This window comes from Thermobia domestica, chromosome 13 (genome assembly GCF_964235325.1).
Source record: "Thermobia domestica chromosome 13, izTheDome1.hap1.1, whole genome shotgun sequence".
NCBI classification, from domain to species: domain Eukaryota; kingdom Metazoa; phylum Arthropoda; class Insecta; order Zygentoma; family Lepismatidae; genus Thermobia; species Thermobia domestica.
In genome coordinates this window covers 146878723-146950811 of record NC_137466.1, presented here as the reverse complement: position 1 = coordinate 146950811, position 72089 = coordinate 146878723, and the positions used below count along the sequence as shown (strand labels likewise).

The following is a 72089-nucleotide window of genomic DNA, read 5'->3' as shown; positions in this document are numbered from 1 at the left end:
TCCAACTTTGTAACCACTAGACTACGGTGTTCCCTGTAATGTCTGTACTACCACCTTTAAATAGAGTATTTTTTCCCTTACCATTGCATAATGGGGAAGGAGTGCTAACACACTCATATCATCAAAACTTTTCTTCCTGTTTAATCCTTTTTTAAATAAATATTAAGGGGGCAGACTACTAAATATTTTTGAAAAACTAATAATTTTTCTTTTGCCCGTTTTTCGTAAGTGGAAAGAGGTAATAAAATGTAACTTACCACAATAACAGATAATGTTATTCTACACCCGAAAATACGAATCGGAAGAATTTTCAGTGTTGCCATCCATAGAAATTACAGTGTGACCAGAATTTGAATTACTCAAAAATCTAGGTAAAGGCAGCGACTAGAAAAATGAACTCAACGGTAATTGATAACTTATCATGCTGTCTATGTTTCTTGTTTACTACTTTTTAAATAATGCTTCTATTTATTTTGTAATAACTTATTTATTTTGTAATAATTTATGTCAGGTTTATAAAATAAATAGAAATATTATTTAAAAAGTAGTAAACAAGAAACATAGACAGCATGATAAGTTTTCAATTACCGTTGAGTTCATTTTTCTAGTCGCTGCCTTTACCTAGATTTTTGAGTAATTCAAATTCTGGTCACACTGTAATTTCTATGGATGGCAACACTGAAAATTCTTCCGATTCGTATTTTCGGGTGTAGAATAATATTATCTATTATTGTGGTAAGTTACATTTTATTACCTCTTTCCTCTTACGAAAAACGGGGAAAAGAAAAAAAAATATTAGTTTTTCAAAAATATTTAGTAGTCTGCAGCCTTAAATCAATTTTTCATTTTTTGTTCAAAAAGCAAGCAATACACGTTTAATTTAATCAACCGTCTGAACTAATCTGTTTGACAGATTCGGTATGTCATACCATATGGAATTCATGGTATGTTCATACGAAGGACGGAAGTTTCCAACAACGATAGATTTTTGCTGTGAGCGATGACATCTGTGCTGCATCGTTTGAAATACATTTTTGAAGATAGTTAACACAACGCTGAGTTTCCTTGATTTCAGTTTGATTTAAATAAGCATCGTAAAGGCGTTCCAATACACCTTCAAACATTCTCCATAAACCTATTTAATTCTTTCCCTGCAACGTCGTGTATTTCTGCTACTAAATAAATAAATAAAATTTAAAAGATTTTCTTCAAACGTTGAATTTTGTATATATATATATATATACACAAAAATTTAGATGATTGAGGCATATGAGGTCAACGCTTTAGCCGCGCTACAGACCGTAAGCGGAGGGTCGAACACCCTGATTTGTCCCGACTACGCCACCTGTGCAAGATAACATTATTGCACGGTTCAAAACATTCTCTATCGACAATGAACTTGGACTATTTGTCCTTTCGTCTCTAGAAATGAAGTAATACTATAACAAAATTAAATAAAATTGACGAATATAGCCCTACTATTGTTCATAACATTTTAGTACTTATACGAATGTATACACTATGATGTTCACTAAGAACTATGAATCATTTATAACTTCAATTATGTTTTACATTAATACTTACACACACTACCTAAATATTCTTTACATTTGCTTCTGCATGTGGAATTAATGCTGTGGAACGATATTCAAGTCTTAAAAAAAAAAAAAAAAAAGAAAAGAAAAGAAAAGGAACACAAAGTAAAAGTGATTAGACAATTTTTATGGCTTATGTATTTTGTCAAATGATTTACTGGAGATCCACGATGAAAAATGCTAATATTTACAACCCATTGTGCACATGGTGTGTTCACAATATACGTCAGAGTACATAAATCAGACTATACCATGTGAATGTGCAGTATCATTTTATGGACTGAATGGAAAATTTCCAATGTACAATGTAATAATAAAATGTTTATATTTTCGTACATTTTCAGTATCTTAATGAGCAATTTTGGAACCTTGTGGAAAAAATATTTTCAACGAAAAGAGGAAGAAAAATAATATTTCGAAATTAGAATAAATTACTGTCGTATCTTGCCCGAAGGCAGGTTCTAGCCTATTTATCCTTACCTAGCTATGTAAGATCTATAAGTCAGTAGAATAGGGTAGGGAGTCAAATTACTTTCTCCTTTAATGCAAAGAGGGTAAGGAGATTCCCCCTATACCGTGCAGTTACCAGTACTACACAGAAGAGGTTGTACTAATGGGGCACTAAACAGGAGTAAGTGTCATGCATGGACATGTAAAGAATTATCAAGGATATCTGTATTGCACATGAATTGCCCCTTTCGTATGCCATTAGGTCGTAATTCGTTGTAGAGTGCGTATTTCTTTTTCTTTTTTCTTTTTTCTTTCTTTTTTTATTTATTTATTTATTTTATTTTTTTTTTTTTGCTACGCAGATAACGTTTGAATTGTTTAATGCTTGTCCTCACCTAATAAGATAAATTTATGTTTCTAATAATGACTATGCGCATCTATACAATAAAACAATATAACAAACCTTGATGAATATATTTGTACTTTTAAGTAGTCACCTTTCTTTCGAATATGTCGAGTGGTACCAATTCCGTATACTAGCTGTCTTCCAATTACCAACCAAAAGGTATGATATCATCGCAACCATGTTCATTTTCCATGGACCTTTTACAATGATGGCTGCAAGGAAAAGAGGAAATTATGATGAAGAAAGTATTTAAAAAAAGAAAAAAAAACAAAGCTGTGTACTCTCTTGTCAGGAACATGCAGTTCTAGAGAAGCCTATTATAGTTCTTTACCCAAAACTACTTGACAAGACTGTATGTAGAATATGCTTTGAAATAGGAACTATCAATTAAACTACCATCTTTAATAGCAGATTTAAAAGATCGTCCAGCAGTAAATTGGAAAGTTATCATTTTCAATATCTGAAATATCTGAACAACTGTTTATTACCCGTAAATGAACCGTGTATTATCTGTGAGAAATGTTTTGAGAAGGATTGAATACAATGTTGCAGTTGTCGGAATGGGGCAACGTTGCATTTGATTATTTTGTACGTGGACTTTGTACTGTATTCGAGCCTTGAAATCGAGAAATTTTGCTTTTTTATGCCTTTGTTTGTAGGCAGAAGATACTTTCGTTCTATGTGTATCATTAAACTGTCACACTCTCAAGAATAATTGTATTAACATTCAAAGAATCAATCTTTGAGTATTATCATGAAAATATAAGCAACATAAATAAGCAATATCTTTCACTCATTTTATACAATTTTATATAACAAATCTCTTTATTTTAAAGTCACGAAACAATAAAGAGATTAGCTCAAATGTATTGAATAAATAGTCGCGAACAGACGACAATGGATGACCTTCCAGCTTCAGGTTTGGCGTGCTCATCCTGTAAAAAAAAAAAAAAAAAAAAAAAAAAAAAAAAAAAAAAAAAAAAAAAAAAGTTCAGAAACATTTACAGTAAAAAAGACGCTCGTTCAGAATCATTCACAGTAAAAAAGACGCTTGTTCAGAAAAATTCACAGAAGTCTAGGACCAGGACTGACAATTTGGAACACAAAGTAATGGACATGATTACTTGGAATTTGAATATAAGAAGTTTTTATAGGGCAGGCTCATTGAAATTCATAGAAAAGGGGTTAGAAAAATATAGGATAGACCTGGTAGGAGTTTAGGAAGTTACATGGGAAGGAAAGAGAGTGGTGCAGACCGGATTTTTTATTTTTATTTTATTATTTTTTTACGGGGAAAGAAATAAAAATCACCAACTACGAACAGAGTTTTTCATTCAAAAACGAACAATAGTAACAATTAAACGTCTTAAAATTGTTAGTTATAGACACTCTTTTCTCTCTTTTTTTTTCAGGGTCGGTGCTATCATATTGTTTTAAACAAGATACATGCCAGGCAGGGGCGGATCCCGGACGGATTTCTGGGGGGTCGGTGGGTTGTAATACTGCTACTTAGAGTTACTGTTAAGAGCTCCAAACTCTGGAATGGGTTTTAGTTATATATAAAATCAGAAGGTTTCCTTTTCTGGGGGAGGGGTGACGCCCTGATCCGCCCCTGATACATGCCTCAAGAGAAGATAAGAATGACGATATAAAGGATAGTTTTTTATGAAGTAGAACGTGTTTTTATTCAGTTCCTGTGATAGCATTTGAAAACTGTTTTAGGGAATTTCCATGTGAAGGCAGGACGGGAGGATATCTTCAAATCGATTATAGGGATCGAAAGTCTGCATAAGGAAAATAATGACAACGGCGCTAGACTCGCAACGTATAAAAACCTTATTGTGAAAAGTACAAAATTCCCACATCGTGGCATTCATAAATATACTTGAATCTCACAAGATAGAAAAACACATAATCAAATTGATCTTTTTAATAGATAGAAGATGACAGTTTAGCATAGGGGAGCTGACTGTGACACTGGTAGCAGCGATTTTAAAAGAGAGATTATCGCTCAAAAAAGGAAATTTTCAGCATCTGGAAACGGAGAGACTTAATTTAAAGAACTTACAGGAGGGTCAGGCGAGACGGGAATATCAAATTGAAAGGTCGAATAGATGCTCAGTTTTTTTTAAATTCAAAATGCACTAATGTTGAGGATACTAATGTTAAGGAAGGTATATAATTAAAATTTCAGCAAAAGAAAAATTAGAGTGCGCGCAAATACGTAGGAAAAACTAGCAGAGAAGAGAATAGAGGCAAAACTGTGTTGACTACAAAATCCGAACGATATAACTACACAAAACTTTGTTGACATCAGGCGGGAAATTTCCAAAACTTTTAGAACAAACAAACGTGATTTTTTTTGAAAACTATAGGGATGCGCTCGAGTCGAGACATGTCTCGAATCTCGACTCGACTCGACTCGAATTCGAGTCGAGATTCGAGTCGAGACACACTTTGTAAAATTCGAGACGAGTCGAGACAAACGTGTTTCTCGACTCGAATTTTCGAGTCGAGACACGAGTCGAGTCGAGACAGCTCATAAAAATCTCGACTCGACTCGAATGTCTCGAAAATTTTTCTAAAACTTTTAATATTATTATGAAGAAATTATTCACTCAGGAACAGCCTTGAAACCAATTCCAGCATTTATTACTTTAGAAAGGTACAGAACGCATAAATTTAATAGTTAATCTTCCGAGATCAAGATTTAATTTTCAGCTCAATTCAGTTAATTAAAACTAGTAATTAATGTCGTGATATTTGATTGTACTTCAAATATAATAATAATAATAATAATAATAATAATAATAATAATAATAATAATAATAATAATAATAATTGATTACCTAGTTTGTATAAAACTATTATCCGTAGCCTATATCTAGTCTGTATAAGAACATTGCAATAAAGTGAACATCATAAATTCTCTGAATGAGCAATTGGCAGTCTATAGTAATTTAGCATAGTTATAACTATTGTGTTTTTATTTCCATGAACGCCATAGGGCTACATAACTTCTGGACAGGGCCGGATTTATGGGGATGCAAAGGTGCACGCTACCCCCCCTTTGTTGTAAATATACCTATCTAAAATGAGAAGCTAGCAGTAAAAATACCGCGACACTGGTGTGTCGCAAATGGGCCACTGGTGTACCGCGAGGATATCAAAACAAAATTATTAATTCTATAGCAATCAAATTGCAAAACGTAGGGGAAAATGTATATTTGTATTGCACATTACTATCAACCTCTACTATGAATATACAATTTTAAGTTTCATGCCGTGTTACTTTTCTGTACATTTCTAATGTTGAAAAAAGTATTTGTTATTGTTATGACCATTATTGCTTCTTTATCGTTACAGACTATTTCGTAACTTGAAAATTTAAAATATTATTCAATCCTTTCGATAAATTATTTACATTTGTGTTTTAAAAGTAAAATAGATTTATTTGTTCGTTCGTTATTTAATGATCTTCATTCTTAGTAAAAGGTTGGATACAGTTTACGAAAGAGTAAGCGTATTTTTAATAACCTGAGTCCAACATTTCATTGCAGTTATTTTCTCCTTTTAAATTAGAATGAAAAATAAGCATAGTCATTTACCACGAGGAAACCCCAGTGATCGAGCTTTCTTCTCTGTGCGAAGGAGATAAGTAATCAAAGAAAAAAATACCAGTGTGTTTTATATTTACAAATAATAATATCTATAAGTGTGCCGCGAGAATTCATGTAACACCCGTAGTGTGCTGCAAGTTGAAAAAGGTTGGGAAACGCTGGTTTAGAGGAAAGAATAATTGGTACACTCCCTCCTCCCTGCTCTCTCTCTGCCTAGTATATTTTCTTTATTTTATTGTCTCCGAAACACCATTCCAGACAAATGCTTTTCGGTAGAATAGTTAGAAACAAACCATCCCGCTCTTGGACAAAGTGGGCAACATGCGGTAGTCAGGTCAATGAACCTGCTTTGGAAATTTTCGTGCAATTTAGGTTACTGAGAAGGTGTAGTTTCTTCAACTATGCCGCCTTCTACTATGGCACGTGCCATAAATAAGTCATCGTCTGATCGTATGGGAAACACCGCTAGTTGTCCTTGCCTGACATCTGTTTCATATTCATATTAGCCAGTGACAGCGATAAAGGGCGGGCATACCCTGGGGTGCGGGGGAGCATACTTGAGGGGGCCTCTACAAGGTACGCTCAGCAAGGCACCTTTTACTTGTCATTTATAATTTTAATGCATTTTGAAAGCGTTTCTATACAGCCTATCATTAATTCTAACAGTTTCACAGAATTAAACCAGTTGAGAATGCTCTATGAGCATTGCCAGAACGAACTTAAAAAGAACGGAGATATGGAGCGGGAAGGAAAACTGTCATTGTTCCTAGATGTAAAAGTAAATCATTTCATCCGCAGCACCTTCTCTCTCGCAAAAATTAGTAAAATATTATCTCTCTATGACTTACAGTTCTCGAGATATGGCTGCTTAAATATCTAGAAATTTGAACTTTTTGGCCAGTATTTGGGGGAACGGTGGCCAGTTGGCCAGTAGACAGTTAATCAGTGGACACTGGTTATTATTTGGTATTAAAATGTTCACCACCCTCTTAGGTATTGATCAACACCAATATGATCTCTCTACAACTTACGGCTCCCAAGCTATGGCTCGTTAAATATCTAGAAATTGGCCATTTTTGGCCAACATCACGGGAACGGTAAGTCATAGAGAGATGATATTGGTGTTAATCAATACCTAAGAGAAAGGTAAACAATTTGGTACCGATATTAATTGGTGACCACTATACAACTGGCCATTGGTCAAACTAATGGCCAATTGGCCAGTGTTAATCGGTTACTATTTGGTACCAAAATGTTCACCATCCTCTTAGGTAATGAACAACATCAATGTGATCTCTCTGTGACTTATGTTTCCCGAGATATGGCTCCTTAAATCTCTGGAAGTCGGCTATTTTTTGGCCAATATCTTGGGAACGGTAAGAGTGACGCGAAAAATTTAATCACTTTTTCTGATAGTTTTTGAAGCTCTATCAAATACACGGTTCAAAATTGAAAAATCGCAAATAACAGACAGACGGACAGACAGACAGACATACAGACATAGAGAATTCAGTATCGAACTTTTTAAGTTCGTTGATAATGAAGTAATAATTAAAATCAAATAATGAGGAATGACTGTGAACATGAATGTCAGGTTCCTCTTTGCGATTTTCCAAAGATTTTATTTTCCAGTGTAATATTTGCATATTATTATGTTAGTCTATAATGCCATATTTTCGATATCGTGTATCTTAGACTAGAATTACAGTGTATTACAATAAATTATCGTATTTACCAGAAATATCTTCCAAGAAAATAATTCGAGATATAACAACTTGTTATTTGAAGAAGACAGTTGCTTACTGACAAGGGAGTGGCTCCACTGAGATCCGAACGAGACAATTGTGTTCGCATTGGATATGTTATAACTAGACGAATCCCGAAGTTATACGTGTCACCGGGCGGGATATCGTGAGTTACAACATATTGAACGAACTTAAAAAGTTCGTTACTGAATTCTCTATTTTGTACACTGCATTAGATAGAGCATAAAAAACTATCAGACAAAATGATTAAATTTTTCGCGTCAATCTAACCGTTCGCAAGATAGTGGCCAAAAAATGACCGATTTACAGAAATGTAAGCAGCCATATCTCGGGAACCGTAAGTCATAGAGAGATCATATTGGTGTTGATCAATATCTAAAAGGATGGTGAACATTTTGGTACCAAATAGTAACCGGTAGTCACTGTCCAACCTGGCCAGTGGCCACCAATTAATATCAGAACAAAAATGTTTAACATTCTATTAGGGATTGATTACCACCAATATCATATTTCTATGGCTTACCGTTCCCGTGATATTGGCCAAAAACATGGCCAATTTCTAAATATTTAAAAAGCCATAGCTAGGAAATTACCTGCTAGAATAGTTTGAACCGAGTCATTTGTTAGGAAACGATTGGGTAAATGGAAAACTCGGTGAACATGTATCCCATCATTTTCAAGGCCACACTTTTTTGGGGTAAAAAGTTTGCCCCAGGGTTCCCCGCAGGGCCCCAGACGGGATCCAACTAAAAAGTTTCAAATGGCAAGGGGGGTTAAGTAGCACATCGTTTGAAATCTGTTGTGAAATGAAGGAAAATGGAGCAAGTCTCGACTCTCTACGACAACCCTGTGCAAAATGGCGGCGGGTCAAAATGAAAACAAAAACTTAATTGAAAAGTCCACGGCCATTCGTATAAATCGAAAATGGTGAGACAAATGTAAAAACAAGAAAGGACGTGTGGCATTACGAAATCGAGCTAAAGAGAATTTCACAGTAAATATCAAGCTCAAGCTCGAATTAGTGAGAAACTTGACTAGTGTGATCCTCATTGAGATTAGCGAACGCGAGCTCCATTGAGGATAGAGAGCATGAGCCCGAGTGAGTCACGGTTGCAAAATTACCAATTTTACTTCTTTCTTTCTTTTCTTTTCTTTTCTTTTTTTTTCCTACTCCAATGCGTAAGGTTTATGAACAGCAGAAGTGCTTGCTAGAAAGACTTTAATTAGCATTGCTTGAATTATCCATAGACTAGGAACTGCTTAGATATCTAATGCAACTTACGTTCGCATTTTAACAATTCAGGTTGTAATTAAAACCTTGAATACTGAGCAGATGAGCACGCAGAATGTTTTGTTTGGGTGTATTTCTAATACTCAATTAATTCTTCGTAAACAAATACAACTCTATAGTATCTGAAGCGGTTTGAGTTGGATTGAATGAAAACGTGAACATGTATTCGAACTGCGCAATGTATTGTTAATTATCATGAACTGGAACAATTAGAAAAAAAATGGAAGCGCGACTGATGAGCACCAAACATCAAAATTTCACAAGGCATGGTCAAAGGTTACACCTCAAAGACCAGAAAAAAAGATTGTCCCATCAACTAACCGTTGTCTTGTCCAAGTCAGTTGCTTCTTTTCATTGTGAAATTTCCTGCAAGTTAATCAGAATGTTGAAAATTTCCTACATTTTAAATTTATTTAGTATGTACTGATCAGTCAGAACATTATGACTACCAACCTACTATCCATATAATTTCCGTCCAGGCGATATCTGTGTCACCTGCCGACGAATGCCTGCTAGTCAGTCACGCGTACGGTGCATGCAGTATCAGTGAGAGTGCTGGCCGTGTGTAGAATGGGGAAGGCGCGCGATCTGAGTTTGACCGAGGGCAGGTTGTAATGGCCCGCAGACTCGGCAGGAGAATTTCGGAAACTCCAGGACTTGTCGGATGTTCGAGGAGTGCTGTGGTGAGTGTCTTCAACAAGTCGCGAAACCAAGGGAAAACGACGTCCAAACGTCGAGGGATTGGGCGCCCCCACCTCATTACAGATGTCGGACGTCATAGGCTGGGCAGACTGGTAAAACAAGACAGGCAGCGAACTGTGGCAGAACTAACATCATACTTTATTACTGGGCAAAGTACAAGTGCGTTTGAACACACAGTGCACCGAACACCCCTAACGATGGGCCTCCGAAGCCCATGTCCCATCTATGTGCGAATGTTAACACCACGACATCGGCAACTACGACTGAAATGAACACATGACCACCGTCATTAAACCTTGGCACAGTGGCAGAGCGTTGCATTGTCTGATGAATCCCGACATATTCTTCATCATGACGAGGGAGGGTGCGAATCCGTCGTGTTTCAAGAGAACAGTTCTTTGACACCTGTACTGCGGGACGGAGACAAGCTGGCGGTGGCTTAATTATGCTCCGGAAAACATTTACGTGAGCATCCATGTGTCTAGTGAAGGTCGAGCAAGGCACCATGACGGCCAAGGCGTATCACACACTGCTTGCAGACGACGACCATGTTTCCCAACGGTATTGGCATTTTTCGAAAAGATAATGCACCATATCACAAGGCCAGGATTGTGATGGAGTGGTTCGAGGAACACAGGGGCAAGTTCCAAGTGATGTGCTGGCCGCCCAACTCGCCTGATCTGAACCTAATCGAACACAAATGGGATGTGATTGAACATGACTTCAGAGCGCATCGCCCCTCTCCCTGGAATTTACGGGAATTAGATGACCTGTGTGCAAGGGCGCCGATCCTGGGGGGCCGAGGGGGCCCGGACACTCCCAAAGCTCATGAGAGCCCCCGCATTGTATTTATGAATATACAATATTTGGCATAATTTGAATACAATTTGTCTTAAAATCCTCATATATATGCCTTCTGCATCTGAATGCCCCCCCCCACATTTACAGAAAAATCGGCGCCCTTGCCTATGTGTATCAATCAACTCTCTCCAGTGACCTTTCAAGGGTCATTGCGTCCATGCCAAGACGCGTCGCCATTGTTATCCGTGCCAAAGTTGGACACACTGACAATAAGGTAGGTAGTCATAATATTTTGGCTGATGTGTGCGTATATTTTAACTCGTATATTTTGTCTCGACTCGAATTTCGAGACGTCTCGACTCGAATTCGAGTCGAGTCGAGACAGAGTCTGTCGAGTCGAGACACGAGTCGAGACAGAAACATATTTTCGAGTCGAGACACGAGTCGAGACAACATTTTCTCGAGACGAGTCGAGACAGGCTTAAATCTCGACTCGACTCGACTCGAACGCATCCCTAGAAAACTAAAATTATTGAACTTGAAGATAAATAGTAAACACAAAAAATATTCGGGACATGTTTAAAGGCATCAATGAATTTAAGAAAGGCTATCAACCTTGATACCAATCGTATATATTAAAGAAAGCGGACGGCACAACTCTCACCGACATGGATAGTATTATGATTAGATGGAAAGATTTCTTTGTCAGTTTGCTCAACATGCAGCCAAAAAATAATGTACGTGGAGAAAGTGAAATGTATTCAGCAGAATTGTATATTCCAGAGCCTAACCAAACAGAAATAGATTGGTATAAAGAAATTCAGTACACTCTAAAAACGGTATAGTTGGATAAACCAGAAGTATGATTAAATGCAACAATATGAATCCAGGAATACTTATAACTGGGAGGACAATAATATATGGTTAAAAATATAGCTGGATCAGCAAAATGTATTGCTGTCGCAGTCAGTTTGATGATAGTAAGAACTATGTCAATTATGGTAATTGTAATTATAAAACTACCACATAATTGGAAAACACCAAGACCATTACAAGATTTATAGTGGCTGTCTCAACGATATATGATATGTTGCTGCAACCATACTCAAAATACTAAGGTGATTGGAGTAACGTCTATACTTCAGGGTTGTCACATTTGAGACTCGCGATGATGCTAAACACGAGCCTAGTATCAGTTTTGCCTTAATAGATGGCACGTTTTGAGCTTGTTATGGCTTCCAATGAATTATATTTCGAGCAAGTAGAAGAAGGAGTAATTTGGATAAGGGCGTATCGACCTATTTCCGGTAAAATGAGATATACATATTTTCTGCAACTTTGAGCACGTCCGCATATGTCTAGGTGGTGTTAAGGTAATATCTCTGCTCCGTATCGAACGCCTGTTTCCAAAAACAGTGTGTGAATACGTTGGTTAGTTGGATAAGGGTGTTTGTTTTTCTGCTCTCCTGAAAAATTGAAGGATTGCTAGTTTACGCCCTTATCCAAATTTACCCACACATACACACTAAAAACAGTATAGTTGAAACAACCAGAAGTATGAAGTATAATTCGGATTTAAAAACAATTTTAGATATTAATAGGAAGAGGAAGAGGAAAGGGTTGGTAAGAAGGAACTGTATCATGAAGGATATGGTGGCAGGAAAGAGAGGGAGAAGGCGAAGGAGACTACAAATAATGGACGATATCGAAACAGAAGAATCGTACGTGAAGAGAAAGAGGTTAGCGGAAGACCGTGGAGCATGGAAGCTTCTCAGTTGCAGCAAGTGACCCGTCAATAATGGTAGAATACCTATAATGATGATCATTCGCTATAAAGAATGTATTCTGTTAATCACAAATATTTTAATAGGCTATGGGGGTAATTCAACCTAATTGTGCTTTATTTTATAATGACGTAATTAAGCCTCATATTTAATTATGACACGTAACACAACATTACCAACTAAAAGTTTCTACAATTACAAGAGTACAAAGAAACAATTAAATTCTAATTGACTTGATTTTCATAATATTTCTGTTTCATAATATTTAAGTGACGAGTTACCTGCGTAATTTAGCACGTAAGCCCTTATTTCTGGACACAGTTCATTAATATTATTTCGAGTTAAATTCTGCAGTAATACTAATATAAACAATATTAGTGTTGATCACGTAATTATAGCAACTTAGAATTTGCCAGTGTGACACTCGTCCATGTTCTTACAAGAGAGATCTACCATCTAGTGACAATAAATTTGAATTTCCTAAGTAATTAGAAACTATTGAATAACCCGAGGGAACTTTCTTTGGACCCATTTGTCCGCGAAAAGAGAATAATACAGTTTCCGAGGATGGAGCGTTTCATAAGATTGGACATATGCAACATATTTATCAATCAATTCGTCTTGACGGAAGAAAGCAATCAGTACCGGAATTGGACACCTCCGGTACACGGTACCTAAAACAACTTCTGGGCTGATGTGTTTATAGAGATTGCACACATGCAACATACATATATCGACTCGCCTTGAAAAAGAAACTGATCAGTACCGGAATGATCACTTTCGGTCAACCATTTTCATTAATACACAGTACCTAATACAGTTTCCGGGGGTGGGGGTTTTCAAGGGATTGCACACATACAAATCAACTCGATTTGATTTGATGAAAGATACTGGTCGGTATGGGAGTTGGTCACTTCCGGTACATGATAACTAATATAATTTCCGGGGTGGGGTGTTTCCAAGCGATTGCACATCTATTTCCAACAACTTTTTTCTCTTTCCATTTTTCCGTTATCTTCGGTTATAATGGAACTGTTCTATGGACCTATAATTTTAGTACACCCGTGTACAGAATGGAGATTTATCTTGAAACACCTTTGTAACTTTTAGAGTAACAGATAAAAAGTGCTGAAATTTCATATCATGCAAATATCGACAGGGAGACATGGTTTGACATTATCTTCACTGCTACCAGATTAACACAGTTGGCAATCCATTATAAAGCTATACTTTTTTCAAATAACACTATATCAGATTAATACATATTTAAAATTTACACGTAACACGAAACACTTATGATTTCACACTTATTATTCAGTGTCGCAAACTAAGGACGCTACCATGCGTGGACTAAGGCAAAATTTCCACCCGGGCAAAGTAACTTTTTGACCCCCCCCCCCCCATAGTCTTAGCCTACATTTTACATTTTATTATAGTGATATTAATATTTTAAACCCATTTTTCAAAAAAAAAAAAAAAGATTAATATTCAAATACATGATATAGGTGTATTTAGTACTTAAAAATATAATTACATAAGGTATCAATTACATTGTGTTTATTCTTCTTCTTCTTCTTCTTATTATTATTATTATTATTATTATTATTATTAATGTACTGATATGTATAAACAAAAACAATATCGAACAGCATTTAATGAATACTGCCAATGGTGACATTATTACTTCTATATTGTACAGTACATTGTTTTGTTATATCAATAACATCAGCAGTTATTCTATCATATATCCGACTATGTTAGAATCTATTTTAATAATGTAAAATAACAATAAATACATTTCACATAAACTTCGAAATGAAGCATTTGAAAAAAAAAAGGTCAAGTTTTCAATCCCTTGTATCTTTGTTCCTATTCTTTCAAAACCCATCATATCATGAACATATAAACGCTAAAGTTCCTTGGATGTGCTTTGAACCGCCCATCTCACTTGTATAGTTACTGATATAGACGCCACAAAATTTTCGATGTTTGTGACATTGGAACTTGCTTAGTTTCCAAAATTGAATAACAAATCTAATATTGTAAGTGTTCCCTTAACATGTTGATTTGAAATATGCAATAATCCGATATAGCGATAATTGAAAAAAATACAGGTTTATATTGGGTTGGCAGTATCACAGAGAATGTTGAACAATTTTTCCTTGCCCAATATTTTCATGGTACAAAATTTCAGCGTTTTTTTGTCTATTAGTTTCAAAGTTACAAGAGCGTACCATGAAAAATGGTCCACTCTGTATACTGTACAGTCTGGCTACTCATCTCTCTTTCTGAAAAGCGTTTTAGATCTATTCTTTTCCGCAAACGGAATCGAATGGAACAAAAATTAATCTTTCTTGGGCAATTGAGCTTTCTATTTCAAACCTATTTCGTTGCGAGAATGTGCATTTCTAAGGAAAGATGGCTGGCCATTTTCTTAAATTTGGTCATACATATTCACTTTTAAAATTTCTTCATAAAGTCTAAATTGCTTGATAGAATTTGATAAATGAGTTGCCGATAGATTTAACAAGAGTCACATTGTATATTAGGGTGGAGTGAAAAATGCGAAATTTCAAAAATTTTGGAATTGTGAATTCTAATAGTGCGGAAAACTTGTGTCTTCTGTTAGTGAATATTTACTGAAAATTTCAAATTTCTAAGTTAACAGTAAGAGGGTGCCCACGAATCTTGAAAATAAATCAGTAGCAGTATTATAAAAATGCATGTATTGTTGAAATAAAATACACTTTTTAGAAGAACCAGTCTCTTCTAATAACTGAAAATGTTCACGAACTTTCATAAACAGTATAGCCATTTCACATGTTCAAAATTTAAGCCACATGTGCAGAGTGGTGGATCTAGCCCGGGGCCGAGGGGCCTAGGCCCCTAAATATTTGAACGACAAAAATAATTTAAGCAATTATTTACATATATTTTTAAAAATGATTGGCGTAAATTCATGATATATCTATCATAGTCTGGGTTGTGGTTGCCCCCCCCCCCAAATCTTACCTTCTAGATCCGCCACTGGATGTGCATGAAACTGTAACTAATATAATCATTATTTAAGAGACAAAAGAAGTGGGCCTTATTGGAAACCCCGTAATAAAATAATGCCCAGTGTAAAGCGTTTTATTTTTATTTTTTTCATTAACACACAATTAAGCTAACGTCTTCAAATGATTATAGAGTTTACATAAGATATCAAAGATTCAGAGACAGTTTCGATGCCATACTCATCTGTCTTATTTTTTTGAGATATAAATAAAAATATTAAGGTGGGCCTTATTCTAGTCACTTACCTTATATGGTATTCCTTTTACACATGTATTTTTGTACATCTTATGTTGCATCATGTGTCAGAAAACAGCACTTCAGCACCACTTCACTTCTTTTTCAGAAAATCTGCCTTAGTTTCAAAATATGGCATTACTCTCCGCGATTCTAGTTTCGATTTAACGTGGCCATCTCTTTGAAATAGACCACAGACTGCAATACTGGCCTCAGTGACTAACTTCATGCATCTCTCAACTGGGTCAATCCGTGCAAAGTAATCAAGAAAAAAGAAAAATTACCGCTCGACCTTTTCAAAAGAATCTAATTTTTTCATGAATGTTTATCCTATATCAGGATACTTCAAAACCACAATTAATTATTTTTTTACGACATCCCATGGCGACGCAACAGCTGCCGCCATTTTGCGTTTTTTCGATTTTAGGCGTTTACGTTGTTTTGAATATCTCATCATGTATTTGTCCTAATAAATTGAAAATTGCTGAACCTCTCCAACTCATGCAGAGCTAAAAGTTTGATCTCTTAACATTTTTGCCTAAAACCATTTGAAGGGGGAAAATCAGGGCCTACAATAGCAACATTTTTGGACATTGAAAACATGTTTGGGAAGAGGAAACCACTCATGTAGAGGTCTGAATTTGTGTGTGCATACAGTCTGGGGACATAAGTTAATATACAAAAATTTTCAGACTTGTAGCTGCTCCTAAAGGCCTGAAAGAAAAGTAAATTTGGGGAATTATACCAATTTAGCATATTTCACTGTCCAATATCTCCAATGAGCCTGGATAAAAAAAAAATCTGAAATTTTGGGAATAGTTAGTCCTTTAGTATACCATAACACACAACAAAGCGCGTTTTGTGTTTTTGAGCAGAAGGGAGTCAAAGTATTAAGTAATGACGTCATACTCTAGGAGGTGTTTTGTTCATAAAATCTTTTTTGGACATTGAAAACATGTTTGGGAAGGTAGAGGTCTGAATTTGTGAGTGCGTATAGTCCGGGGTCATAAGTTAATACACAAAAATTTACAGGCCTGTAGCTGCGCCCAAAGGCCTGAAAAAAGTCGTAAATTTGCTGAATTACGCCAATTTTGCGTATTTCACTGTCCAATATCTTCAATGGGCCTGAACAGAAAAATCTGAAATTTTGGGAATATTTAGTCCTTTAGTATACCATAACACACAACAAAGCGTGTTTTCTCTTGAGCAGAAAGGGGTCCAAGTACTAAGTAATGATGTCATACTCTAGTAAAACAACTTTTTGTGAATCGGAAAGTTTTATTGCTCTGTAGAAACAAGTGAAAGGAACTTTCATAGATCGGAAATTTTTCATTACGATGTAGAAATAAGTGGAAAAACTTTTCATAAGCCGGGCAATTTTGGATGTTATGCATAGTGATATTAGGTGGAAAATTTTCCACTATATTTAACTGTACATTGAGCTATAAAATTCAATTCCTGTAGAGGAAAGTTAGTCAGCAACAAATTATAATTTTCCAATTAGCTTTCGGGAACCAGAAAATTCACAAAAAGTTGTTTTACTTTTTGCTTCAAAATGATGAAAATTTTCCGATTCATCAAAAGTTCTTCAATCTTTCCATACAAGACAGAAAATATGTCGATCCATGAAAAATTGTTTCACTTGTTCCTACATAGTACTGAAAATTGTCTGAGCCATAAAAATTTTCAGATTCTTTAAACGATCTTTCACTTTTTAACATTTCTATACATGAATTCAATCAATTTTATGATTACTGAGGAATTGATACTTGATTACTAATATTTTTTTTAGAACGGAATATTTTCCGGAAAAATATAGCGGAAAATTTTCCGATATGGATTTTTTCCGCGGAAAATTTTCCACCTCACATCACTATTTGCCAGTTTATCAAGTCAATATAACTGTCAGCATCGAAGTTGAAGGCAGGAATTCCAAAAATTTCGAATCACATTGCTTGCACAAGATGTAGAACTTCTAGCTTTTATTGTTCTTCGTCGTGCCAGTTCCCTAATAGGCTTCTCTTCATCAACGAGCATAGCAAGGAGCAGATTCTCAGTGTGTCGAAAATATCCATTCCTCTGGATGACTGGATCAACGATTGCTTTGAGGTTTGCTGAAAGATAACAAGATAAGGCTATTGTCTTCCAAAGGTGTTTTGCTCCATTCGTGCAAGAAGGTTTCGTCTTGATCCAAAACCACATTGGAGCATACACTTTCACAACAAATGTTGCTAATATCTGCAAATGTTCGTATGGGTTGAATGTTGCTACATATAAGCGCAAAATCCGGTTAGCTGTTGTCATCCATCTTGTGTGGGAGAATTTTTCTGGGGAAACCTGTCAGACACTATTACCAAATTAGGTAGTGGAGTTACAATGGTACGTTGTATATTCGTATTGTAAATCTGTATTGTCTTGTAATTCTGGGTTATAAGATATTTTAAATATGTACTAGGCTGGCTGGTTGTTTGTAATATTAGAAGAAGAAAAGAAAAGATATGTTAATTATAATGTTAATGTAAAAAGATATTCAGGTGTTTTTAAAATAATGAAATTGTTAATACGTGGTTGGCAAGACAATTATATAAAAACAAGATATAAAAATAAAATGGAAGGATTATGGTAGATGAGTTCGTCATTTTAAATGCTCAATAGTAACATAATTTATAAAGAACCAGTGAATATTATTTTATCGTTGTAAATGGTGCCGGAAACCCGAAAGTGAAAAATAATTAGTATCGCTTTTTTTGAAGAATAGTAAAAAAAAAAAAAAAAAAAGATCAATATTGAGCCAATACTAACTATACAATTTTAAGAAGTGGCCATGTTATATACAGAAATACCATGAGTGTCGCGGATAATGGAACGATGGACACTCAAACTATGAATTCTTCCATGTTGGAGATGTTACAAGATATGTCCCGACAAATTAAGGATCACCAAACCGAACAGTTTACAAAAACGAATCAGCGTTTTGATCAAAAATTGGAACAATTGCAGCGATGCAATGACAGCAAATATTAATAGGACCTAATTCAAGAACAATTGAATCAAGTAAATTAGCAAATTGCTGTTAAACAGAATCAGCTTGACTCCAGAATTTATCGTCCATCCCATGATAGTGCACAGACTAACAATAGCTTACAGTGCTTTGATTCTGTTCCTCAAGTTCTTGAAGCGAATGGAAGCCTAGAACTTACTTCCGATAATAGTACGAGGTTAAAATGGGTTAATAGAAAAGGAAGCAAGTCAGATGAAAATTATTCGTCTGGTGGCGAGAAGGTTATTTCCAAGAAGCAGGATAGTGACACAGCAGATGTCCAGAGGAAGATTCCATGGAACCGAAACCGTGGTAGGACAAAGTACCGTGAATATTGTGGCAAAATTAGGTACAGCCTTAGGAGAAGACACGACATTTCATCACCAGTCAAAAGGATGAGAACTGAACCTAGGGTTACCGGTAAGATAACCCGAACCTAACCTTAGTAGTGACGGTAAATGTGATACCGGTAAGATAACCGAACCTAACCTTAGTAGTGACAGTAAATGTGATTGTGTAACTCGACCTAATCCTAGTGTAGTACTATCACGTACATCTAAGAAGCATGTAAACATTAGATCTAATCACGTTCGATGGAGATTTCGTAGGAATCCCATAGATGACGAAAATTTTCAAAGTAAGAAACCAAGAACTGTAGGTGCAAATAACACGCAAGACACTTTCGGTGCAACCCAAACAAATTCATTGGACATGTAACCTAATGTAGGGGCGTCCGAAAAGACATATCAAATTGATTCTTAGTTTGACCAAATGCTTTAATGTTATGTGTTTTCCTTGATATTTGTATTATTAATCTCATTATTCGTGTTTCATGTTATTGAAGTATATTTAAAAGCATCTTTGTAATGCGAGGATATGTATTGAAGTTAATAAGTTTTGTTTTCTATAAGAAATTTGTTGGACATGTAACTTAGATTGGAGTTACGGCGTCTGAGGGGACCGTACTCAATTGATTTTGTTTCGAACGTCATTATGATTTCATGTGTTGTTCGTATCCTGAGTTCATGTATATGATCGCAATTACTCAAATTATGTCTACAAATATCGCAATGTTATGTGTTTTTCTTATGATTGCCAACATATAATATCAATCTCATTATTCATGTTATGATGTTAATAAGAAGACGTTAATTATTATGTTATATCCGATCATTTTTGAGTTCAAAGAACGACTATATGAATATCACATACATCTTTTTCAAAACCTTTTTCATTATGCCTAAATAAATAATTAATAGCTTGTAACCAGCATTTAATGGACCCGGAAAAGGACCTAAATAACTTGTAAATATAATTAAGAATGTGCCTTATCGTCGTTGAAATGTATAAATAAATGAAAATGATGATAAAGTTTAAAATAAATATGATAATAAATATGATAATAATATTGTTATAGAGTTAAATATGATTTATATGTATATTTATATATGAATTGTAATTTTCAAATATACGAGGTGCATTCGAAAACGCGAATGATAAACAGGAATATGTAAAAGGTCCAGAATTCTTTTTCTTTTTATAAAGTTAATGAATAAAATGCAAAGTCCGTCGGACGCCATAATATACAACAGTATGTTGTATATTCGTATTGTAAATCTGTACTGTCTCGTAATTCTGGGTTATAAGATATTTTAAATATGTACTAGGCTGGCTGGTTGTTTGTACTATTAGAAGAAGAAAAAGAAAAGATATGTTAATTATAATGTTAATGTAAAAATATATTCAAGTGTTTGTTTTTAAAATAATGAGATTGGTTGGCAGGACAACTATATAAAAACAAGATATAAAAATAAAATGGAAGGATTATGGTAGATGAGTTAGTCATTTTAAAGGCTTAATAGTAACATAATAATATAAAGAACCAGTGGATGTTATATTATTGTTGTAGAGTCCTCATCTGTGATGTTTCCTTTATGGTCCTGGGTTGCTGAAGAGGTGTTCTTGGAGGTTGGTTTGTTTCATCTTCACTTTCTTCAAAGCCAGGTTCGCCGGATGAATCATTGTCTAGAAAATCATCTTTATGACTGGTTCACCTCTTGTAGCCTCTTCCCTACTTGAAGGTTACGGTTCAACTGACTGGATGGGATGGAATCTAATCTCTTCTGATTTTTTTTCAATCTTCTTAATATCGACACTATCAGTAGCTATTCTGCGAGCACCTCGCTGATCGAGAAATTCGCGTTCCGACCTTCTTTACTTTATGGCAGTGGCACATACTGAAATCCACGCACTTACAAGCAGCTATATCAAAAAGTTTGTTTTGGCTGTCTGTTCGAAAATCCTCAAGTTTCTTCTGGTAGGTTGGCAGGTCCTTTCTTCCCTTGAATGGCTTTAGAAGCTTCATGTATTTATCATGGTAAGCTCTAATCAACTGGAGCACTCTACTGTGTAACGCAACTGGAATAGAGGCCTTCTTCCAAAGACATTTAACTTTTTCTGCAACAGAATCAGACACCTCTGCCACAGTAGGATCTTTGTCATGTTTTGTAGGTTTTAAAGCAAGTTTTACTTGGTTATGGTACTTCATCACATCTTCGTAGGTAGGTAAAACATTGTCTGGCAGTTCACTAGGATCCCCAAAAATGGGGTACTTCAACATCTGTCTTCTTCTAGTAGAATCCATTTCTCATCTGAAAAAAAAAAATAAACAGATCGCAGAGATTGAAAATCGATATTTTTTTAGTATTATACATATACAATATACAAAATATGCATGCAGTAGTATATCTTTATTGCCAACAGTCACCGAAAGCTAATCATAATACTAAAAAGTGCAATTTGCATTGTTGCTTTGAAATGTTTCCGAATGCTTATGTACTTCGGGAACTTCAAACGCTTATTTCTGAAAACAGAAAAAATCGAATTGTGGCAGTGATGCAGCCGAGGTGCGAGATGTGAACTATGAAGAAGTACTTTGTAAAGTTAAAATAGCAATCAGAATAAAAGCTGCCTGGGGACCCTCAAGATGTTATCTCAGGTCAATGATTTTTTACACACATACTTTCCACATCATAATGCAACTTTCCCCCTATTAGAAAAAGAACTTTTAAAAAAATGTTCTTCACTCCACCCTACTGAACATATGCAAATGGTTTCAAAATAGTGAGAGCACCTGTATTTTCTAATAGGGGAAATTCGGGAAATTGTCCTTATCTAGAAATTTCCATTATATTTGGAATAGTTTTGCTTGAGAAAATAGTCTATAATTTTTAGCTCAGAACTTTTTAAATTCTTCCTCCTATTGAATGGAAGAATTAAAATTGAAAGAAAATCGTGTTACGTGAGCAATGCAAAGCTGCGCTTGCGCACAATTCCCCAACCTATGGGGTAATCATACACAAGGGTAGCGCAATGGTACGCAGTAATAAATAATTTGCCTTCGGTGCGAGCGGTCCCGGGTTCGATTCCCGGTGGGGTCACTCGGTCGAAAAAGTGTAACAGCTTTTTCAGGCCAGCCACCCTGAATGAGGTTTTCCTGGGTTTTCCTCATTCACACCAGGCAAATGCCGGGGTGGTACCGAACTTATAGGTCCCAGGCCGCTTCCTTCCTTTCCCAATCCTTTCTTCCTTCCCTTTCCCCGGATTGTGTGCTCGCCGAGGGACGTCATCCCTCAAATCGTGAAGGGCTACATGGCCTTAGATGCCGAAAGCCCAGAAATCCAAATCCTAAAAATCCCTAATAAATAATTCAGGAAATATAAATGTAGATTAAAAGCATATAAATTGAATGTGTTGAAAGTGTTTCCCTTATAATTGAATTGCTGTTTCAATATTTAAAATTAAAAGAAAATGAATGGGAAAAACTGTTATTATCATTTACAATGCTCACACACATAATTGTTTGCTGTATCGACATAAGTACATTCTGCGTGGCTCTTTCACAACAAAAAACATATATACCAGAACTCATTGTCTTTCCCAAAAGCATCACACATTTTGTAACGTTTATTTAGTATCTTCTATAATCAAAGCACTGTCTATGTCATCCAATTCATCGTCATCAAAAACAATTTCTTGATCAGTGTCTGACTCAGACTACTCTGAAAGTTACCTTTTCCGTATCAGCTTCTTGGTGCTTTTTCCCCCCACACGGATGTTATGGTATTACATATTTTTTTTGTCCAACGTCTTCTTACTTACCTCTTGCGGACATCTTCTAACTTGCGTTTGATGGGCATGTTGGTCAAAATTTCTGAATATTGTCTTGTTCGCCGAGAATACTTTAACACTTTTGATATTTCCTTTTCCTTGATGTAATCCTACTGGGCCAAAGACAAAGAAAGTGTTAATATCTGCAGATGTTGAAGACATAGGATCTTCAGTGTATGGATGACTGTTTTCTTCCACTAAGTCTTTATCTGCACTGTTTGAAATACCATATGATTTGTTTGAACCTTTATGAGAGGAAGAGTCAACAGTGATAACTAGTGTAACATCCTGAACTGGACAAAAATCATGATCCTGAATCTTGTCGGAATTAAAGGGAAATACGCCTGTAAATTGGAAACCTGAAACAACTTTCTTCGTAGTTGCAACTTTTGATATGAAAGCTTTATTCAGGATTTCAGTCAAATTATATTCTGTCACCTTTTCGTGGCCACTTGTAGTTAAATTAATATCATATTCCTGTACAAAATACATTTCTCAATGTATTGACAAATGTTACGTCGAGCGGCTGCAAACTGTGCGATATGTGAGGTGACAGAGATATCATATGAATGTGGTTATTTCTGCAGAATTCATAAGTCTCAATTGAAATATGACTTGCAAGGTTATCTAAAATAAGCAGCACGGGGTCAGTTGCAATGGATTTTGCATACTTCTGAAGGTGAGGCAGCTACACTGAACAATTCTGCGCTTGTCCAACCATTTTTGAATATTTATAAGAACACCCGATGAGACCATTGCTTTGCGATTGAGGGTCATACGTTTCCAGGAACTAGTTGCGTTGACAGCGTTGCGTTATTGTGCGCTCTTTTTCTGCTGAACTAGTAGCATCAATCCTCTTCATACCTTTCGCACCGTAAATCTTCGGCCACGTCTTTGGGATGATTGTGATACCTGTCACACCCATGTTGTTTATTTGCCTTGGCTCAATTTTAAATTCGTCCATAACTTTTTGAAGATCTGAAAGAAATAACAATCGTTTCTTCTTTATTATCGCAGTAATCCCATTTTAGCTTGTTCCCAAAGAATTCCCAAAGAATTTCATGCAGCGACTATCTCCCCTCTGATATAAATTTTGCGGCAGTTGTTATTTATGGGTCCCGTGATTACGCTTAGGATGAAAATAGATTATGTTTACATTTTAAGAGACCTCGTGCATTCTATGTTTAAGATGTTTCCGCCTGACAATTTAATTTTATTATATGGCAAATGTGCAAATTGACACTGCTAGTACTGTTGAGGTGCAGTTGTGTGAACATCGGGACGAACTACATCTCCCTGGTTCGTCAAATCCCCAGACCACAACATAATTGAACTTATGCGGTTAGTTTTGGAGGTGATACTCCGGACTAGATATCCTACTCCATTCTTGCTGATGAAACTGATCTGTTTAATTCGGTTTAGCATGAAAGAAATGAGACCTTGGAAGATGGCTGAAGGTCTGACGCACCACATGTGCACACAGAAGTCACTTAATTCCTGTAAATTCCGCTGAGAAGGAAGACAAGCTCAGATTTATCGTTTAATGACATCCCACTGTGCACGTCTCGAGCAGCTTTTCCCCTGGAAGATGACGGATTTTGACATGGTCATTGATGTCATGAAGACAGATTCATGATTCTTCGGACCATGCAACACTGTGTCATTGTTCGGCAGTCCAACGACAATGAAGAAGTGCCGTAATCGACGATACCATCCGATTAACATTAGTACATGTGCGGGATGTCTGCCCATATCTAACAGTGCTCAGTCTTACCTGTGCTTTGTCCACTGTTAAAGTCTGCTGTTAATGTGCCACAATTTGCGCCTTACCCTGTTTTATCTATTTTAACAGGTTACAATGTCAGACATCTTAGGCTGTTCTACATCTTGTGGTTTGGTGCTTTTTTTATCGTGTTTTTCCCATTTTTGCAAGACAATTACCTCGACAACTCACGAACACCCGATAAATCGCACTGTTTCTGAGATTCTCGTTTCCAATTGCCTGGCCATTACAATTTGGCCAATTCTGATATATCACGGCCTTCTCCATTCTACCTATGAGCACCACACTGATTGACCAAATGAAATTCCTGTCTAGTCTAGCGAGTGGTTCTGCTATGCCCCGTTGCTTTTACATCAGGCCAACGACTTCGTTCAAAAAGTAGGGAGTGGTCATAATATTTTGGTCGGTCAGTGTATATTTGTGTGTTTTAAAATTCAATATGGTATATTCTAAGGAACTAACGCCATATTTATATTTTTTAGTTATAATTATTTCTTACTAAAATACCAAAATTGAATATATTTAATTACAATACCTCCGTGAAAATATGTGGAATATATAAACGTAAATATTGTTTAAACACAAATATCAGATGAAAACTGAAATCATAAAATTTTCGTTTGGGATGTCAAATGAAAAAGCTTGGCAAAAGAATATATATAATGTTATTATGTTTCAATATGATTATATGATTTTATAAATGAACAAATTGCTCCATAAAAATCAACAAATTTATCTTATACATTTGAGAAAATGAGCGCAGTTGAGTTACTTGATACAATCAATCATCTTATTTTTAAGACATTATTGTATAATTTATTAAGTTCATTGGCATTCAAATACAAATGCATTCAAAGAAAAATAACCCTTCGTGATTCAAAAGTTATTTTGAATACCTAACAACCAAAAACACTTAATATTGATTCCAAGTCAATAAAAATATGTATTTTATTTGTTAGTTTATTTTAAATACACTCTGAATGAATCCGTTTTACAATAAATCGATAGTTATTAGAGGCAATGATACATTGATGTACGAAACTCGTATAACTAGAGGCCAATTTGGATCCATTTGTGCGTGAAAGAATGAACACAATGCTGGTCACTTTCAAGTCTAAGTAGTTATAGGGTTGTATTCAAAAATGTTTGAATATTTCACGATATAAAATTTCTTGGATACATCTTGAGCAACGATATAATATTTAAAGAAAACAAACAACCTTTGTTTTAGAAAGTATAATCTGTCTCGTTTGGATTTGTACAACCTTTTTTTAGCACCCAATTTATATGAGACAATAGTTTTCTACTTTGCATTTAAATGGAAATATTTTAAAGCAAAATTTATCGGAGCAGGGAAACGATCATATCTTCTCCTTCAGCAAGCTACAATTTTAGTTCATAGGCCGGTTGTTTGACAACTACAACATAAACAACGGAGCATCAACAGCACTCGTAAAAGCATATTAACACGTTTGTTTTCAAATTCCGTCAAACACAAGACTGTTTGTTTTCTTGTAAGATCGCCAAGACATAACTGCGCTTGCTTGAATACAATTTAGTTTTCATCAGGATTGTATTTATGTGACGGTGGTCAATCGTGGATGAAATGTGCAAGGTCAGGCAGGCTCAAGAGGATATTCTTTCAGATTTAAAAAAAAAAAAGTGTGAAAGAAGCGTACGCTCACGATCAGCCCTATACGTCGTTCTGTTTGTAGAAATATCCATATAATCCTTGACAAACAGAAATAGCATTAACTTAGACCTACTGTTTTGCATTCTTGCAACCGGATTTGGTTGCAAGAAAATATCTCGCACAAGCAAGTTTCGTTTTTCGCACTTATCCTTTTATTTTGTTATTGGTAAATGATTTCGGTATTAAAACTATAAAAAAATGCTTCATCAGAACGTATTAATAGTATCCTAATTGAATTTCGATCAGCTCGTAAATGAAATCTTGAATATAATGTGCGTAATACAAGAGTTGAAGCTGTCCCATCTTTAAAAAAACTTTGAAGTATAAGTGATGTCACATCTTTAAAAAAATGTATGTTTCTATTGAAAGATCTTTGCTTTCTCTCGAATCTCGACACGAAAATTCATCTCGTCTTGTGTCGTTCGCAATGGAACTTTCCATGATAAGAAAATAATTATTTATTATTTGATACTTAATGATTAATGTCAAATTGATATGTTATTTTAAATCCGTACAAGAATCTCAATTTTCCCATTCATCAAAATATTACTTTCACTTGAGGATAAAAAGGAAGTCAGAAACTCTTTAAGGGATCTTCTCAAGATTATATGTGTAACGTCCTGATTTGGAGAATGGCATACCAATCTGACCTCTACGTGCATGAGTAGATGATCTATCAATTTTTCTCCATTACATTACTGTAGCCGACTGATAATAAACCATTTAGGAGTAGAATTCCTTACGACCAGTGCGCTCATTTCGTATAACTTAAGGTTAGGAGGAGGGCGTTCAGGTATGTTGTTTCGTTCTCAGAAATCCAAATAAAGATATTCAAATCCTCGATATTCAAATAAGCTTTGGGGGACACAGCTCCCTTGGTCTCATTAAGATCGGTGGCCGTGTTTTATGACATAGCAGTTTAGAAATTATAAAAAGGAAAAAAAGAAAAGAATATCAGTAAGCAAGACTGTAGACGCATCAGACAGTTATCAGAGCAAAGAGATATCGAGATTTTTTTTTCTTGCAATCGATTCAGCGTCCCACGGATAGGTTCCATCTCCTTCGTTAACTCTCTATTCAAACCGGAAGTGGTTCAAATTAGTCATTACCGGTTTCAATATTTATCGCCATAGAAAGAAAACGGTGACATATAGTGAGAAGCGGTTTTTTTTTCTGCAAATGATTCAGCGTATCAAGACAACGTACCATGACTATCCACAACACTTTACTAAAACAAAAAATGATTCAAAATTACTATTACTTCCGGTTTCAATACTGATTATCATAGATCAAAAACGGTATGAGATATCAAGGTAGCGTATTCTGCAGTCGATTCAGTGTCCCAATAATATGTTCCATCTCCCCCGTTAAACTTGTATTCAAAACTGGAAGTAGTAAAAATTAACCATTTCCGGTTTTAACTAATATCACCATATAACAAAACGGTATTAGATAGCGATAAGCGGTTTCCTGCAAATAATTCAAAGTATCAAAAGAGCATACCATTACAACTCACAACACTGTACCGAAGCCAGAAGTAGTTCAAACTTACTACTTCTTCCGGTTTCAATACTGATTTCCGTAGAGCAAGAACGGTAAGATATGTTGAGATGCAGTATTTGCAATCGATTCAGCTTCCCCATACTAGGGTCAATCTTCTGCCTTAACCATCTATTCAAACCGGAAGTGATTGAAATAAAAAATTTAATATTTCAACTTTTATCACCATAGAACAAAAGGTTGAAATCGGAACATAGTAAGATAGAGAGAGAGAGAGTATTAGCTTTCTGATATGTATTCAGCATTCAAGGAACAGGTTCTACCTTTGATCTTATTAATTTATTGCAGCTAGTAGTTCTAGATGTATTACTTCAAGTTTGAGTATTTAATTTCCCTAGTTTGGAAGTCTGTCATAGTTTCACACTTGTGAAACGATACTCACTTATCCCTAGGCCCAGGGGCGGATCCAGGACTGACTTCTGGGGGGGGGCGGTGGGTTGTCATACTGCTACTTTTAAGGGCTCCAAACTTTGGAATGATTTTTATTTATATATATAAAATAAGAAAGTTTTCCTCTTCTGGGGGGAAGCGCTCATATTACCATAGATCGCCCCCCTGGATCCGCCCCTCCTAGGCCTACCGAAATTGAGCCATATTGATTGAAGAGTTCATACATGAATAGGGATGATGTCCGTTTCATCTATCCTTTATTCAAAATACCTCTGTTCTCTCCTTTATTGAAAAACAGTTCTGTTCTTTGGAAAAGCTTGTATTCTGAACCATAGATGGAATGAAGTTCAACAAACGTGGACCTTTTTGGGTCTTTATTTCAAGCCATAGTTTTAAAATTCTCTACATGGTATTGCAATAATATGATCTTAAAACAAAAGTGGGTAACCAAGTAGTTTGTATCGCCTCGTGGCTAAGCGGTTAGCGTACACGCATTTGGCGTTTGAGACCCGGGTTCGATTCTCTGCGAGAGCTCATATGGTTCGGATTCCATGTTAATCAGTAGATCCACGTCTCACATAGTCTCGCTGCTGAAAGGGACGTTAAACTGAAAATCAATTCAACTCATATGACCTCACTGCTGAAAGGGACGCTCAACTAAAAATCAAATCAAATTTAAAAACAAACATGACAAATTAATGTTCTATTCTGAATGTTCTGAGCCTTTATCTCGTAACAGGTGTACTGTCAAACCGGGATACTCGGCTGGCAGAGGTACTCAACCTTTTATACCAGCGTATGGTGTTTACCAATCCAAAAAAATCTAATATATTTTGGGATGTTGAACTATCTGGTAAATAAATAAATAGAAACCTTGCTAATGCATAGAAAGAAACAAGCAATGCAGTAACAAGTAGTGTTATGCGCGAGATGAAAAATACTCTCATAAATTCTGTAAAAGTATCGTCTCGTTTTGTCTCGAAAAAATTTCGAGGCGTTTTGTAAACTTTTTTTTTTTAATGTATGCCCTAACTTTTCTCTTACTTTCATCTACAAATCAGGCTGTGATATATATAACATTATAGCCATATTTATTATTAGAGTATAATATTGGAGATACCTGCATATTTTTAAATGTTGATAAATACTCATTGTGTTTGTGCAATCACTTTATCAATTTATAGTTTTTATACTGTGAATCATGTAACACGAAAGCAGTGATTGAGATCTAAGATTTGGGTGAACTAATATTGCCCACAATTGGGCCGCGGTAGCTCAGTGGTATAGCGTTCATCTCTCGTGCATGGGGTCCTTGGTTCAATCTCAGTTTGCTCCAAGCGAACTTTGAGGTGAACAAACACCGTGTGCTTGGGTTTTCTCGTGGTTCTCCCGTTTAATCCTACTTTCTTCATTCCATCATTTCATTCCATCATTTTTGATCATCAATTGCCTCCTTTAGCCTAACCATCATACCCGTGGGACGTAAAACTTAAAAAAGGAAAGTTGTTGCATACGAGACTCAAGAAATGTCATGTTTCTCGTCCCAACTGGAATTTAAAACTGTATTTCCCATCTAGACACTTGTCTCGTTGTTAACCCATAGGAATAGGAAATGTTTTACTGTCATAATCGCAGTCACTTAAAAAAAATGTCTTCCTTATTGAGGTATTCTTAGTTGAAACTGGAAGTATCAAGTCAGCAATCTTTAAGAAATTTTAAAACAAAAAGTATGCATTGCTCAGAGAAAAGAGTCCTTGTAACCTTTCACAATCTAAATATATTCAAAGTACTTCTATATTTAGACTAACTTAAACTTACAACATTCTCCTTAGGCTATATTTCTGCTTGTTATTACGTACTCGCTAACACAAGCAAATTTTGGGACGAATTCGTGCTATGCAAGCTATGTATATAATTATAATGCAATAACCTAACCTTACCCAAGCTTTTATTACATTGTGCATCCGTTCTGTTATTTTGAATGAATGAAAGAAGTAGCTACGTAAAACGTTGCAGTTGATTCATGAAACGTTATTAATTGTACGTTGAAATGTACGATAGTAGGTTCACACACGTACGTATGTATGAAAATTACGAATTATTCACATTATACCTGGTATATATTCCTACTAGCTGAAATACCTGTTCTTCGCACGGGAAAATATACACTTATGGAAGTATTATTTGTGAAAAATTTGAAACCCTTTCCAGGGGCGGATCCAGGACCTTCTTCTGGGGGGGGGGGCGGTGGGTTTCATACTGCTACTTAGAGCTACTTTTAAGAGCTTCAAACTCTGGGATGATTTTTATTTATATATATAAAATAAGAAAGCTTCCTCTTCTGGAAGGGAGATCACCCCGATCGCCCCACTGGATCCGCCACTGACCCTTTCCTCCCTTGGAATACGCGTTTCAACCAAAGTGCAATTACAGACGCGTTATCTGTTACCGTATCATTTTTCTTCTATGGTGATAAACAGCCGGCAATGGTTAATTTCTATCACTTCTGGTTTGAATAGAGAATTAATGGAGGAGATGAAACCTATTATTTGAACGCTGAATCGGTTAAAAAAACTTCTCGATATCTCTTACTCTTATTGATCTATGGAAATCAATATTGAAATCGGAAGTACTAGTAAATTTCAACCATTTCCGACCTTCAATTGATTGCAAGAAACTTCTTGTCGCTATTTGTTACTGTTTTTTTGTTCTATAGCTGTAAACTTTGAAACCAGAAATGATCCATTTCTACCAGTTCCAGTTTGAAGATAGGATTAACGGAGATGAAAACTTTTCTTGGAATGCTGAATCGATTGCCAAAAACCGGATCTTATCGTATATCTTACCGTTTTTCTTGTATGGAAATCAATATTGAAATCTAAAATATTAATAAACTTTAAGCTACTTCCAGTTTTGGCAAAGTGCTGCGGATGGTGATGTTATGTTCTCTTGAGACGCTGAAGCGATTGAAAAGTATCGCTTATCGCTACCTGTTCCCATTTCTGTTCAATGGCGATAAACGTTGAAGCCAGAAACGGTTGATTTCTACCACTTCCGGTTTGAACAGAGTGTTAACGGAGGAGATAGAACCTATTCTTAGGATACTGAATCAATTGAAAAAAATAGTTTCTCGACATTTCTTACTGTTTTCCCTCTGATATCTGTCGACGGACAGAAGGAAATAGCCGTTCTATGACTTCCGATATTTATACATAGCATGGGTTGGACGTACAAAATTTGTCACCTTCAATTCCTCCTAATTTCTCAATCCCTTACATATGAATTTCGAAAAGCCCTTCCCGAGTGGTACTTACTACCATAAAATTTGTGTATTGTCCAATCAAAATCAAGTCTATAACTTAAGCAATTTGGCCTTACAAGGGAAGTACTTGAAGTGGTACACGGGGATCTCCATATGTTATATATAGTTGGAAAGGTCATACCGAGTACACCTCACATGTGAAATATTTCGCTTCAATAGAGCCTGTAGGGGGCGCGACGACCATTTGAAAATCAGAACAAAACAAACTCAAAAACGTGGACAAAATAGGAAGCTATAATGTAATTGTATATGACCTTACGTCCCTCTCCAGTCAAAAGTAGGACCACATAGACGGTGGAGACCTTGACGAGGTTCTGGAGCTTTCAACCAACATCTGCTTGCACCAATCTTCTAAATTTGTTTCGAACAATAAATAATACTTTGTCGTTTTCTTTTCAGGTTCACAAGATGTCTAGAGACGTATAACCACATAATTTGTTATGGATATTACAAGAATTAAAGGTCACAAACTTGTATTGAAAATTGAAAGTATATAGGCCTACTTACTCAAAAGTAATGAGAGGAAATCAGTTATCATCAGAAATCACTTCCACACACATCTATCGGCAAACTCCGTTACGTTTTGGTACCTTTACTATGCTACGTTTACGCTTCTCAACCACTTTAGAAAGTTTATCCAGGAATACTACAATTAATGATTTCATATTTTCGTTACAATTTATTCCTTGCACATTATTAATTTAACAATATTATTAAGTAAATTGTTCGAAGTAACAAGAAAACATAAACTTGAATATCTCCTTTAAGATTACTGTTTAACTAATTTCACTAAATAGCATGTATTTATTTATGTCCTAGAACAATGGTTCTCAACCTAATTTATATCACGACCCCCCATTTTATCACATTCTCTTGCCAGCGACCCCCTCGTATTTTTTGTTATGTTTTAATAAGCTTGTGTGTGATTTTTAATATACCCATGCGGAGATTTAAGGATATTCTATAATATCTATTTCTAAAATAATAGAATCCACATTTCTTGTACAATTATAGTGGATACAGTAACTTTCCTAAAAGCGAATGGATTAAAACCAAATTTGGTTAGTTCATTCATATTACAAACATCGAATTTAATCCAAAATGAAGGTCATTTGAAAATTGAAGACTTTGGAGCAAAAACCCGTCAAGTCCAAAAAGTGAGAGTGTAAAGGAGATAGCATCACAAGGGTTTCTCGTCATCAGATTTTCTTCAAATTTGGCACAAATATGCTAGACCGAAAATAAATCGACCTTTCGGAAAATAGGTTGAGGGGAACAAAGGGCCCCTTTAAAAAAAGTCCCCTTGATTAAAAGGGTCACATTTAAGAAACGAAACTCTGCCAATGCAAAAATGACTTCAAATTAGGAAATACGTGTTTTGTCGTTTTTGCGAGACAAGGGTTGCAGAGGCAATGCCACCTTTGAAATGACAAAGGCCCCCGCACAATCCATACGGAAATTTGATTTCGGTGGAATTGCTTGAAACCGTGATATGTTGTAGATATTGTGTTCCTCAGAGAAAGCCTCAATGGGCACAACCATAAATTACTGACAGTTTAGCCACTACAGGGCCACTTTTTTGAAAAGAGTTGAAGGTAACGGTATTCTGGATTTCGGTGTAATTGCTTGAAACCGTGATATGTTGTAAGTATTATGATTTTGGGAAAAAAATCTTAATGGGCATATCCACCAATGACTGACCATTTGGCAACGGGGCCACATTTTTTAAAACAGCAGAAGGTAAGGATATTCTGGAATTCTGGTGGAATTGTATGGAACTCTGAAAAGTCCTATCCACAACCCGGAAAAAGGAGGGAGAGTAGCAGCCAATATCATTTAAGCAAAGACAACATTTTGATGTTCTTCTTGCGAGACAAAGGAAAACCCTGGAAAGCCCTGGATAATTTTTCTCAGGATCACATCTACAACATATCACAGTTACATTCATTTACACCGAAATAAAAAATATCGTTACATTCCGCTGTTTTCAAAAATCTGGGCCTATAGTTGCCAAACGGTCAATAATTAATATTTGTGTCCATGGGCGGAGATTAGGGGGGCAAAGGGGCAGTTGCCCCCGCACTTTTTTGAAGTAACCCATTAATGTATATAGTTTTATTTAGAAATGTAAAGTTTTTGTATATATTACTGGTTCATAGAAAAAATTGTGCCATATATTTGCCGTTCCGTGAGTAAGCCTACGTATTGGTTGTCTTCCCGTGGAGTAAAGAAAACTACAGGAATTGAGTTTTAATTGCCACAGAAAATAACCCCAAAATTAACCGATTGGAGCACAACAATTTCAGCATATTTTCACTTCTTACAAGGGCTCGATATGTTAGTCAGCCACTTTGAAACTAATTCAGAGACCATTTCGCAAAAGAAAAAAGGTCTATCACAAGTTATTTTTTAATTGCACAAAAATTGACAATTTCTAAAATGTCTTTTCTTCTTTCTAAAGTAAGGGGAAAATAGTGTAATAAGAAACAACTTCTATCTTTTCCTTCCATTGTTTGTAGTGTAATATATGAGTAAAGTGGTGTGTTAGGTACGAGTGTATATACAATTAAATTTAGTGAATTCAACATAATTCTAGGTTTCAGTGTTATTTTGTATAACTGGAGTATGGAGTGATTCTAAGTATTGTTGTGTTTTGACGTGCTCCAACAAAGCGAAAACTGCACCTAATGGCAACGAACATGTTTCGGGAAGTTGCAAAAGCATATCGTCGGCGGCAATTCAAAACCTGCTATGTGCATTTTGCAGGAGAAGCGAAAAACAGTATCCTGGTTAGCTTTTTGGCTTTATAAAAGTGATGTTACAAGTAATATTTGATGCTGCACGTAACTGGTACCTTCTCAAGTTACTTGAGAAGGTACCAGTTACGTGCAGCATCAAATATTACTTGTAACATCACTTTTATAAAGCCAAAAAGCTAACCAGGATACTGTTTTTCGCTTCTCCTGCAAAATGCACATAGCAGGTTTTGAATTGCCGCCGACGATATATTTCTTTAAATGTCGTAGTATTTACTGTCTTTTATTTTCTACGAGTAATAACATACTTTTAATAGCATGTGTGGAATTAAAAATTAAGTTGTTCATTAATCCCTGTTTCAATATGACTTCTGCAAAACAAGCATCATTATTTATTACTGTGATTAATATTATCCTTTCTATTTATTTCTTTTGCAAATGTGTTATTCAATAATCTGATCACACAGTTTTCCAGACAGAATTTTAAGATGTTCATGAGCAAGGAATCAAATCTCTTCTTACACTTTTGTTGTTTAAGAGTACAAAGGGCTACTACCTACTGGCGTTGCTTTTGTCAATTTACTTAATAATATATGAAATACTACATACGGTATTTTAACTGAAAAATATATTACCCTATTAGTTATACAACCTTTCTTCAAACAAAATTAGAAACAAACAGGAAAACTAACATTTATATGCAAATATTCAGATCATGTCTTGACCCTCCCCATTTTTAACGTCCGACCGCCGCCACTGGTTGTGTCCATTAAATAATTAATGGTTGTGTCCATTAAGACTTTTTCTCACGATGAGAAGATCTACAACATATCACAGCTTTACTCATTCTCACCGAAACCCAGAACATCCTTATACTCGGCTGTTTTTAAGAAAGTTGCCCTGTAGTGACCAAACGATTAGTGATTTGTGGTTGTGTTTATTGGGACATTTTCTCAGGATGACAAAATCTGCAACATATCACGGTTTCAAGCAATTCCACAGAAATCCAGAATACCGTTACCTTCAGCTTTTTTTTTTTTTTTTTTTTTTTTTTTTTTTTTTTAAGTGGTCCTGTAGTGGCCAAACGATCAGTGTTGGATGGTTGTGCCCATTGAGATTCTTTCTCAGGATCAAAATATCTACCACATTTCACGGTTTCAATCAATTCCACCGAAATCCAGAATGGGGATAGAATAGGGATTGTATTTCAATGTGCATGTTTTGTTGCTTTTGAATTTTTCCGGTATCTCAATACGAGTTCTCTTTAGTTTTATATTGTATCTCTTTCATTTAAATTGATTTTTAAACAACTCTGCACCTGTTGAAAATGTTTAGTAGACCTATTTTTTGTTGTTCCTAACAATATACGTACCTATATAAAAATAAAAATATGCATAACAGAACAAAATTCAAAATAATATTTAAAAATATTTTTCGGTATTAGATTCTAATTTATTTACCTTTTCCATTTATCTTAGCTACTCTCATGAAACACTCTGGCGACCCCCAGGTTGAGAAACCCTGTCATAGAATAAACTAATTTTCTAACTGAATGATTGGGGTTTAGCAACGTTAACTAGATTACTATTGGCCACAACATATCCACTCACTTTTCCTGTTTACTCTCTCATTTTCTCCCATTTTCACTTCATAGAACATTCTCATAAAACAGAAGTCTCTGATGCAACACTGAATCTTTCTCTTCCGCAAATACAGAGTTCATTTTAATGGTTTGTAGAGATTTTTACGTGAAAATGGTCTGCATCTGTTCCGAGAATTCAATGAGATCACAGCAGCGTACTTATATTATCTTTCAATGTTACTTCCCAAAACGTGGAGATGAAAATAATTGGATATGAAATAACTACAGAACGACTGACAAAACTATTTTACTGATCCTTCTTTGAAGGCTGATTTCTAAAGAAAACGTCTTCTCAGTATTTGAGCAAACACCAGTAATGAGTATGAACAACTCACAACTTGTTAGTATTAGTCAGTCAGTCAACTAGGGCCTCTCCTTTTATATAAATATAGATATACCCCGATAAGAATGACTTGATCGCTGGTTAAGTTGGAACTATAGCTAAATATACCGTTACAAATCTAACATAATACGAAAGGTAATATTAGTTTGAAAATTAATACTCATACTCATAAAATTCATACACAATCAATTGTTGTACCTAAATGCCAATAAATGTGTTTTGGAATTTCAGAATTTCAGACATGTATATTTTCCCATTTAATGGCTATTTTTTAAAGTTAGCTAGCTATGGTGTAGCTAGCACCCATTGCGAGGGCTACACCCTCTATCAGGGAAAGAGATTTGACATTATTATGGAGGAAAAGGAATTTCTGTTGGGCAAAGAGATATTTATTAACTTTATCAAACATCCATATGCTTTTTTTTATATATACGTGAGGAGGCCCTGTTAGTAACAAGCGGGTTTATTGTGCATGATATGATGGTGAGATATGGACCGGGACGTGTGACGTGCTGAGGATATTGATGATGTTATAGTCCGGATAATTTGGAGGTACGGTATATTTATATAATGCAAAAAGCAGTGAGAGAGGTGTAGGCGTCTGGCGATGGCTTCGAGTGTAGGGAGCGTCGCTGTAAACGGTTTCAAAAAAGAGAGAGTGTTCGCTGTCATAACGTTGAGTAATATATTTAATACGAAGAACTTCGATATGATAAAGAAGGCGAGGAAATGTGATGCGGTCGTACAGTTCACGGGTTGGACTCGATAATTTAATGCGGTAGGCTAGGCGGAGGGCATGTTCCATTATTAACAGCTTTTCGTAATGTTTTGCGCTTGCTGAAATCCATGAGCTGAAACCATACCTAAGAACAGGACGGAGGAAGACCTTGTAAGTGTTGATGAGCGTAGAAGAATGGAGATCCCACCTTGTACCTATGAGACGTTAAGTAAATATAATCGATTTTTGGCTTTGCTTACGACGATATCGAGGTTTTGACGCCATGTAAAATGGTGATCAAATGTTACCCAAGTAGTTCACTGTCTTTGAGTGCTGTATGGCAGCATCATTGACGGTAAGGGCAAGACGAGCTGGGTTTCGATGAACTCGTGATCGACATTTTGGTGGAATAAAGACTATGGCCTGACTTTTGGTAGCGTTTATTGTTAAGCGCCACGTCAGACACCAATTGCTAGACCGACAGATTGCTTCATTCATCGCAGTGTTTATTTGAGAGATAGTTTTCGCTAACGCCAGGAAAGCCGTGTCATCAGTGTACTGAAAAGTATAAACATTTTGAGGTAAGGACGGCATGTCAGCGACATAAAGCAGATACAGTAGTGGGGACAAGGCAGAGCCTTGCGGAATGTCGCTATGAAGAAAAGTAGGATAAGAAACACTGCCATTGATGTAGATGTAAGCCAGGCGGTTTGTAAGGAAATTATAGATGAAGCGGATGTACGTGATAGGAAGACGGAAAGACAGAAGCTTGAATAGAAGTCCCATGTGCCATACTTTATCAAATGTCTTTTCGAGATCGAATAAAACTAAACAGGCAGGCTTGGAAGAATTGTAATGATTAGTGATCATGTTAGTGAGGCGAAATAACTTACTGTTAATGCTATATCCTGGTCGGAAACCAACTTGATGTAAAGGTCGCAAATTTTTCGCTGTTAAGTGAGAGTAAAGTCTTTTGACAAGGACGCGTTCCAATATTTTGTTAAAAGTCGAAATTAATTGTATGGGCCTGTAAGATCATACGGTATTCAGTGGTTTCTGTAGCTTAGCAAACATGAGTGTTTTGGAAGTGTTCCACTCAGGGCGAAGATAACCTGTGCGGAGAATAAACGTAAATATAGTTGCCAATAGGTGAAGTGAGACGTAAGGCGCTTCTTTGACATACCAATATGTGAATGAATCCAAACCAGGGGCAGTATTGCGTTTGCGAGCCGTGACGGAGTTGATATCTGTTACCGTGATAGGCGTAACAAGAGGATGGTCGGGTAAAATATGAGACGTGCTGGGTTGAAGTTCTGGTGAATTTATGTTAAAGGTATGTGTGGGATGCCTGCGAGGAATGGCAGCTTCAGATGGCGTGAAGATAGATTGGAGACAGGTTGCGAATACGTCTGCTTTGTCTTTGTCCGTCTGAAGAAGATTTTCATTTTCTAAGAGAGGATAGGTATTGTGGGTCTTGCGACCAGTAAGCATGTGGAAACGGTGCCAGTATCTGGATGGGTGTGCAGTGTCTACCAAATTATTGCAAGGTTTTATCCATTGATGGGGTTTATATGCTTTAACATAATTGTGAACTGTCGTTTTTCTAAATTGACAAGACCCGGGTTCGATTCCCGGCGGGAGCTCATGTGGTTCGGATTCCACGTTAATCAGTAGGTCCACGTCTCATATAGCCTCGCTGCTGAAAGGGACGCTAAACTAAAATCAACTCAACTCTAAATTGACAAGTAAGTGCAATGACTCTGGATTTCCTGACAAGTTATTCTTCAAGTGCGTTAAAAAAGCTAGTTTTTGGCTGCAAAATGTTTTGTGGAAAAGTCCTCGTTGTTCGCGTATCTATTCGCAATTTTCTTTTAATCTTTCCTACGCACGTAAACTTTTTTTCTGTGCTGTTTCAGGAATTTTATGTGCATACTTGTATTCTAAATGATATATACTGTTCTAAAATAATTGTAGAAGTGGGTCGACATCTAGAAGCAACAAAACAAAAGCATATGTACAAAAGAGGTATTTTTGTGTTGGAGCAAAAAAAAAAAAACTTTAGATATTTTGTTTCGTTACTTATTTTCGACTTTCTACGTAATAGAAAATTGAGCATTGAAAAGATGGAGTAAAATAAATAAGAAAATGAAATTCTTAATAAAATTGCTCTTATGGTGGTACATTTTGTTCAGCTGTAAGCATTAAACAAAAAGGATAAGACACTATATAAAGAAGTTATTTAAATATTTTCGCCTAAACGTTTATGCAACCCGTAACTGTTAAATGTTTTGAGCCTTGCATATTAGCATTACGCGAAACATACATAATTGTGAATGAAGAATGTCTCAATAGCTACCGTTAAAGATACCTTTTTGCATGAAAATATTGACATATTGACTCCATTAACGAACTACGCTGAGATAATTACTCTAGCTGTCTATTAAGGTTCTTTCGTTTCTTCCCACATGCCCATTCCACCAATCATTTCAAAGTTATTCAGTTTTATTGATTATTCGTCTCCTATAGACTAAAGGGCATAATTGTGGGATGTAAAACAAGAAATTTATTACATTTTTGTAACTTTTTGTAATGAATTTATTACTTCTACAAAATCATAGTAGCCGTATAGTATAGAACGAAACGGAATCACATAGTTCATTTATCAAAATACTTATACACAGAATGGTACAACCAAGTTTTCATAGAGATACGAGGGCTATTCAGAAAGTAAAGCATGTTCTGGAATAAAAAGAGGACATGTAAAAGTAGATATTTTTTATTGTATACATTTTCAAATGACACTCTTACACTACTTTTCGACATAGTCGCCAAACTAGTTCAGGCGCTTATCATACGATGAACAAGCTTACGAAGTCCATTGTCATAAAAAGTTATTGCTTCAATCATTCCTGCACCCCAGCCTGGAAATCTGAGTCGTCCTTACAGCGCTGCGTTGATAGCCAGGTTTTCATATGGGAAACGAGTGGTAGTCACTTGGTACAGGGTCCAGGCTATATGTTGGATTGTTGAAAACCTCCAAATGAAATGCCTGAATCCACTTGGGAGAGTACTGGAGGGTGTTGTCATGAGACCCTCCAGAGGACTTGTCTACTCAGTTTTCCTCGGCGTTTGTTTTGAATTGCTCTTCGCAACTTTTATACTCTTTCACAATATTGTTCACCGGTAATCGTTGCACTGCTTCCAAAGTTGACTAGCAGTACATCTTTCCTATTTCAAAGTATAGTAAGCATATGTTTTCTTGCAGATATGCTTTGCAAGCATTTTCTTATTATATATATATATATATATATATATATATATATATATATATATATATATATATATGTGTGTGTGTGTGTGTGTGTGTGTGTATGTGAACTGGTGCGTACTCGTCCCCATTATAGATATGATCAATAAAGGAATCACCGTCTTTGTTGTAGTCTTAAAGGAACTTCAAACTGGCTGCCATTATGTGACTTCGTGTTCCTCTGTCAAAATTTTCGGAACCTGTCTTGTACAAAACTTCTGGTAGCCTAGCTTTTGGGCCACAGCTTCATATTATAAGCTCCGTGAACTGGTCACACGAGAGCTCTGTTATTGTAAAATAGATTTTCATGAACCTTGTAGTTGATTTATGTGACTAGTTCATTTGTTACAATGTTCGGTGCCCCACTTCGGTCTTCATTCTAAACGTTTGTGTTAGTTTCCTTCATTTAGAATTAAGGGCCGAGGTACACTGAGAAGATTTTTTGTATGCCGTCTGGCTGGAGAGAACAGTTATACACGGGCAACATGCAATTTCTGCTTAAATCACTAGATATCATGTGTTGTAGATATCCAATCCTATATGTTATACATATCCAATACATTTGTATGAAGGGTATCACAACAAGCAACTGCAGTATATGTGAACTTCAATTTGTATTCTGTTGTTGCATACGGTGTATGCATGAATACGACGTATGTATGGATATAATATAGCATAATATAACATATAAAAATTCGAACATGCGAACATATTTAGAGGAAACGAAAGGTTGATTGGGAAGGAAAAAAGTAGGAAACACCTATCCTTGATGTAAACCTCATATCGTAATAGGTTTCATGTCAGTAGTCTGCAGACATTTGCCGTGCCGCTACTCCTTCCCGCTGTTATCGCCATTCCCTCTCCCCGTTGTGTTTGAGAGTTGGACCTTAGTACACAGGTAACCATATAGTGTTTGCTTGTCGATTAACTCTGTCGTACACAGTTCCAGAGCCCTGCAAACCCAGGCCCGAAGACGGACCGTCCCGGCCTGGATGGATCTGTATTCTGTGCCCGGTTCGACCCGGCCCGGCCCGGCCCGAATCTCGAACCGGGCCGGACCCTAAACTTGCCAAGCACAAACGAGCTGGGTCTAAACGGGCCGGGCACAAACAGGCCGTGCGTAACCGGCCTAAGAACAACCAAGTCTGATATATCAAGTCAATCCTTCAATACGCAATGGAAAATGAGAAATGTGTCGACATAATATTGCAATGTCTATTTGTCCTTCTCGAATGGGAAAATCGTGTGAAAGGTTACCCAAGGTTTGCTTTCTATATCCCTATTCTGTCTGTATATTTGTTATCTATATTTGCTCTGTCCACTCAGGTTTATTATTAATATAGCTCATGGACATAAAAGTCTTATACTACACTCATTAGTGCGTTACAGTAACAAAGAAGATAAGTGAAACTGCTACACCGTATGTAGTACTAATATTATAGCTACTACTGCTAATATTACTGTTACAATTACAATTACGAATTCTAGTTTTAATTCCACTATTGCTGCCACTGCTACTACTATTACTACTAGTAGTAGTAGTAGTACTCATTACTATACTAATACGACAGCGAATACCACTACTGCTATTACTAGTAATACGAAAAAAAGCAATGAAAATTAAATATTTCAGTTTTATGTCCCACAGTTATGCCGGCTATGTTAAAGGAGACGGCGATGATGAGAAATAAAATAAATGGTGGAATGAATAAAGTGGGAGGAAACGGGAGAACGCCGAAAAAATCCCCACACACGGTGTTTGTCTACCACAAAGTTCACTTGACGCGAGCTGGGATCGAACCAGGGACCCTATGCGCCATAGGTGAATGCTCAATCACTGAGCCACCGTTCCAGGAACACCTAATCGAACCTGGCGTCTTGGTGATTTATTTGATCATTATATTTTCTTATATTTGTAGTATCATACTATAAACAATACAGGAATATGTAACACCATTTGGTATTTGCCTTGCTAATTGAACATTACTACAAGTTGCGGTGGCGCGGTGGCTCAGTGGTAGAGCGTTCATCTCCGGTGCTTGGGGTCCTTGGTTCGATCCCAGCTCGCGCCGTGTGGACTCTGTGGTGGACAAACACCGTGCTCGTGGGTTCTCTCGGGTTTCTCCCGTTTCCTCCCACTTTCTTCATTCCACCATTTCACTCATCTCTCATCATCACCGTCTCCTTTAGCCTAACCGGCATAACTGTGTGACGTAAAACTTAAAGATTTCATTTCATTTCATTACTACAAATTGCACTGATCTTATGAGCACGCCAGTTCATGGTTTTGGCCTCCGTGGTCTTATGGTAGCGTACCAAATTCTACTTAGTAGGTCAAGTACTTGACTTCATCATACGTTCTTTAGGTAACTACAGCTCAGGCCGTATGGATGATGACCGGATGAATTGGTGGAATGAAAACAGTAGGAGGAAACTTCCACTTACACGGTGTTTGTCCACTAAAAAGCTCACATAGTACGAGCAGGGATTGATCCGACGACCTCTAGCATCAGATGTGAGTGCTTTTTCTAATGAGCCACCGTTGTCCCTCGTAGATCAAGCATCAGTTCACATTCTAGGCAGACTGGCCATAATAACTAGCATTTCTTCGTTTTTTTTTCTGTACTTAGAAGATCAATTCTGTACCACCAGACATGTCAACACTGACGCGAAGTCGTAGCAGTTGTAGTAGTATTAGCAGTGTTCGTAGAAATAATAGTAGGAGAAGTAGTAGTAGTAGAAGTAGTGATAGTAGTAGTATTATAGTACTTTGTAGTCTTGAATAAAGAGTCAGTTTCCCAAACACATTATGATTAACATAAGCTGACAACATTAGTTTCCGATCCGTCTTTCAGAGTGTCCGAGCCTAGCCGGGCAGGCCCGGCTCGGCCCGGAAATGCGTGTGCCCGGTTCAGCCCTATAGCATTTGTGTCCGACCCGGAATGTGCCGTGCTCGGTTCGGCCCAGAATGTGCCCGACCCGGTTCGACCCGGTTAGGCTCCGGTCCAGTTTGATATTACTTGAAACAAACCGGGCCGGGTAATCCGCCGTGCCAAACGGGCTCGCCCGGCCCGTGCAGGGCTCTGTGCAGTTCTGTTACGATTTTGCTTATTCTATCTCATGAAAAATAAAATGTTACCTTATAACAATTCAATTACCTCAGATTCTCATGAGTTCGATTACTTCGCCGCCAATTTTCAGTCTTGATATCAGCTGACCCTGGTGCGAAATCCTGGAAGGTAAGAGAGAATACTGACCAGTTATTTTTTTTGGAAGAAAATCTCCCACTAATAACTTACTAGAAGGTGAATAAAGTGAAATTTTCAAATTAATTATAATAATTCATATGTAATTGATATACATTTCGTATGTAGACCTAATTAGTGGTTGAACTAGGTACCACTAATGTTTCATAGTTTAATTGTCATGGATGTTTAAATAAGTTAACTCTGTCAGAATATTCCAATGAGAATAGTTTTTCACTCCGGTCTCCTTCCACTTTGACTGTGCATCCTGCCAAAAGTCCCGGGGAAAAAATCTATATTTTTAACAATTAGGTTCCTGCATAAAGTACGTCAATACTTCTGAATTGAATTTAGTGCGCGATTCTTAAGGTTAAAAATCAACACGATATTCTTTACATTTTTAAATTAGAAATTTCCGAGTAGTTATTATAAGTGTGAAAAAATTGGAAAATTGATTTATGATATACACTATAAACAAAATCGTTAGAGCCATTTTTGAGAAAAACGCACTTTTTAAAAAATTTTTACTCTTAAGTAAACTACCCTTATATTTTGGGGTAGGAAGAAAATTAAAAAAAAAAAAAAAAAAAGAACGACTGGAAGATCACACAAAAAACTGAAGTTTAAAATGTGGTTGCGATACGTTAAACGATATGGTCTCTAGCTGAGTGAACATCAGGACGAACGGACGGACAATGTCGAAAAATCACAGTTTCGGTATCTATGGGGCATGAAACGTGTAAATCCGTTGAAATCTCGAATTCGATTTTTTTTCCCCGATCAACAACCTTTCTTCTCTCCTTTCGAGGCTCGAAAGTAAAAAGAGTAAAGGTGAAGTGTAAGATAATTTTTTTATGTAACATCAGTCATTTTTTTACTTAACAAATATAGTTTTGTTAAGGAAGTGTCGAAGCATTTTGGGGAGCACCAGACCCGACCCCTGTGTGGGTGCGCCCCTAACACACACACATACACATACATACATACATACACACACACACACACAAACATACATATATATATATACATATACAGGGTGTTAATGAACTATACCGACAAGCTTTAAAAGGTGATTCTTCACATCAAAATAAGAGAAAAAGTTCATATGGACCTATGGCGAAAAGTGCATAGTTTTAGAGCTAGGGCTGTCCAAAATCGCGAAAAAGCCAAATTTCAATAGGCCCTATTTAGAAATCGAGAGACTGTGGGTCGTGGTCCTTATCAGCGTAAAGGAAGTCATGCATACGCAATCCAAAAATGCATATCATGAATGTTCAATGTGTGTATAGAGTATTCCCTGCAGGATGAAATTCACAGACATGCCATAAACCAAATTTTGAGATGTGCTCTGACTTCATGATTGGTCCAAAGTAGGCAAACGATAAGCCTTGATAGCAGTGAACACGGAATTTTTTGGCGCGATGTTGGAGTGTTAAGGATCGTCAGTAGCACGGTCCCTCGTACTCGGGAAAACGCATGCTGCGATGTTTTCTTTCACGCTTATAAGTGAAGAAAACGTGAAATATACCGTGACGAAATACATATCACCACACGTTATTCCGAACACAAAGAAACATGGAGCTGCCGGATCCTAGCACTTCCGTCTTTCCTCCGAAGTATTTGATGTCCATTGTTCTCAAGGTTTACCTCCTGTCTACTTTGGACCCATCTTGAAATCAGGGTATATCTGAAAACTCTATTGAAAACATATCTGAGAATTACTACACCCTGTAGTTAATGAGCTTTTCATCTATTGACAATTGATGAAATATGCACTTTTGATTGTGTATGAGTGTCTTCCTTTACACTGATAAGAACCACCATCCGCAGTTTCTCGAATTCGAAATAGGGCCTATTGAAGTTTAGTTTTTTTTTTTTGCGATTTTGGACAGCCCTAGCTCTGAAGCTATGCACTTTTCACCACAAGTCCGTATGAACTTCATGTCTTTTAGTTTGTTGGTATAGTTCATTAACACCCTGCATATATATATGAGTCATTTAACTCGAACTGACAACACTGCTACCATTGGAATGTCGTGTGGACAGGAGACAATTGACGAACGTAGTGTGTTCCGTCGATGTGTACGAGTTAGTTCGACGCTGCTGCGGTCCCATTTTACGGTGTGTATGTGGCGAGTAGACATTGTTAAAGTGATTGTTGTGTGAAATACCGACCTAACGCAATGTTCACGCGTGCAGAACAGCGTGTGTTTATGAAATTCCAGGCAACACAAGGGCGAAATGCTAGGACGATTTACAGAGGATTAGTAGAGGTCTGAGCTGAAGTTGCTCTATCGTATCGGAAAGTGGCGAGATGGGCTGTAGCATTTCAGGAGGGACGACACTCAGCAGACAAAATGCACGGTGGAGGGCATATGCGAACGGCTACGGACGAAATTCATCTTGCAAGACTACGGACACTGCTTGACGGTGATCGGCGCTGGACATGTAGTGAATTGGCACAGGAGCTGAACATTTCTTCCGGATCAGTGTTCCGCATGCTAACACAAGATCTTGGCATGCAGAAAATTGGAGCCAAATGGGTACCCCATGCTCTGACCGAGGTTCAAAAGTGGCATAGGTAGGAATGTGATCGCCTACACCTTCAACTTTACAATGAGGAGGGTGATGACTTCTTACACCGCATTATTGCAAGTGACGAAATGTGGGGAAGATCCTACGAGCCTGAATTGAAACGTCAGTCGAGTGAACGGCGCCACCCAAAATCTCCACGACTGAAAAAGCTTTGGCAAGAGCCAGTAAACGTGAAGGTGATAATGATAATGTCATACGACCACAAAAGCATTATCCTGTCACATCAAGTTCCACTGAGCGTTACCGTCAGTGCTGCATACTATGCTTCATACCCCATTTGCGAGCAGCATTGCGGCGCAAACGTCCACACCTTCTGGAGTCTGGACCAATTCTCCTACACGACTATGCCAGATGCCATACAGGCAATTCAATACAGATTATGTTACAACGATAGGGTTGGGAGGTACTGGAGCATCCGCCATACTCCCCGGTTATGAGCTCCTACGATTTTGATCTTTTTCCAAAAATGAAAGAACCTCTCAGGGGCAAACGTTTCAGAGACATTCCCAACATTGTTTGAGCCTTAGGGCGCACTGTCATTCATCACCCTCCAAGTTTTTGTGATTAAAAAAATGAAAATAGTACATCACAAATGTTCTATGTGGGCCCCCTTTGTTACCCTGCATACATCTATTCGGTATTCCAATTCCGCCCAGGCCCGTTTCAACATGTTTTCATCAAGAATTTGCACTGCAGCAGTGATGCGCTCTTTCAGTTCATTCACATCTTGGGGTAGAGGGAGTTTGTAGACAATGTCTTTTAGATGTCCCCACAGAAAAAAAAATTTCAGGGGGTAAAGCCCGGTGATCTTGGTGGCCAACGTAGAAGCTGATGATCATTTTTACCTGACCGCCCAATCCAGCGGTGTGGCAGTCTGTTGTTGAGGAAATTTCTGACATTGTGATGAAAGTGACATGGAGCTCCATCCAATTGATAGATGAAATTTGCACTGTCACGTTCGAGCTGTGGCATAATCCACGTAGTAAGCATTTGTAGAAATGTTTGTCTAATCACAGTTCCTTCGTCAAAGAAGTACGGACCATAAACTTTTGAAGATGAAATTGCACAAATCACATTCGTCTTCGCTGAATCACGCACAATTTCACAGATTTGGTGAGGCTTCTTAGTTCTCCAAATGCGAACATTTTGTTTATTCACTCTTTCTGTCACATGGAACATAGTCTCATCACTGAAACAAAGTTTGCCCAAAAAATCATCATCAACACTGCACAACTCTTAAAATGACTCACAAAAAGTCTTGCGACACGTGTGATCATTAGGTGTTAACTGCTGTAACAACTGCACTCGATAAGGATACATCTTTAAATGTTTATGCACTACACGCCAAACAGTTGTTTGAGACATTTGAAGCTCTTTGCTAACTGTCCTTGTTTACTTTTGTGGGCTGCGTTGAAAACTGGTTCGAAAACTTTCGACATCTGCCTCAGAAGTGGACGGCCTACCGGGCGATTTTTCTTTACAAATGCATCCCGTTCTGTTGAATTTGTCATACCACTTACGCATGGAGTTCTTTGATGGTGGATCTTTATGAAATTTTGTGTGGAGCTCGCGTTGAATACTAACAACAGACCGACAAACGTGAAACTGTAAAACGCAAAATACTCTCTCTGCACCGCAGGCAGCCATCTTGGAACTAATCACTCTGCCACCTAGCGGATACATGTTAAGCTACTACGCTCGTTCCAAACAAAACTTGAGGATAATATTGAAATTATTTCCATAGAGATTTCATTGTTGATAGAGTATTATCACTTATAGAAAGTTTCCTTATCGTTCACATAATTTTGAATCACGCTGTATATATATATATATATATATATATATATATATATATATATATATATATATATATAATATGAACCTTCCCTTCTTGAGTTTCTGGCTACGCCATTGTGTGCTATGGATTTTCGGGAATTATCACCCCCAATTTCGGAGTCATTAGATGGAAATCTTGCTCCTAAATATGTGTGTATTATAGAAAGAAAAGAGTACGGAATCAAACATTCTGAAGAATCGAATAAACAACAGGAACCTGAAACAATTGAATCCACCGATTGAACGAATCATTCTTTGTGTCCTTGAAAAAAAAACTTATGGTATTCGATAATAATTTATGCCTTGTATTATCTACACCTCTTCGATAATGTGGGTCAATTTATAGTTTCAAGGTGTTTGTTTGTTTTCATTATAAGAGCAGAACGATTAATGGACGCGTACTTGAAGACAACTCATTATCAGAAAATTGCAATGAATAATGGTTTAAGGTTCACAGGGAATTAATATTAAGAATAAACGCTACGAAGTGATAGATTATATTATCTTCTATATTATTAATTTTTATCTACAGTGTGCAAAGTCCCAGGGCATAGTATATGCAATATGCGATGCTTTTTATTGTTGCTTGACATAAAAATAACAGAAACGGGGCAAGGTAAGCAAATAATAATAGCATAAAGCATCTATAGATTGATAGTTAATGGAATTACGCAGAATTACGAGCTTTGAATGGTACTTAAACTTTACTCTTTCAATCATGTTTATGACATATAGTGATTTGTAAATAAGTTTTTATTTACTCATTTCTCTTTTTCTGATATCCTGTTAGCAACCATACACGAGGAACGACACCTGTTGTTGACAAATATGTGTATTTCCTAGAAAGATGCAAATGTGGGAAAACAATGAGTTGAATGTGCAGGAATGAATGTTCGGAAATCCTATCTGGTTACTATGAAGTAAATAAAGAATGTTATTAAGAAAATATTATTATGGTTCATCTTCAAAATTTAGGTGACTCAGGCATAGGTCTCTCCACCAAGAATAGTGACGTACGTAAGGGAGGCTGTTTTTAACCCCTTTTGACAAAAATATGCAAAAATAAGAATTGCGATATTAAGAAATGTATTACAATCTGAAATGATATGAACTTGGGAGTTAGAACCCTCCTCACAAATTTCTACGCGCGCTACTGATAAGAGCGTTTTACGATGCCATTAGATTGAACCTAAGTATGTACGAAGTAGTATCAAAAAGTTTTGAGTCTAGCTCTGTAACACGCCAACAGATGACAGCGCAAGGCTGCAGGTACAGACATGGGGAATACTGACCTTCATAAGTCAGTGTACCAAGAGACATCAGTGTACCAAGAGACTTGTGCAGATGGTGCTATTCTGACAGGGTGATTTAATCATGGACAGGAAGTTAGAACAACAAACGAATGTAAAAATCTATGTGAAACTTGGCAAATCCACCACAGAGACGCTTGAGATGATTCAGCAAGAGTACGGCGATGCTTCAATAACTTGTTCGAGCTATTTTGAGTTGCACGAGCTCTTCAGGAGCGGAAGAACATCACATGGGTGATGGCGAGAGATCAGGACAACCTTCAACGAGCACAACACCCGCAAATGATGAAACCATTCGGCAACTTGTGCATGAGGATCGTCGGAGAAAAATCCACAACATTGTTGCCCTTGTCGGTGTATCATACGGAACAGTGTAGATAATCTTCACATGTGATTTAACCATGCGCAGTTAAGTTCGAGCCCAGGATGCTGCTGACCCAGGAGCAGAAGAAACACCGCGTCGAAGTTTGCCAAGAACTCCGTCAGCATACAGTGAGTGACCGTCCTTCATGTCGAGGATCATTACCGGTGACAAACTGGGGTGTACGGGTACGATCTTGGGGCAAAGCAACAGTCTTCACAGTGGAAAAACCCATCACCTCCAGGAGGGCAGGTGCATGCTCATTGTATTTTTCGTCATTTACGGTATTGTGCATTGCATATTTGTCTCCAGGGGTTAGATCGTCAACAGAGAGTTTTACTGCCGGATTTTAAGGCTTCTGAGGGAGAACATTCGGAGAACGACTCCTTGTAGCATCATGCCAAGCGTCTCTGTGTTGGATTTGCTCCGTTTCACAAAGAATTTCACGTTCGCTCGTTGTTCTAACTTGCTGACCATGGTGAAATCACAAACGTTATAACCCACATGGTCAGAATAGAACCAGCTTTACAATTACCGAAGTACGCAGGACGATGCTCCTGACACTGACTTATGAAGGTCGGTGCTCCCTATGGATCTGACGTTAATATTTGCAGTTTTCAATTATTTTTTTCATGTGACCCCTTCATACCCCTTCCTCTAGTGGAGCTTGGGGCGCCTTAGTCCATAGCGTTTGTCCCCCAGATCATATGCCTACCAAGTTTGCTTGAAATCACTCCAGGCGTTCCAGAGTTACACAGGAATATATTGGCTATACAAAGAAAGAAAACCTGTTGAGGTACAGCCCCTGTCAAATTCCAATGCAGCTGACATGCACGTTCTTGTCCAAACTTGGGTTTAAATGTCATCGGGGTCGTCACCTAACAGCCTAATGTTCCCGAAAACTACGGCTTCGAAACTAATTTTGGTCACTTGAGACATTTTACTGTACTTTTTACACTTTATACTGATGAAGATTGAACTTCAAAATACTATCGGAAGCGACGCTTCATCTCAGGGATACCGAAAACTATAGATTATCGATCGTTTTCGATTACTTTTACATGACACAATTTCCTCCTTCCATTGGTGCTTATAGGGGCTAAATGTGGGCTTAAACTTCATCGGAAGCGTCACTACTCATTTCAGGGACAACAAAAAATATTGATTCAATACTAATATAGTTTTTTGTTATGTTTACACGTTTCCTACTTGCTACGCTCTCTCAGGAGCATAAAGGGATCTTATCCCACTGGGAGCTAGCATTAAAACTGTCACCAATCTACTTGAGAACTTTGAAAACTGTGGATTCGGCACTAATATCAGTGGTTTTCGAATATTTTTACAAGTCACCCTTACCCTAGAAATGATAATGAAGACTGAACTTGGACGTAAACGGCATCTGGATTGTCATTGTTCATCACTGACCCCGAAAGCAATGGATTCGACAATAATATCGATTGTTTCCGATTATTTTTATATGTGGATCAAGTATGGTTATAATTGCTCCAGTTATACTGGAACATACAAACACACATAGATAGATAGATAGATAGATATACTGGCTGAAATGCCTGTTCTTCACACAGGGAGAATAGGCAAATACAAAATATTTGGATCCCCTTCCCCCTTAGAATACGTTATCACAATGAAAGTGTAATGATAAAAATACAGAAGATACTTCTTGGCACAATTTTTTGAAATATCCTACCCCCCCACGGAAAAATAACGTTCTGTAATTAAACGAATATAATTTACAAATATAATTTACGAAAACACCTAAAAGTTTCCTGCTTTACACCTTCTCATTTACAGGTGGTTGGCAACACTGACAGACTGGGGTCCTTGGAAAAGGAATACGTCCACAGTATGTTTTTTAGTGATGAATGGTGTTTATGTCACGTTTCATGGATACATCCATGGATACACGTTTCATGGTACAGAAACCATCTGCCACATTGTATTTACAATTAGTTGGCAACACTGACCAAATGAGTACACCTGGGTGCAAAGAAATATAATCAAACTCTTGTCCGACTTACGTTCTAGCAATGAGCCGAAACGGAATATGATGGGCACAGGCGCTTGCGCGTGATGCATCGTAACATTCATAATTATCTCCTTAGTGCACGCAGTGACAAAGAATGCTGCACGAAATATTACTTTACCTACAGTTACATCTCATTGTTGAGTAAGGTTTATTGGACCGACAGGAACACTTCGTCATGCCAAAAATGTCTGGGAGAACAATAACAGACAGAAGATGTTGCATCACAAAGAAGAGAACAAAGAAGGGTTATTCGTGATTCTGAAGACAGGAAAAAACTGACAAAAAAGTTACAGATGTGAATACAGCCTTTAAGCCTAGTAGATTATCCTGAAGGATTAGTAAATATTGTATTCGAAAAAATAGCATCCCACGAGACCAATGTAAACAATGCTTATGAAATAGGAAAATATGCAGTCTCCAAATTTGAGCAAAGTTTGCCAAATTGATTTTATTCACGTCTTCATAGAAGCGTGATCAAAATCAATGAAGGGATGAAAAGTACCGGATCTAAAACCTCTGTTGCAATAGATACAATGTTACTATATTCTAGGATTGTACCCCTCAAATACACAAAGAAATGTCCATGCTCGATAAAATATGAACTTGCAGCAGTACCTCCATCGATGCTTAGGCCTATAGATGATGGGCGCATTCGAGAAGCTACAGACAAATTTATTTTAAAGACTAAGATGGTCATATCCATGTCAACCACAGTAAACCTTCACTGATTGTAGGGATGGTTATGCGTATCTGTGGGCAGTGAACTGGCCAGCGAGAGGAACTGTCAAAGATTTCTTGCAAAATTTCTGTGATAAAGTCATTGCACATTTGCTGAAAGCAGATGTCAACTTACTTTTTGACATATACAGATGGTGCTCAGAAAAATGGAAACACCTGAACGAAATTGCAACTTACCAGATTAATATGGTGTCGGGCCACCTTTCGCCTTCAGAACAGCCTTGATGCGACGTGGGATGGAGGCATAGAGGTCGTGAATTGTAGCAAGTGGAATTTTACACCATTCCTCGTGCAGGGCATCGGCCACTTCTGTGAGAGAGGATGGAGGTGGAAATCGTCGCCGGAGTCGTGTTTCGAAGACGGACCACAGATATTCAATTATGTTGAGATCTGGGGATTTGGCGGGCCAAGGGAGGTGTTGAACTTCATCCTGATGTTCCGCAAACCACGCTGCAACAACGCCAGCTGTGTGAATGGGTGCATTATCATCCTGGAAGATGGCGTCATTGTCCGGGAACAACAACCGGACCATAGGATGCAAGTGGTCTCCTATAATTGCGACATAATCGTTGGCAGTGATTCGTCCGCTAAGTGTGACCACAGAACCCAATGAAAACCATGATATTGCGGCCCACAGCATCACCGAGCCGCCGCCATGTTTCGAAAAATGCCACTACCGTTGGGAAACATGGTCCTCATGAAGGGGTGTACGTAGTCTGCAAGCAGTGTACGATACGTCTCGGCCGTCATGGAGCCTCGGCAGTACAGGTGCCAAGGAGTTGTTCCCTTGGAACACGACGGATTCGCACCCTCCTACCGTCATGATAAAAAAGGTATCGGAATTCATCAGACAATGCAACGCTCCGCCACTGCGCCAAGGTCCAGTGGCGATAGTTACGTGTTCATTTCAGTCGTAGTTGCCGATGTCATGGTGTTAACATTCGCACATGGATGGGTCGTCGGCTGCAGAAGCCATTGTTAGGAGTGTTCAGTGCACTGTGTGTTCAGACACACTTGTACTTTCTCCAGCATTAAAGTCTGATGTTATTTCCGCCACAGTTCGCTGCCTGTCCTGTTTTACCAGTCTGTCCAGCCTACGATGTCCGACATCTGTAATGAGGTGGTCCACCGCTCTACATTTGGGCGTCGTCTTCCCTTGGTTTCGCCACTTGTTGAAGACACTCACCACAACATTCCTCGAACACCTGACAAGTCCTGCAGTTTCGGAAATTCTCGTGCCGAGTGTTTCTGAGTGAATACTTTCTTCAAAATAATATTAAAAATTATAGAAAGATTTTCGAGACATTCGAGTCGAGTCGAGTTTTTTTTTACGTGCAGTCTCGACTCGTCTCGAATTTTACAAAGTGTGTCTCGACTCCAATATTGACTCGAAAATTCGAGTCGAGATTCGAGACATGTCTCGACTCGTGCGCATCCTTAATTTTGACAGAGGAAACGCCACTTCCTTAACAGAAGGCAATCTTAAGGAATAGTGACAATAAGAAGCAGTTGATTCAACATTTAAGTAGATATGTTGCCGACAAAGTGGTAAGGTTGTGCCTAGGAAACACTCTCATCATTACCATCCAGGTTCCCTCATCCATACAAATAAAATGTCTTATTATCGTAGACCGAATCGATTTACAAATTTTTCATGAAGAATTAGATATCATAATGACACAACAGCTGATTGCAGAAGTGAGAGAAAGAGGCAATCAAACAGTCCATGTTATTTGTGATGACATTGGTGTATTTGTTCTTATCCTCTATTATTACTACAAGTTTCTATGTCAAATCAAATTTGCATTGTGTTATAAAGAGAAGCAAGAGCTGCAGTTGACATAAAGGCTACAGTGAAAAACAAAACAAAACAAAACATATAACAAAATACTTTGGATAGATTAATAATTACCTGTACCGTGGGCAGAAAGTGCTCATACATGTGCACTATACTTAATAGAATGTTAATTTAATAATAACAAAAGAAGAATGTTTTTAAGATATGTAAAAATATTATTATGGGATGGTTGTTGCTATGTAAATGTTTATGGAGACCTCGTCAGCAAGTTTGTGTGCTTGACAGTTTGAAGGAAAATATATTATAAAGTATATCAGCTAATAAACCATTTTAGCAACGTTCATCGACGTTATCATTCTAATAGAAAAGGTGAGAATAATGGTATATAATTATTAAAGATAATTTTTACATGCAAACAAATACTACCACTTAAGATTTATATATCTTACTAAGCCGAACCAGGTTGACGACTACCCTTGGTGAGTCGTTATAAAAATTTTGGTGCCTTCACACCGGGATTAGCTAAAAATTTTGGTTTACCTCACCCGGGACTTTTCATAAATTCTTACCCCGAAGCAAAGTAAGGGTGAATTTACTTTTACAATTAAGTTAATGAATACAAATTTCACCATATTGAGAAGTGGTAAAATAATTATAAGGAAAATGGACACTGAAATAATGGAGAATGAATCCACTAATAGTGACAACGGTGAACCTAGTGTAACACCAGGATTGACATCAGAAGACCGAATCTTGCTAGTCTTACAGCGGCAATTGATTCAAATGTCTACCGAGTTAAAGCAGACGATGAAGCATAACTCTGAAGAATTAAGTAGACGAATAGAACAGAAGTCTGATGAATCTAACAAGCAATACGAAGAATTGAAGCAGACGTCTACCGAGTTAAAGCAGACGATGGAACAGAACTCCGAAAAATCCAACAAGCAATACGAGGAATTAAGCAGACGAATGGAACAGAAGTCGGATGAAACGAAACAATTAATTATCCAGACGATGAGTGATATCACCTCGCAGTTCGAGGAAAAGTTAAAAGGAATATCGGAGGAATGCCAGGGTAATCACAATCACCTGAGACAAGAAATCAGTGATGTAAAAAAGGATTTAGAAGTAACAGAATCTTCTGTTCAACAACAAAAGATTCAGGTCATCAATAATGCTAACAACATACGTGCGAATACGCAATTGATAGCTACGTTACAGGAAGAAATTAGAATGCTACAGGTTAAAGACAACACATACCACAATAACATGTGTAGTGATCGCTTGGAGTTTCCCCACTCACCAGAGATGAACTCACCTCCGCCGGTGTCTGATGAGGATATTATATTGGAAGAAATACATCCGAAGAGTACAGATGGGCGAAACATAGATGGTGTAACGACACATCACGTCATGAATAGGAACTGTCACCCAATGGGTACATGGAATGATAAAAGGAAGGTAAAATTAAGTGTTAAGATGAGTGAAATAAGAGCTATGAGCAAATTCAGTGGTAAGTGTAACGAGAATGCTACTTCTTTCTTAGAGAAATTCCAGGACGAATGCAATATAATGTGTATAGATAGATCACAATATATGAAATTAATCCCTCATGTATTACTCTCACCTTGTTCATTATGGTTTAAAGCAGTACGTGATCACATCAGTACATATGAAGAATTCAAAGCGGCATTGATCGCAAATTATGAAAATGACTTTTTGCTTGCGAATAGAGATGCCACCATTAGAAATCAACATTTCAATCCTCGATTGCATAAATCTGTTGTAGAGTTTGTTGTAAATACATACAACGAATTAAAGGTTGTTAATCCATTGCAATCGGAATCGAGAATAATAGCATCGATTCGAAATTTGCTTCCCTTTAAGTTACAACAGATGTTATTTTCCACACAGTGTATGAATTTCAACCATTTATTAATGCTGGTCCAATGCTATGAAACTCAATACCATGCTATGAATCAACAAACAGGAATGGGTAAAAATAAGAATAATTCAGATCATTTGGTGCCTGTTCGGAATTTAAATATCCGAAGTGTGAATAATACGGAACATAACCTAAGCCGAGTATACTCTAGCAATCAAAATGAGCAAAATAGGCAAAGTTATGTAGGGAATCCGCCTAACCTAATTAATCGTAACAATCCATATGTTAGACCATATAATCAAAATAGGTTTAAAAATAGACGGAATGTATGGCGAAATTCCAGGAATACAGCGAACTACGTGGATAGACGTAATGGGAGAACAAGAGATGGCACTTCGCATCAAGATCCAGGTATTGAAGTAATTTCTGTACAGAACAATAATACGGGACATAATCATGATTGTGCTGTACAATGTACTTTATTAGAATCGTATGCAAGTACGAATGTAACCTGATTACCGTTAATGAAATTAGGTTAAATTCATATCAGTTATAGATTTTCATGAACATTTATTTTATTTTTATTCAATTTAATTCTCTTTAATTCTCATTAATCAATGATAATTCTCAAATGTTTTTAATATATGTAAGAATTATAATTCGATTCATAAATGATTAAAAGCAAAGGTTATTTATATTAGATTGATTTGTGTTGAAAACTTAATTGTCAAAGATTATGTTAAGAATAAGATCCATTCTATAAAACTAATTATTCGACGACTGTTTTTATGAGCTATCCTATATATTATCCGAACAAGATTCTTCTTTATTATGACATCTTAGTGCCACGATGTATACATTAAAATGCAACATCTAACTTATTTGTTATTTAATGCGCCCTGAAAGATTAAACATTATTTATAACATCACTGTTTTAATAATGATCAAAACTATTAATCATAGTAATTTGTGTTTCACCCTCGTTAATTATATTAATAAGCGACGATGTTTTGATAATAATGAAATAAATATAATTAATGTAATAAAAGATAAATATTAATGAAGTGAAAAGATTTGTTATAAATGTATCTATATATATATATGAAATGTAATGAAGATGTATACGAGGTGTGATCAAAATATAACGAACATATGTAAGTTAAGAACACTATTGTAAACGGAACAGTGGTTCTTGAAGATAAAAGCCAAACTCGCTTATGACTTTTATATTCAGTCCCATCGTCGGGCGACATTTTTATATAACAAAATACTTTGGATAGATTAATAATTACCTGTACCGTGGGCAGAAAGTGCTCATACATGTGCACTATACTTAATAGAATGTTAATTTAATAATAACAAAAGAAGAATGTTTTTAAGATATGTAAAAATATTATTATGGGATGGTTGTTGCTATGTAAATGTTTATGGAGACCTCGTCAGCAAGTTTGTGTGCTTGACAGTTTGAAGGAAAATATATTATAAAGTATATCAGCTAATAAACCATTTTAGCAACGTTCATCGACGTTATCATTCTAATAGAAAAGGTGAGAATAATGGTATATAATTATTAAAGATAATTTTTACATGCAAACAAATACTACCACTTAAGATTTATATATCTTACTAAGCCGAACCAGGTTGACGACTACCCTTGGTGAGTCGTTATAAACAACAACAACAAAAAAAAATAAGTTTACCACTGTTGCTAGCTATTATGGCATTGGAAAAGTTCTAAAAAGTCTCAATGCTGGTTATAAGCTTCGGAAGTTAGGTCACGTCGATAGTGCTGCAACAAAGGTATTAAAAGAAGCTACGAAGTTTGTCACTGCTTGTTATGGACTTAAATCTCTTGACATGACAGAATGCAGATTAGCTTTTTGGACGAGAAAAACTAGCCAGGCACAGCTTTATGCTCCTCCATGTACAGCCTTCTCATTAACTCCACCAACAACTGAACGTTTTATAGAAAATGTTGAATGAGCTCACTTTCAAATAAATTTGTGGTATCAGCAAGTACGCGACTTTGGCAGATATCAACCTCATTTGTTTTGGATTGTTTAAAAACGAAGAAAACAAACAGCTGATTTCTATTCCCATTCCAAAAACCACTGTTATAGTTCCTCAAAACATTTTGGACATGACGAAGTTTTCCTGTCGGTCAAATAAACTCTGCCCAACAATGAGATGTAACTGTAGGTAAAGTAATATTTCGTGCAGCATTCTGTCATTGCATACACCAAGGAGATAATTGTTGTAATACGCATTCTGTGTGAGAACAAGAAAGGATGACTGATAGTGATGATGATTTAGTGATCGGTGATTAACTAGTTATTGTTCAGGACACGTTAAAAATATAGTTGATGTTATAGAAGAATAGAATAATATTCAAGTTACAAATTACAACTTTTCTTTACTGTTACATGATTACTGTAAAATTATTCATTAAAAAGTACTTAAGAGATATTTCGAAAATAAAAGTCATATTTTAACAATGAATAGACTTCATTTTTAATTCTCGACTCCAAAAATATAGAAACTGATACCTTGTTTACAGAAATCTCTTTACATTTATAATATGCATATGATGATCCGCCATATTGGACGCCATCTTGCATATTTAAATTTCTGTAGCTTCGTTTAAGAAATGGACTTCAGTTTTGAATTCCTCGACCTAGATAACTATGAAAATGACACCTTGTTTACAGAAACCGCTTTACATTTACAATATAGGCCTATATATATTTGATCCGTCATATTGGACGCCATCTTGAATATTTGAATTTGCCCAATGGTGACAAAGTGGCATCAAGTGGTTTCGAAATCCACACATATTAAACCATCAAAATCAATCATAAAATCTTTTCCATACCACAAAAAATGGTTTTCTGTCTGGCACCCGGACTAATAGCAGTTTTTTTTTTTTTTTTTTTTTTTTTAATTCTTGATGTTGGGTGATATAATGCTTTAAAATTACATCGCATACACAAGAAATTTACACAGTTGTATATAGTACACTTAAGCATGTTAAATGACTTCTTGTTATGCTGTATCTAGAAGCTGTCACAATACAGAATCATGTATAATGTGAATATTCGGGCATAGTACAACCCAGTGATGGGCAAGTTACAGCCCGCGGTCCCGTAACATGATTCCTAACCTGAGAAATGAAAAGAGTACTTCTAAAGAGTCTTAACTAACAGATGAGCATTTAATTTCACTGCTAAGAATCAGTGCACCTCAGTTCAAACCAGATTGTGAGAAATTTAATCTTTAACAGGATTTAGTATTACAAAAAATTTGTAAAATATACTATTGTTGTTTTTAATAAATTATATTGGCCTGTCTAAAGTTGTTTTTCTTTTTTCCTGGCCCCTTTCTAAAAAAAAAAGTTTGCCCATCACTAGTCCAAGCCAAACAAAATTAAAATTCCCTCTGCTTTCAATAAGCCACTAAAACAGAAATGCATGGTATTATTTTAATTTCAGATCGGAATATTTTTAGTGGTTCTCGAAAATTACGATTTCAAGATTTTGTTCTTTTTCTCAGTTAATTGAAAACATGTTTTGTAAACGATTGTCCTGGTTATAGTAGCTCCACAATTATGTTTGAAATTCGAAGATAATACACTGGTCTCTTTCTCTCTGGTTCTCTTTGCAGCTCTTGAAACACCTGGTAAATGTCCTACCATAACTCTAGAAGAGATTTAACTCCCATTAAATGCATAGTCTTAGTCGTGGAAAACATCTTTTTATTAAGAACTACTATTCTAGTTTTTAAAGAATCCTATTTTAAATTAAAATACCATTCCATCCTGACAGAGACTGTCTCAAATTAATATCTCTCTTTCCCACCTTAGAACTTCTATGATTGACATAAAAAGAATATGACAATACCAAAGCATTTCTTAAAATGATAAATGTAAATCGTATGTGCTGTAAAAATAATTCCTTAAAATATCTAAAGGCTGCGATGTGAGAAGGAACAGAAAAAATCGCGCCCGTGAGAATCGTGGTCAGAAGAAGGGTGGAAATATATCTTTCGTACTGACATCTGGGCGTACGGTGACTCAGTACTAGAGCGCTTGCCTCTGGTGCTTACGCTCCCTGGTTCGATCCACGGCTAAGTAAGTTTGTGGCGAACAACATCGTATCCGTGGGTTTTCTAGGGGGTACTCTTGTTTCCTCGTACATTTTCATTCCACCAATTCTTTCATCATCATTCACTTGCCTTAATCATCCGTTTCCCTTAGCCTAAAGGGCATAATTGTGGGACGTTAAACTGAAAGATATCATTTCATACCGATATTCACTGATCAAAACAACACCAACTTGGACAGAGCAAAAGCTGACATAACCTTTCCATGTTTTCTCTCTCTCTCCTCTGTGATCGCAGAGTAGTCAGATTTTTCTTTTTCGAATAATCCATATACTAGGAAAATGGATAAAAATAAGATAGGAAAAAATAGTGATGTGGTTATTTTGTCACTTGAGTCACGATCCCATTAAAGAAATAAATATCAAACTATTGTACACCTTGAAGCAGAAGGTACGGTATCTCTAAAATTAAGGGTCTTCACTACAGCGAAATTAAACTACCGCTAATTTTAGAGTATTTCTGTAATATCTTCAAAACAAATAAAAATACTCGAAAAGCAGAAACGTAGTGAACTAGATAATACGATTTTGCATATGATACCGTTATCACAACTCATCTATCTGCTTTCGATTTGCAACTGTTGAAAAGTTTGGCATTTTTTGCGAGTTCTGTCAATAGCGGGATACCAAAAGCGGATAGGTGAATTGTGGTAAAGGTATCACATGCAAAATCGTATTGTCTAGTTCACTACGTTTCTGCTTTTCGAATATTTTTATTTGTTTTGAAGATACTACAGAAAAACTCTAAAATTAGCGGTAGTTTAATTTCGCTGTTACGGCGAATACCGCGTTACGAGTATTTCCCCGACTACAACCCTGTCTATAGGCAATATATCAATCCAGGAAGAACCCGACTTTCGATCAGGAGTACCGTTCCATGTCTTAAAAATTTAATATATCATTTATTCCATCCTGAAAAAGGAATGATTCCAATTATTTCGCTAGTTTTATCTTTATGTTACCAATTAAACAAATCGTTTCAGTGTTAGACAATAATTGCCGTGAAAGTCCTTCTTCAAATATTCTCCATAATTTTAGACACCCAGCTCTAGAAGTGTCTGATATTTAGTGAAAGACACCACATTGACCCTAAAAGAATCAGACTGCTTTAAACTTATAAACATTGTTCCTACTTTGGAAGAGATATTTCCAGTTGAAGGTGCCGTTCGGGAAAGACCAATCTGCGACACGATTATTATGTTCTACCGGATAAAGAGTACACACACCCAATGCGAAATCTTTGTATTTTAACCCACTCGGTTCAACAGAATGATTTATTTGGTAGTAATTTGGTGAACTCTTGAACACTCTCCACACGTGATCTTCAATGTCATTTTATTCATCTCGTAACTCCGCTGTTAAGGTGGAAGTTGCGATGTTTACAGCAAGATTGGAGTTCATAACAGTCAAATTAAATTAGCTCCAATATTGCAGATGCCATGCGCGTCTGCGGAAACAAATCAAAACACTGCGTTAAGAGTGCATTCATTATTTGACTAACTTGAGACTACTTAGTTATATAACTCCTATCATTGTGCATTTATTGTATTTTATTAGTTATTTTCTCTCTCGCTTTCTCTCTTTTCTCTTTATTGTATGAAGAAGCATTTGGTGCATGTATAACTGGTAATACGTGTCAACCAACAGTAGTCGCTTGTGTTAACCATTGAGAAGGTCAAGTGCATGGATCAACGTATGTAACCAATTACATAATATGTTAACGCCGGTAGGGGACCAACAAGGGGACAGCGGGGTAAAGAGAAAGAACGTCCTTGTCAAATAATCTGCAGTCTTATCTATTCTAACTGCGTAGCGTTAATGTGTTCTGCCAGTACAGTAAACAAGTTATCACTGGTATGTAGTTATAGAATTGCGGTTATATTACGATTCACTTATATATACATATATCGGGCGTTCCAAAAAAGGCGCACCCGAAGTCCACTACCGCGTAGATCTTAAACATGGGTCAAGGTAAACATGGGTCGAAAAAATGTGTATTTTCAAATTTATAAGGTATCAAAACAGACAAGAAATATTAAAAAAATGCTTCAAAGAATAACTTTAAAATTAAATGAAGATTAAATTTTTAGTTTTATGTTCCACAGTTACGCCCTATAGACTAATTGAGACGAATGATTAATGAAAGTGAATTACTATGAAAGAGTTGATGAAATGGAAATGTAGGAGGAAACGGAAGAACCCAAGAAATAACCACGAGTACGATGTTAAAAACTAAAATTCATACGGGTTGCGATCGAACCAGAGACCCCTTGCACCAGAATTGAGCGCTCTGAAACTAAACCACTGTGTCTCCAATCACTTAAAAAGACAAGAAGGGATACGAATGGGACATTCTGGTTTAAAATTGGTACACAGAAAGATGTGTCATACCTGATAAGGTCCCCAAAAGTCTTCGACTGTTTAATGTTTCTCTTGCCCTCTACAGGGCACTTCACTAACATAAGTGACACTTCGATTGGCTGAAAGAAATCCAAATTTCTCCTCAAAAATGAGCATATAGGTTTACAGATACGATGCATAAAACGGCAAAGAATATAGAAATAGACACATATAACGAAAGCATTATCTTAGTTACATCAAAACCACACCCCACCCAAGCATGATATACCAAAAACATGGACTAAATTACATTTTTAAAGTTGGAATTTTTACTGGAGCTCATACTGGACTGCTGACTAAAGCACAGCACGATATATTATAGTAGACAATTGTTTATGAATATTTGAGAGTATTTTTATTAAATAAACTCAATTTCCAATTTAGATTCGGAATGATCAAGCAGTATCCTATTTAATTTCATGTAAATCTTGTACGAGCTACAGAAATATATCGCAGCAAGAGATACACTAATTTGGTTGTGCTTAGTATATTAAATTGTTATGGTTGTATTGAATGTTTAATTCTCAAAATTCATCTGCTAAGCTTACATTGGGCATTTTGTCACAAGGACAATTATTTAAGGTCTGTGCCTAACAAAAATGAATAGTTGGATGTAGGGACATACTTATGAAGTTCACTTTTCCATATTTCCCCTGTTTAAATACATTTATAATTATTTACTGATTGAGAAAAATGATTAAAGATATCTAAAAAAAAAAAAAAAAAAAAGCATCAGACTACGTTCGAACAGAACTTCCAATGTTTTCCAAGCATGGTTTCAGAGAGCTAAAGTACATTGCCACCGAAACAAAAGGCTTTTGTTAAATCCTGTCCTATGCCAATAAAATTTACATTTAAATAAGGCTATGTTCATTTGCAATGTTACGATCTTCGCACATTAGTCTTACAACTCCTTCGTTTAACTAAAGGATCAAAGAAAAATAAAACCATCATCATCATTGTAGAAGGGAATATAACCAAATATTTTTCATTCACACGGAAGAGTGATGTGAAAATTTGCATTTGGCTTCAAAAATTAATCATTGTACAATGATTTGATTGCCCTTTCCTAGTCATCCATTGTTGTAAAGGTCTATACAATTATCCGAACTGGGGCCGCGGTGACTTAGTGGTTGAGCGTTCACCTCTGGTGCTTAGGGTCCCGGGTTCAATCCAGGCCCTCGCCAAGTAAACTTTGTGGTGGACAAACACCGTGTGCGTGGGTTTTCTCGGGGTTCTCCCGTTTCCTCCCACTTTCTTCATTCCACCATTTCGTTCATCACTCATCATCACCGTCTCCTTTAGCCTAACCGGCATAACCGTGGGACGTAAAACACACAGATTTCATTTCATTTTTTATCCGAACTGGGGCCGCGGTGGATCAGTGGTAGAGCATTCACCTCTGGTGCGTAAAGTCGCTGGCTCAATTCCAGCTCTCGCCAAGTGAACTTTGTAGTGGACAAACACCGTGTAGGGGGTTTTCTCGGGGTTCTCACTTTTCTTACCACCTTTTTCAATTCGTTCATTCTCATCATCACCACTCCTTTTAGCTTAGCCGGGATAACCGTGGGACGTAAAACTTAATGATTTTATTTTTTCTTTTTCCTTTTTTCATGAATTGAGGTCTAGAGACCTCACCGTTCAACATACCAGTTCCAAACTTAAGATTTATAAGAGTTCCCCAGGGGAACTTTTTGAATATTCGCCATAGACCCAGAGATAAAGGAATTTATTACATGATTAAAATAGAAAACGATTATTTTCTCACAAAAAGGGCTTCATATTATCTGTCGTTATTTAACAAACATATTATTAAACATTGTTCGGCGTAAACTCTAAACTGCGATAAACAAAGCCACGTGAAACTAAATCTCGCTGATTTGCTGTTGTCCTACCGACGCTTGTACACCTCCGCAAAATAGTTCATGTGATTGGATTATTACTTTTACTATGAAGCTTCATATAAAAACTGCTTTATTATTATAAATGACAACAATATAATACGGATTATTTAATAATACTGCAATCGAGTGTGGCTAATGAAACAATAGAAATAAACACTAAGCATGCGCAGTAATTCTGGCGCCAACTCAACTGTGGACGGGGGTTCTGCTTGTAAAGTCTGAAAGATAGCTGGCATAAATCCCGGTTTCGCGAGTGTTGTGGTGAAACACCAACAAGGTAAACCTTTACTCACTAGGCAACAATTGTTTACCAGCGAAATTCAAATACTTTTTTAAAAAAAATCTTTCGAGTTTTTTTCCCTCTCTTTCTGCTGCTGCTGTATCTGGACAACACGAGACAGTATTGTCAAAATCCACGTGTATAATTTGCTCCTCCCCGTGGGGAGTGGGAGTGATACATCACTAGCCAATCGTATTTGTAACAAGCGGAAGGATACAAATATTTTGTTTATCGGAGTTTAGAGCTTACGCTGAACAGGGTATAGTAGTCTAAAAAATTCTTCACAGCTTTTTCTCATGTTTTTATTATCATGGTAATATTCGTTTCAATTACGTAATAAGAAACATATCATCTGCATATCAAATACACTTAAACCTTTATTTCTCCTTCAAAAATTTCATTTTTACTATATAATGAAGGAAATCTGTAAATAACATGTACTCAGTAACTTACTGCTGTTAGCACACGTCTGACACTTAGTGTTTATTTAATACTCAGTCGTGACTGAAAATCTATCCAGCATTAGTTAAATTTAATCAAAATTCTATCTGATGTCCTTTCAAAAGCACTGATTCCATTACAATGTATCGAAAGAGTTAAAATGATATTAATACATGTTTATTGCACTTCCACGAGATTATAAACATATACAGTAAGACGAGAAAGCATTAGTGGATCCAGGAGGGTCGTTTAGGAGGTTCAGTTTCTGGGCGATTAATGTAGGTTTGTAATACTAATTTTACATAAAAACAGAATAGTGTTATATATATATATAGGTCTATAAAAAGGTAGCCTTTGGAGGCGGACGGTCGCTAACGGATCCACTATTCCGAGAAAGCATCAACAGGATAGGAAAAGTATTAATATCAAATTATAAAAATGAATCAGTCAAGTAAGGAGAACAAGTTTTTTTTTCTTTGCCACATTACTAAAATGTTCCAGGTTTTAAAGATTCAATTTAATTTAAACAAATAAATAGATCAACAAATAATAAAAATAAAAATGATCGCCTTACAATTATATTTAGTAGATTGTTTGTATTGAGTTATTATCACATTAAAAGAATCAGTCAGATGTAATACTTGTTTAATATATTAACCTAAAGTTATCAATTTAATTGAAAGCCGAATTTCTTTTAAAATTTTATATTTCCGTATAGATGAAAGGAACTAACTGTATAATTTCTTATAGTATACTATGTTTCGGCACTTCGAAGCCAGTGTTATTAAACAGAATTCAATACAATATATAATACTATCCAGTATGGTTTGTATGAAAACTTTATCAAAAATCTTTCTTCTGTTTGTGGACGTAAGGCTCCCCAAATCCTACTTATTATTCCAGTGCTCAGTATGAGAATGATAGTTATTTTCCATTTTAAAACATTAAAATACTTCTCAAGACTCAATTCTGTTTTCCAAAGTTGTAATAAAGTTATTCGACATTGGAGATATCAATTCTAATTTACTGTTGGTTTTACAAATAGCTTCTATATATGTTCTACCGTTTTGGAATACAGGTTATTGTTTGAAAATAAATCATATGGTCCTTCTTGCTTGTTATATATACAATAATAATAATAATAATAATAATAATAATAATAATAATAATAATAATAATAATAATAATAATAATAATAATAATAATAATAATAATAATAATAGCACCAACAAGATACAAATTAAATGGTATGTATAGTTTTAATAATTTTAGGCTGCTGTTGTTCTATACGACTTGTTTTTACCAACGGACGTCCTTTCTTTTCAGCACCAGTTTAATCTAGAAAATTCAAATATGCATGCAATACAAAGTGTATGTTTATTTGCATCACGTTTCACACTTCGTGCATGTGCAATTGTTTTGTTATTTTCTATTTTTTACATATACGATATTTAAAGGTCATCTAAAGAGTACAACCAAAGAAAGTCCTCGTTCATTTTCATTAATTTTATTTCTTTGAATTCACTTGTCTCTTTTAATGAGGAACGATGATAAACTATTACCCTATTTTGATCCCAGATAAAAGTAGCCAATATGCTGTTACGACAATATCACACAGCTTGAAAAATAAAGCAAGTAACACAGACGTTAAGTACCAAAGGGTATGCCACACATGGTACAATGTTTATTTATAATTGAAGACTGTATTACGTACAACACAAGAACAGAATCGAATTTAACTCAAGAGGCAGAAATTACTACTAGTATGCACGAATGCATAGACATATCTTAGGTATACTTCACTATAGGAAATATTTTAATTATTCACATCCGATATGATTATTGATATATGAATTTACTACTGGTATATGATGTGACTCATGATGTTCCAATTCAATCACTGCTCAGAGAATAAATGCAAATTTATCCACGTCACTTTGTCTATCATTCCGAAAACTGATCGAATTGCCAGTCAAAAAAAATCACGTGCATTACATATTTTATACAAATTTTCTTAGCTTGCATTAAACCTCTGATGCTTGTGAGTGCCTACATATATGTCTCCTGCGTTTTCATGTAGAGTATATACATGCATATTTCTATATATAAAATCTATTAGGCCCTAGGGTTGCTAACGAAATAAGAGGACAGACGAGATAGAACTCCTATAGAAATCACTTTCCGAGGCGACACCACTTTCATGACACCTTTCCGAGACGAGACAGGCTTGACTTTGTCTCGTAAGGAGTCTTAATTTATGTAGACAATAATATTTAAGGTCTTTCTAATGTTTTCCAAGCTTGTTTTTCTGATTTTCATTCGAACCAGATTGAAGACATACACTAAATGTGTAATTTCCCAGTGCAGTAACAAAGGGCGTATTTACGACTAGACACTCAATATCAACTGCTTCAAAACAACACCTACAACGTTTAGGAGGTGATTCCTGACACCAAGTTGACACACCGAAATGGGTGCACAAATGTTTTCTTTCGGAGTTTCAGGCTGCCGAAAACATGAAAAGATGAACTTTAAAAATCTATAGCTCCAAAACTATGGGACCTACCGTAATCGGTTCAAGACTTCACTTAGGAACTAATATGTGCCCTATCCCAATCCATGTTTCAGAATCCTGAGGCACTTCCACAACAATTTTTATAGATGGAGTTTGGCTACCGGTATATAATTTGAAGTACGCACCAACTGCCTCTATAATAATTGTTGCGGAAGTACCAAACGATTCTGAAACATGGACTTTTGGATAGGGCGCATACGTATTAGTTCCTAAGTGAAATCTTGACCTGACTACGTCGTAGGTCCCCTAGTTTTGGAGCTTTGGACCTTTAAAGTTCATTTTTCCATGTTTTCGGCAGCCTATAACTCGAAAGGAAGCATTTGTGTACCCATTTTGGTCTATCCTTTTTGTCTTATCTTGGTGTCAGGAATCACCTCCCAAACGATGTTGGTGTTGTTTTGAAACACACTGTATATGCTATAAGGTATTATTCAGGGGTGGATTAACCATTAAGCAAAATAAGGTACGTGCTTAGGACATCAATGGCAGGGAGGAATGACAAAGATTTTCCACATGGTGCAATACTGCAAATGATGCAGCTGAACCCCAAGATACAGAGTTGACCAGTGCACGCCACTATTGACTTTCGAAAATGGTAAATACAATTCAAAACTGGGGCACAATAGTGATAATATATTGCAGAAGATGCTGTGTGCACAATTAGTGCAACGAATGTATGAAATGTCAGTGACACAGAGGCTACAGTATTGCAAGTCATGAATGACATTATATTGTAAAAAACATCAGTCTGTCAGGTTACTGCATGTTTAGTGTCCTTTGACACTGCTGAACAAAATATGGGAAGACAATAATTCTGTGTTACTACCTATCAGGAATGAAGACAACATCACTGCTTTGCACTTTACCATGAGTTTCGAAACATGTCGTACTGATCGGTTTCAACATTAAATATTGGGTTTCAGAAAACAACACCAAAAGACAACAAATGAACACCAAGGACAAAATATATGTATTCAAGGATAGAAATGCTGTACAACGATAAAATAATCCACTGGTTCTTTATAAAATTATTATTTTACTATTGAGTCTTTAAAATGACAAACTCATCTACCATAATCCTTCCATTTTTATTTTTTATATCTTGTTTACATATAGTTGTCCTGCCAATCATGTATTAATAACCTCATTATTTAAAAACACTTGAATATCTTTTTACATTAACATTATAATTAACATATCTTTTGTTTTTCTTCTTCTAATAGTACAAATAACCAGCAAGCTTAGTAAATATTTAAAATATCTTACAACCCAGAATTACAAGACAGTATAGATTTACAATACGAATATACAACGTACCGTACGACTTTTCTTTTTATTCATTAACTTCATAAAAAGAAAAAGAATTCTGGACCGTTTACATATACCTGTTTATCATTCGAGTTTTCGAAAGCACCTCGTATATTTAGAAATTACAATTCATATATAAATATACATATATATCATATTTAACTTTATAACAATATTATTATCATATTTATTTTAAACTTTATCATCATTTTTAATAATTTATACATTTCAACGACGATAAGGCACATTCGAAATTATATTTACAAGTTATTTAGGTTCTTTTCCGGGTCCAATAAATGCTGGTTACAAGCTATTAATTATTTATTTAGGCATCATGAAGAAGGTTTTGAAAAAGATGTATGTGATATTCATATAGTCGTTCTTTGAACACAAAAATGATCGAATATAACATAATAATTAACGTTTTCTTATTAACATCATAACATGAATAATGAGATTGATATTATATGTTGGCAATCATAAGAAAAACACATAACATTACGATATTTGTAGACATAATTTGAGTAATTGCGATCATATACATGAACTCAAGATACGAACAACATATGAAATCATAATAACGTTTGAAGCAAAATCAATTGAGTACGGTCCCCTCAGACGCCGTATAACTCCAATCTAAGTTACATGTCCAACAAATTCCTTATAGAAAACAAAACTTATTAACTTCAATACATATCCTCGCATTACAAAGATGCTTTTAAATATACTGAAGCACGCATAATACTATTAATATCGCGTTTTTGCAATCATAGTAAAACACAGAAATAATATGAAGCACAAATATTAAAGAAAACACATAACACTAAGACATGTGATATAAATTGAATAATTACGATCATAGACATGAAGTTCAAGATTAAATAACATAAAATAAGATACAATAAACCGATTCACATATCCATAAAGTATGTTCATTTTTCCTCAACGCGGATTCAATCCATTTCACATCAACACAATCTATCCCAGGTCACGGTGTCTCATAGCTTCAATTAGATCACATTGTATTCTACATTCTTGGGTACTTTCTTGACGATTATGCATTGTTACAGCACTCGGATTACTATGTGTGTAATTACTGCCACCTCTAAATCTCCTATCAGTGTTATTTCTGCCATTTGTACCTTGATTTTGCATAAATGAGCGACGATTGTTGTTCCTGTTGAAATTCCGGTTGTTATTTCTAAAATTCCTGTTTACGTTTCCATGATTCGGTTGCGTCTTATTACCGGTAACATTGTAAAGATTTCTTCTACTATTAAAAGTGTTTTCAGGTTGTATACTTAAGTTACGAATGGGAACTTGTCGTTTATGATTACGACCAGAATTGCCCTGACCTCTGTCTTGTTCTCTATAGTTTTGTACTACAAATTAGCTTTCATAATTCTGGACGAGCATTATTAGATGGTTAAAGTTAACACATTGCGCAGACATTAGTAGCTGTTGTAATCTAAAAGGCAATAATATCCGGATAGAAGCAATAATTCGTGATTCTGAATGACCCGGATTTAACGCTCTTAGCTCGTTAAACGTCGAAACTACAAATTCTGTAATACTTCTATGCAACTTGGGATTGAAGGGCTTCGTTCTTAGCAAAGCATCTCTATTTGCTATCATAAATTCATTTTCATAGGTAACAATGCGGTTTTAAAGTCAGAATAGGTAGGGAGATTATTCCTAATGGCCTTAAACCAGGTTAGACACGGTGGCAGTAATATATGGGGTAGTAGCTTTAAATATTGAGATTCGTCTACGCCCATTAGTTCACACTCGTCCTCGAACTTTTCGAGAAATTCCCTCGCAGTTATGTCTTCAGGTACACCACTAAATTTTGTAAGTGATTTTACATCACTAAACTTTAACGATTTCGCTGTGCTTATTCTCAAGTACCTGTAGTGTTTACGCTTCTGATGGGATGATCGCCTCATTCTTCTCTCTCCTTCTGTACTATCTTCTTTACAGCTCGAGGATTGGTTATCTTCAAGAATTGTTCTGGGATGACGTGTAGATTCCCAATCGACAGATGTAGGATGTACAGGATTCATGTGCCCACCATCTTGCACTGCACCTTCTTGAATACACTTTTCTTTAAGAAAATCCACTTCATCCCGTAACTGTTTGATTTGATTTGCCTGCTCATTTACCGTCGATTCTGTTAAGAAAACGTACTCGTTCCGGAGCTCAAGAATTATTACAACGAAAATAGACAGTATGTACATCATTGATATGTATAGAAACTGAAACAAACAAATATGAATAATGTGAGTTACAGGTTGTGTATAAATTGAGGGTACGAAGACACAGAACTCGGAGTGAAGCGGCGAATGAAAATAGAAGTGAGAGCCAGATGAACAGAGAGAACGCAAATCGAAGCAGAGCAGTTCTCCAATTTTCAGCATTAAATTGTGATTTATTGAGTTATATTAGAGTCTAAGTATAATAAATAAACACGCTGTTCGACGCTGTTCGCATATAAATAAATAAATATATGTTCGAGAAATTGACATTTTTGCGATAGTTTCGGTATTCCCAATGTACGTGCAATACGCTGTATATTGTATTTTGAAAACACTTCCCACATCTGTTCAATTATACTTCTCTCCTATGCAGTTTTTGTTTTGACTGTTACATTGTTGGACTTTCAAATATTTCATTAATAAAGAGCTTTCCATCCATCTTCTTGTATCTAATGGCTTCTACGTAAAAAGCAACGAGACTCTTCTAACTCGTTCTCTTCGTGCGTTCGTTCGAGACCAAATCA

General features: G+C 36.3%; 1 protein-coding gene across 1 annotated transcript; it reads right to left on the bottom strand.

Annotated features, from left to right (window-relative positions):
* Window positions 1-20607: 20607 nt before the first annotated feature.
* On the bottom strand, window positions 20608-43665 carry LOC145669311 (uncharacterized). Its single transcript, XM_081737619.1, has 2 exons — window positions 43589-43665; window positions 20608-21397 (listed from the first exon to the last, which is right to left on the bottom strand). The coding sequence occupies exon 2, from the start codon at window positions 21388-21390 to the stop codon at window positions 20905-20907; it is 486 nt and encodes a 161-aa protein (XP_081593745.1). The 5' UTR covers window positions 21391-21397; window positions 43589-43665; the 3' UTR covers window positions 20608-20904.
* Window positions 43666-72089: the final 28424 nt, after the last annotated feature.

Excerpts from the sequence above, each read along its gene's own strand:
- LOC145669311 (XM_081737619.1), bottom strand. The coding sequence starts at position 21,390 with ATGGATTCTACTAGAAGAAGACAGATGTTGAAGTACCCCATTTTTGGG.